Source organism: Neltuma alba, unplaced genomic scaffold (assembly GCF_004799145.2).
Source record: "Neltuma alba isolate B1F8T4 unplaced genomic scaffold, ASM479914v2 tig00011409_pilon, whole genome shotgun sequence".
Lineage (NCBI taxonomy): Eukaryota > Viridiplantae > Streptophyta > Magnoliopsida > Fabales > Fabaceae > Neltuma > Neltuma alba.
Window position 1 is genome coordinate 167,665 of NW_021636095.1, and position 72,089 is coordinate 239,753.

The window sequence follows — 72,089 nt, forward strand, 5'->3', positions numbered from 1 at the left end:
AAAGACCATCACGATACTTATTTGCAACTAGCGTGTGTGGCCTTTGCTAAACTCTATTGTTTTCCGCGTCAAAGTATAGTTAATGGATTTTCTTCTTCATATGTATTTTCAGAAGCCTTTTCTATCCTTCTTGAAAGTTCATTTTGATTTTCTACTATGCTTTTAGGATATGCTTTTTGCTAGATATTGGGGGAAGTAAGCATGAATAGCTGAGGGCATATTAAAGTAGATTATTTGTTCTATAATCTAAATGATGTGGACTGTTAAATTTATTGATTGTAACTTTGCAATCTCAAAAGTCTGGTCTAGAGGGTGAGTGAAAATTTACTAGCTAGTAGACATGCAAGGGGTGCAGATAAAAGGTTGATGACTTTATTAGAATTTATTTATGCAAGGTTCTGTTGGTTCCCGTCACTGGTCACTACTATTGTTTTGTTCATTCTTGCGAGGTGTTTTTTACTTTCTAGTTTTGTGAAATTTGTGAAGGAGAGATACTTATATTGAGAAACAATGGGCGGTGATAACATTTACCAGGAATGCAGAGTGTGTTCATAACATGCTGATCTATGCTATTTCCTATATGTTGCTATTATCTGATAGAATGAGGATTTAGAAAAGGGTATCTTAGTAAATAACCAGGAGTTAGTTATGAGCTGAGAAAGTTATGTATCGTGTACCTCCACTTCAAATGAATTCAGCACTTTCTCTCTCTTTCTTGTTATCATAGGTTTCAGAGTCGTCTCTTCGGCCATGGCTCCGGAGACACGATCCTCTGACTGTTTTGCTGAGCTGCAAGAGCAATTGGACCTCCAGAAAGCTTCCATTGCTTCGGTCACCTCTCGATTAGACCATCAATCACAAGCGATTGATGATCTTAGGTCTTCCACTGCCAAGTTCGATGACTCCCTGAAAGATATCCTTAACAAGGTTTCCTCGTTTTTTGCTGATCAAGGTAAGCAACCACTTGTTGCTTTAGGGGAGGGTGGCCCGTCTTCTTTGTCACCGCCTCGAATCCCAAACTCTGGGTCTCTACATGAGGTCCTCAATCCTCCCCAACATTACATAGTACCGACGAAACAAAGCAGAGTTGAATTTCCTAAGTTCGATGGTTCAGACTTTAGAGGTTGGGCCTATCGGTGCCAGCAGTTTTTCGAGGTTGATGGTACACCACCCGACCATCGTATTCGTTTGCTTAGCATTCACTTGGAGGGTCACGCATTGCGATGGCACCAAACCTTTATGCGCCACAAATCCTTCTCCGACATCACTTGGTTCGATTACTTTCGGGAAATGGAAAAGAAGTTTGCGGATATTCGTGAAGAGAATCCAATGATTGCTCTTAAGGAATTACAACAACTGGACGGCTCTGTCATTGAATATGAACAGAAGTTTGATGAGTTGCTCTCGAAGGTTGACATACCTGATGAAGTTGCTATGAGCTTGTTTATTGGCGGATTGCGAGCGGACATTCAAAGGTGTGTCCTTAATTTCAATCCATCCTCCCTTGCGAGTGCAATGCACAGTGCTCGGATGCAGGAGTTGACGATTCGGGCATTACATGACAACACCCCTGCGTTTGGCCGGCGAATGACCCAAATAGCATTGAGAGGGATGGATTCTAGTGGGCTCAGGTCAACTGTTGAATTGGGCTCTATTTCATGCTCAAAGATGGATTTTCCCTCACCATCTAAGCCTAAGTCACAAGACCAATATTTGGCGGCCAACTCGTCAAACTCTGTTTTGGCGTCTTCCCCTAGGATTTTGAGTAGTCCAACAAAACCGTCCCGCCAGCTTTCAAAGAAGGAGATGGATGAGCGACGTAGGAAGGGCCTTTGCTTTTGGTGCCTTGGAAAATATACTAGCAGCCATTGCTGCAAAGATTCCCATCTCTTTAGGTTGGTGATCGATGATGATGAAGAGAGCTTTGAGGAGGCTCTGGAAGAAGTTCCTGTGGAGAACGAGGGAACAATTAATGCGAATGAAGGCTAGGAGGATACTTCGACCATGAAGCTAGTAGGGCGCATTAAAAATTAGAGCGTCATTATCTTAATAGACACAAGGAGCACCCACAACGTGCTTGATGCCTCTACTGCTAGGTGACTTCAGTTGAGAGCTCGAGAGAGAAAGAAACATGTCGGAGAGACTCTTTCTTTAACACTCACATAATATTCACAACAAGATATGGACCATGCAAAAGTTATCTAATGCTAACCACCGCACCTAGAATACACTACTCGTCACTTCTAGGCAAACATAGTGTTGTTTTCATAATTTGTCTTGTGTTGTTATAGTGTAACTCTCAAATATTAATCTTTCAACTCTTAGGTCCTGTTTGATATAAAGTATGAAATGAGAGGTAAGAAACTAGAGATTAGGATTGGAATTAAGAAAACTTATTAAAAAAGTATTTAATATTAGGATTAGGATTGTTTAATCCCACCTACCTAGGTTTGCTCAATCTCAAGTAATAAATAATTTCTCATATTAAACGTTCTTTTTTTTTTTTTTAGAGTTTTTTCAATTCTAATCACAATCCTTACTTCTTGTTCTTAATATTTCATACCAAACAGAACCTTAATATAACTAAGATGATTGAGACTGTTTTAAATGTCTTTCATGAAAAGTAGTCGTAGAACTGAGTGGTTGTGTGAAACTTTTAATGATTTTCAATATTTACAAGTGATCTATGCATTGTTTGAAAATAGAGAGCGGGGAGGTGCTCCATTGTTTTCAAAGGGACTAGTCCAAAATCCAAGACTCTAGAAATAGCTAAATATGTTTGTTGTTGTCCACTTCAACTTTTGAGAGTTAATCGTATCATTTTAATTGCAATTATTTAGTTGAAATTCAATGATGGTGTCTTCAAGCATGTTTGTAGCAAAGTCAAGCGTGATATTGGTGTGGGGGAGCAATGGATGGACAAAATAACACGAATTAAGACAATGAGGTAGTGACTAATGAGTTAGGAGATGTGATTATTCAGCCTTGGACATTTGGGTTAACGGGGAAGAAATTATTAGTGTATATAGATTTAGTCTGGTTAGACAAAGCTTGTTTATATAATTTGAATTTAAGTGTTTGGGTAAAAATCAAATTATGATTTTAAAAGTGATTTTAGATGTACAATTGAATATGTGAGAGGAATTTTTTCTTGTCTTGCATGAAAAAAGTATTTTTTGGGTAAACCAAACACCCAATTAATCTAGAAAGATTAGAAAGACCTGGTTAACTCCCTAATTTTAAGAGGTAAGGATGGCCTAAATTCATAACCTACGGAATAATCTCATAGTTGAACACTTCTTTCCTTAGTTTTGTTTCCTATCTCATCTTTACCTTGTTATCATTTTCATTCCAGCAGAATGAAAAGAAATAAATTCTAGAGTAACCTTTTATAATGCAAAGTTTCATTCCATTTGTTTGAAACTCGCTTAAGAGATTGATAAAAGAAATTGGCGCCAATTCATTAGAAAGTTAGAAGACCAAACTCCTCAAATTGAACACGGCTTGGGTTGATCAACGTACTCTATTTTGACTAACCTCAATTTTTTTTTTGAAAGTCCCATAACAAGGCATTTTAGATGCTCCACGTAAATAAAGCCATTTCATCGCAAATCTCGTCGAATATATCATCGTTATCACTTTCTTTGACGTGTTTGTCACTCACAGAAGTGTGTTTAGAATTTCTTTGGTTTTGACCAGAATAATGTGAGTATTCCCACAAGAGTTGCAAACACTCGTTTCAATGAGTTTGCAAACGTAAAGGAAATAGGAAAACAAGGACCAAAAGGGAGAAGTGCAAACTCCAAATAATCGTGATAGAAGGGTGCAATAATTGTGAAATGCGGTGATGATACTTACTTCTTTTTTTTGGCGCTGTAAAATACCGTTGTTTTCCTTTACTTTTTTTTTTGTTGATAAAAGGCAAATTTATTCTAATAAAAATATAAAAATACATAAGAAATTGGCTTCATCAACTAAAAGATTAAAAAGCCCAACATGCTGAAAAGAATGAACAACAAAAAGAAAAGACTGAGTTAAGACAATTTGAGAGATTAAATGATGTAGCAGTTATTTCCAATATTAGGATATGAGCAAGTGATAGAGCTTTTAAAGAATCCTCATACTGCTCCGCCACATAATGTGAAGTCCATCAACAAAAAGTTGATGAACAAACTTATGCCACTAACTTCACTCTCGAAAGAGCAAAAACTAGCATCTACCCAAAATGGGTTAGTCGGAAATTAGACTCGACAACCTACGAAAAACAAAAACCATAAACTCAAAGATTTTGGGTGCTTCTGTAGTCCTTGGGGCCACCACAGTATCACCCTCACTATAATGGCCTTTTCTTAACTTCATTGGGTCTTCCGACGAAGGTTTTTTTTTTTATAGAAGAACCCATCAAAACTTAAGACTCGATTCGCTTAGATGACATTATGAACACCATTATGAGGATGAATATGAACACCATTATCTATAATAATTTCTATTTTAAAAATTTATTCAACTTTTAAAAATAATTAGAAATGTGATTTTTGAGATTTCAATATTTTAGAAAACTTAAATGAATATTATACTCTTCCGATCCTTAATATAAGACTCATTTAACTAATTTGATTAAATTAAGGAAGTTAGGTAAGTTAGTTAATCATAAGAAATGTGACACATTTTTCCTAAAATACCATAATCATCATTTTTAATATCCCATCTTCCTCTTTTACTTGATTATGGTTGAGGGAGTATCCATAAGGGTAATTTATAGAAAATTGATAAATATGAGAAATGAGTCTTATATTTAAGACCAAAATAAACTCAACAATTGGGTCCTATATTAAGGACCAGAGGAGTAATAAATTTTCTTAAATATGCTTGGTAAGGGAAAACAGACCGCCAGGGAAAAACTACTTATAAAAATTTTTGCTTTGGCAAGTCTTTAACATATAGCGGTACTGAAAGGATTGGAATTGAAATTGGGATTGGCATTAGCATGTTTGGTAGGAGGCCTCAAGTCTTCTTCCTTCTTCCCCTTCTTCTTCTAGATCTTTTCTCTCTGACCCTCACAAGCAATCCAATTTGAACCAGAATCTAATTCAATGTTGCCGAAATTAAAGCAATCATTTACATCTCGGCCATAGTTGCAGAGACAGTCTGCAATGTTATGCAATGGAAAATCTTGAACATACTATGTTAGCTTCTATAGTTTTTCTTATTAGTTAAATAAATTAAAGAGAAAAGCTTGTATCAGAAACAGCTCGAATTCTGAAACAACGATGAGAAAAGGTTTTACAGGTCGGTGACTTGGCTTTAAAAGAAAACAAACAAAACTTCTAGTAGTTTTGCCTTTTCATTTGGATCTTAAAATATAAGATGGAAAATATATTAAAGCTGGTGGGAGTTCAGTAGGCGTGTCTTCATGTGGAGAAGAGGATCAAACGAAAACTGAGATGATGGTGAGAGGGGGCGTGAAAAATGGGGATGGGGGTGACGACGGGTTGAGTTGCAAGCTTTTTATTTTTATTTTTTAATTTAATAATAAGGATATTATGCTCATTTTATAATTTATATGTGATTTTAAAATAAAATTAATGTGAACATTCTAAGTAAATATTACAGCCTGCCAAATATAAGTTTAAAGCATCAATTCCACTCCCATTCTCATTTCCAAGTCCAATCCCAATCTCATTCCTGATTTCTTAAAATTCAAAGCTACGAACCAAACGGGGTCATAAGTTTCAGTTCAATGCCTTAACTTTTAAAAATTATGCTTTTGATTCTTTAGTTTTAAAATCATTAAAAAAAATTAAATCAAATGTTAACATATTACATTTAATTTTTAAAAACAATCATTATTATTATAAAAAATTATTATAACAATTTTAGGATTAAAAGAGTAAAAATATATTTTTAAAAGTTAAAGACTAAATTGAAACATTATATAAAATATTAGAATTAATATAATTCTTTGTCATTGAAATTTGAGTTCATTTTGGTTTTGGTCTCTCAAATTTCAAATCAGTAGTTTTGCTTCTTAAAATTTAATCAGTCTTAAAATGTTAGTATATGGAGATAAATCTGGTGATGAAGTATTGTAAAAGGTATTAAAGTGATAGCGTGAACTCATAAGATGACATGGTTTTGTGTGAATAACAAAATAATTATATAGAGGGGGATGTGTTCTCAAAATGTGTATAACTCCACAAAAGAGAGAAAGAAAAATGGGGCTAAATAGCTGCATTTTGAAGACTCCCCCTTCTCTCTGTTATCCATTCAAGATAGTATTTGATGAGTAGGGATAGAAACAGGCGAGGCAGCCTGTGGCCTAGCCTGTTCAAAAATAGAAACAAACCCAGGCTTTTTTAAAAGGCTCTGTTTAGCCTAACATGCTAGGTCTAGGCTTTTTGAGAAACCTATTAATTTGTAAGGCTGGCCTGGATTTGTAATAAGTTTATAATTATAATAATATAAGAAAATTAGTTGATGCTATTATTTTTAATGTGATCTTCTAACTTATTTTTTATATATAGTTAATGTTTCATTGAATTTTGAAATTTAGCTTGCAAGTGAAGATAAGAATATAATTTAAAATGGTAATAAAAAAAAGAATATAATTTAAAATGGTAATGTAAATAAATAGTGTGATTTTTAAATTACAAAAATATGGATGAAATAGAAAAAATATCTTAGAAGAATAGTTGAAAAGAAGGGGAAGAATTAATAAATTAATTAACTTATATGTTACATTAATCAAATTATGATAGACCTTTATTTGTTTTAAGTTAATAATTTTTTCTTTCTATTTATTTTAATTTTAATTTCGTACCTATATCAAGTCTTATTCAAAATTTTAACATATAATTATAAGTAATATTAACTATAATTAAGATTAAAAATAGTACTTATGACATGAAAAATTAAATAAAAGACAAGATAAAAAATTTGTATTTTGCCTTTTCATTAGTCTATGTATTTTTTATTATGTATTTTGAAAATTTTAAAATTATAGGTGTTTTTAACAGGCTCAGACCAGATCAGGTTTTGGTACAGGTTAGGCTTAGGTAGGAAAAAAACCTATGACAAGCCACAGGAAAGACTCAGGTGGACTATTACCAAATAGGCTGGCCTGTGGGAAATAAAGCTGGACTTGATCTGGTATGTTTTCACCTTAACATCGCCATATCTTTAAGAATTAATATTTTAATACAAGCTAAATTTTAAGAAACAAAAATTATAGGGCAAAAGACAGAAAAATGACACTTAAATTTCATAATGCCCAAATGGTCTGCTGAATTTAAGAAATTCCAAGAGACCAAATTGGGATTATCATGTTAAAAGAAAAGACCAAATTGCCCTTCATCTTATTTATTGTTTTTAAAATACCAAAGCTCCCACTGGCCGGCCGGCCGATCGTCGGAGCTCCGGTGGCAGCAGTCATCGGAGGTCCAGCGATTGGTCGACAATTGGTCACTGGAGCTACGACGGTCGGAAATATTTTTTTTGAAAATTTTTATAACTTTAGTATAACGATTAACAACTTTTGTAACACTATTAACAATTTTAGTATAGCAGTTAACAACAGGTTTTTTAGGAAATTCAATAAGCTCCAACGGCCGGAAACAATTTTTTTGAAAATTTTTACAATTTTAGTATAACGGTTAATAACTTTTGTAACACTATTGACAACTTCAGTATAGCAGTTAACAACAGGTTTTTTAAGAAATTCAACAAGCTCTGGTAGCAGAAAACAACTTTTTTGAAAATTTTTACAACTTCAATATAACCGTTAACAACTTTTATAATGCTATTGACAACTTCAGTATATCAATTAACAACAGGTTTTTTGGGAAATTCAACAATTGGTCGCCGGAGCTCGGGTGGCGGAAAACAATTTTTTTTTGAAAATTTTTACAATTTCAGTATAACAGTTAACAACTTTTGTAATTCTATTAACAATTTCAGTATAGCAATTAACAATAGGTTTTTGAATTTGTTAACGACGTTACTAAAGTTGTAAAATGCTACTTTTTGAATTTCTCAAAAAACCTATTGTTAAATGCTATATCGAAGTTGTAAATAGAGTTACAAAAGTTGTTAACTGTTATACTGAAGGTATAAAATTTTTCAAAAAAAATTAATTGTTAAAGTTATAAAAAAACCATTTTTTTGAATTTGTAAGAAAACATGTTGTTAAATGCTATACCGAAGTTGTTAATAGAGTTATGGACCTTGTTAACGACATTACTGAGTTTTAAAAATGCTACTTTTTGAATTTTTCAGAAAACTTGTTGTTAATTGTTATACTGAGATTGTTAATAACATTACAAAAGTTGTTAATCGTTATACTGAAATTGTAAAATTTAAAAAAAAAAGTAGTTGCTAAAATTATAAAAATGCCATTTTTTTGAATTTTTAAGAAAATATGTTGTTAAATGTTATATCGAAGTTGTTAACAGAATTACGAAACTTGTTAACGGCATTATTGAAGTTGTAAAAAGGCTACTTTTTGAATTTCTCAAAAACTTGTTGTTAATAGCATTACAAAAGTTGTTAACCATTATACTGACGTTGTAAAAATTTTCAAAAAAATTGTTTTCGGCTGTCGGAGCTCCGGCAACCAATTGTTGAATTTTTCAAAAAACCTGTTGTTAACTGCTATATTGAAGTTGTTAATAGGTCATAAAAGTTGTTAATTGTTATACTGAAGTTGTAAAAATTTTTTAAAAGATTGTTTCCAGCTGTCGGAGCTTGTTGAATTTCCCAAAAAACCTGTTGTTAACTGCTATATTGAAGTTGTCAATAGCGTTACAAAAGTTATTAACCGTTATACTGAAGTTGTAAAAATTTTCAAAAAACTTGTTTCCGACTGCCGAAACTTGTTGAATTTCTCAGAAAACCTGTTGTTAACCGCTATACTAAAGTTGTTAATAGCGTTACAAAAGTTGTTAACCGTTATATTGAAGTTGTAAAAATTTTCAAAATTTTTTTTCCCGACCGCTAGAGCTTGTTGAATTTCCCAGCAAACCTGTTGTTAACTGCTATATTGAAATTGTTAATGGCATTACAAAAGTTGTTAACCGTTATACTGAAATTGTAAAAATTTTCAAAAAAATTATTTTTGACCACTGGAGCTCCGGTGACCAATTGTCAGCCGGTTACTGGAAGCCGGCCAGTGGAGGTTTTGGTATTTTAAAAACAATAAATAAAATGAAGGGTAATTTGATCTTTTCTTTTAACATGATAATCCTAATTTGTCTCTTGAGACCAAATTAGAATTTATCAAATTCAGCAGACTATTTAAGTATTATGAAATTCAAGTGATATTTTTCTGTTTTTTTCTCAAAATTATATTAGCACATAATATTTAAATGAAGTACTTTTACCTGGTTGCCTTTTCTAGCAAATATACCGGACTAGCCAGCTGGGGGCTTGAACCTTGGAGGAGCAACTGAAAATCTCTCGTTTGAGTTTGGGAGCAACAATGTCGGGTTTTCCCTTTGGATCCTCCTCCTCTTCTTCCTCCCAATCTTCATCTCCATTTTCGTTCGCTAACACTTCATCCTCTTCTGCTTCACCTTTCTCACTCGGTTCCTCTCCTTCCCCTTTTGGGCCAACCGCAGCCTCCACCGGATTTTCGTTGGGATCATCCCCTTCCCCTTTCGCCTCCTCCTCTTCTTCCTCAAACCCTAGTTCTTCTTCTTCCGCACCTTCTCTCTCTTTCGCACTCAACTCCGCCCCTTCCTCTGCTCCTTCTTCATCTTCGTCTCTTTTCTCCACTTCAACCACTGCCTCTGCTTCGGCTCCGTCTCTCGGGTTCGGATCTACCCCTTCAACTTCTGCTGCTGCTTCTTCGGCGAATTCATTGTTCAGTTTTAGTTCGGCAGCACCCAACTCATCGAGTTCCACTCCATTGCTATTTGGGTCATCTTCTGCTGCTCCATCTTTTTCTCCTTCCGTATTCGGGGCAAGTTCCGGATCGTCCCTTTTCGGGTCAGCCCCATCAGCAGCTTCCGGGTCGTCTCTTTCTGGTTCATCGACGCCGTCTTTGTTTGCGTCATCTGCATCATCTTTGAATGCTACCTCATCCTTATTCGCTTCATCTTCATCTGCAGGGGCCAGTTCAGGTTCCTCGCTGTTTGGGGCATCTTCGGCTCCAAGTTCTAATGCCACCTTGTTTGGAGGGACGACTGCTGGAGCGGCGCCGTTTGGGCCATCAGCTACCAGCGCGAGTGCGGGGTCATCTGCGTCCATCGCAGCTGCTGGGTCTTCCCTGTTCGCAGCTTCTTCGGCTTCTTCTTCATCAACAGCTGTTTCCGCTGCATTTCCTGCTTCAAATTTGTTTGGTTCTTCTGCTCCATCTTTTGCTGCTACCCCCGCTTCTTCGCTCTCGAGCCCGTTCTCTGCTGGTTCTACCCCAAGTTCAAGTCCAGCTCCACTGTTTTCTTCTTCTCCTTCTTCAGGCTTTTCCTTCTCTAGTGCTTCGGCATTTGCTAAGCCGTCTACGCCCACTACTGTAACTTCTGCAGCCCCTTCGCTGACGACATCGTCTTCTTCCTCCTCCGGCACATCCAGCTTCTCATTTGGAACTGCTTCCATTTCTGCTCAGTCTTCTTCACCTTTTGGCAATGCAGCCTCAGGAAGTTCAATTGCTAGCGCACCTGCTGCAAAGACGCCTTCGTCACCATTTGCAACCTCTGCGGCTCCACTATTTTCAACAGTCACGACCACTTCGGTTTCAACCCCAGCGTCTAGTTCTACAACCCAATCTACTTCTGCGCCTATATTTAGTGTGACTTCTTCTGCAAGTACAGCTACTACAGGAATTGCTGCCGCTTCTGCTGCCTCTTCAGGCAGTGGAGGATCTTTTACAGGCTTCAGTCTCACTAGCAGTACTGCTGCTTCTGGAGGTGCAAGTTCTACTTCTGGCTTCTCCTTCTCAACTAAGCCATCGACTTCTGCCTCATCAACACCTGCGGTGTCAAGCGGCACTGCACCTGTATTTGGTGAGTTGGATAATTACAGTCTTTTTATTTTTGAGGCATTTGTTACTTATACTTAGAGACCATCACGATACTTATTTGCAACTAGCGTGTGTGGCCTTTGCTAAACTCTATTGTTTTCCTCGTCAAAGTATAGTTAATGGATTTTCTTCTTCCTATGTATTTTTAGAAGCCTTTTCTATCCTTCTTGAAAGTTCATTTTGATGTTCTACTATGCTTTTTGCTAGAAATTGGGGGAAGTAAGCATGAATAGCTGAGGGCATATTAAAGTAGATTATTTGTTCTATAATCTAAATGATGTGGACTGTTAAATTTATTGACTGTAACTTTGCAATCTCATGAGTCTACTCTAGAGGATGAGTGGAAATTTACTGGCTAGTAGACATGCAAGGGGGTGCAGATAAAAGGTTGATGACTTTATTAGGATTTATTTATGCAAGGTTCTGTTGGTTCCCGTCACTGGTCACTACTATTGTTTTGTTAATTCTTGCGAGGTGTTTTTTTACTTTCTAGTCTTGTGAAATTTGTGAAGGAGAGATACTTATATTGAGAAACAATAGGCAGTGATAACATTTACTAGGAATGCAGAATGTTTTCATAACATGCATTTAGTAATTAGACTTGTGATGGCACAAATGGGAAAGAAACTTCTGCGTCTTGTGGAGCCTCCCTAGGGATAAAGCTTTGTGGGCCCTCAGTTCACATTCTGTTGTGCGTTGAACTTCATCCTGAGAGACAGTGGAACAAAGGAAAAGCAAATGATGTCAATCCTGAGACTTTGCATAATGTTAGGATTGATTTTCCCCTCATCTACGCGTTAGTGTAAGCTATAAGGACCTGTACTTCTACGGGATTTGTTTTTGAGTCTCTGAGCAGAAAGCTTGACATTGTTTTCTACCGATTGTATTAACAAATCATAAGCCAGAGGCTTGGGAGAACTGCTGGCAATGTGTGCTTCTGGAAGTAACTATGTTGTTGGATACATTTTTATTGTTGATCGCAGTGCAGAGAGATTTTTGTTAATTTTGAAGTTTTGGACAAATATACTGCATGATGTTGTGGGCTTTGAGCATCCAGGAGTCATGGATGTTGGTTGGCTTAGATCGTAATAAGTTTGTCTCTTTTTAATTTTATTGACGGCTCTTTTCTCCATTGCTTTAGGGTCCTTTTTTTTTTAATTAATTTCTTTAATTACTTGAAGTCTGCATGATTGGGTTAGGGCAGGTACCTTCAGTTAAACTTGATATCTTCCTCTGTACAATGCGCAGGATAGATGATAACCAAAAAATTTTAGGAATTAAACTCTGCTGAAATTTGTAGAAAAAGACTTAAGAGAAAGGTTACCCCAAGTCCAATGAAATGTGTGGGGAAAGATTGAAAGAATACACAAAAAACTGTATGAGGCCTTTGTGAACCTGCTCTGATCATGGCTTATGAATAATGTGGATGTTGTTTCCTATAGATTTTATATGTTATATTGATGATTTTTTCTCCAGATAGTGGTGCGCAGCAACTTAGGGATGAACTTCAAAATTGCAACTTACAACTGTGGTACTGTGTGTATTGATAACTTTGAAACAACTTATGAATGCTAGGGCTGAACAGTTAATTAACTAGAGGCATAAGTATTAGTATTATAGAGTATTTATGGCATAATCTTAACCCCAGACCTTTAAAGCTGTATGACTAAAAGCTGACAAAAAGCTGCAAATCATGGGTAGCGGCATTGGTTGGCCCATATGAGGTTTTTTGGCACACTTGTCTGGGGAAAAAATAGTAGACATCTGAAAAGATCGCAGAGGAACAAGTTTACGGAACAAGTCTAGGGGGAAGTTGGGAGAAAATTAAAGGGGAGTTTTGGTTGGGAAAAATGTGTTTAAAAAAGGATGTACATCCCCAAACTTTTTTCTCTAGGATCTGCTTTCAAAGCTTTCAGCCTTTATTTACAGAGAAAGGCTGAGTAAATTCCCTTTTGTTGGTGATTAGAAAAGTGAGATTTAGTACACAATAGCACGTATCATTTGATGAATTCTTAGGAGTTCGCTACTTTGTGATAAGATAGATCCCTATCTATGCCCTTGAACTTGAATTAGAATAGGGATCCGCGTCATGTAATCTGACTTCTTGCTTTAGATAAGCTCATCAAATGGATTCCTTAATTTTATGGCTTGAAAGTACCTCTGCTAACTTTTGAGAGCATTAATCTTTCTAAACGAATACGTTATTATTGTTTTTAATGATAATTTGTTTTTCTAGAGAATTTTTCTCTCCTGTGACTCTTGGTGAGGCTGCATCTTGAAATTTACTCTTTGTGAATTCTTTAGACTTCCCATCTCCCTATTTAGGCCCAGTGAATGTAAATTTTGTCCCAAAATCTTATTGAGTGGCTAATCCAACAATTGGTACCATATGGGCCATACGTTGCCCATGTTGTATCCCTATTGGTTGGGATTTCATCTCTGGGGCTTATTTAACTGTTCATGTTTTATGTTTTCTGAGGTCGTGCTCTTTCTAGTCATTCCACCTTTAAAATTTTTCTGCCAAAAAGTAACTGATCAAGGGGTTTGTTTAAATTATATTTCGATTTATTTTATGCTGAATTGAATAATATGTTTGGGTAGGGGATTTCATCACTTTGAGAGTTGGTTTCCTTCTGCATTTCCTTTTTAATTTCATTGTAGTAGATTCTTAGCTTTGTTCTTGTAAACTTTTTCTTTTTGACTGACCTAATTCTTTTGCAACGAGAATGTGTTTTACATTCCTAACTCCGAAGGCTTATGTCCCGTTTTTCACTCTACAATTCTGCAGGGTTTACCACTTCATCTTCTGCAGCTCCAGCAACTTCTGTTTCTGGCGCTACTTCCGGACAGACATCATCATCCCTGGTTGTAGCTTCCACCAGTGGGTATGTATACTTTATTTTGGGTAGCGAGTAAAGCATTTTCCTCTGCATCTGCGGTAACTTTTTCTCTCTGGGTTTTCTTGTTTAAATTTCTGATTCATGCAGTAAAAAATATTGGTAGTCAGAGGTGCTCACCAGCACTTCTATGCATTGACAAGTTTTCTTCTTTCTTTGTTTTGTCTCTCAATTCTTGAACCAGGTGCTGTCACTTTCGTACATCTTGTGCACTGAGTCCCCTGCCCTTTTTTTTGGGGCAGGCACGGGGGGTTGCACTGTGTAATTGGTCATTACATTTTGATTCTGAACTAGGAGCTCTAAGTTTTGCTTACTGTGTTTTATTAATCATGGGGTGAGGGTGGATTGCCCTGCATAGCTGATTATTGCAACGTTTTGCATTTTGCTTCGGTGCTGTGCAGTTTTATTCCTTCTCTGTGTTATCCCATATTCATTTCCTCAATATTTGAAGTTAAATTATATTTTTTAGATTGTGATGCATATTGTGAGTCAGAAGGCTTACTTTCTAATCGTGAAAAGTATCCATTGTTTTGTAAGATACTGCATAAAAGTCTATTACCTTTAAAAATATAATGAGAAACCTAAAGTAGATATATACCTTTGGCAGGTAATTCAACTCCAGTTAGTTAAATCATTAAGGCAATTATGAAACTTAATTATGTTCAATCCACTGCTCGAAACAGACTATCAAATTCCAAAACCAACGGCATGTTTGGTAGATATCTTGGAAAACAGAATATGCAATATCTATTATATTCTGTTATCATTTTAGTATTGATCATCCTTTTTATTACTTGTTATTTCTGCACGAGCAAAATATTTAGCTGATCTAGAAAATTACTTTTTCTATTTCATTTTCCTTTGTATTTCATCTCATTGTGCATACCAAAATTACTGTTTCCTTTAATTATTTAAAATAATATTGTTGATTAAATCTGTTATCTAATTAATCGATCTTCTGTAAATAATTGATATATTAATGGAACGTAAAATACACAGGATTATTCATTGCTGGTATTTTAGTTAGAAAATAGTTCATTTTCAATATTCAACCTAAGATTGTTAGCGTATCTACTTGGCCTCAGCTCGAAGTTCAGTTTTAACATCACCTGGTAAAATTTCCATGGTGCGTTTTTATCATCTTTTAAGTGCTGTATGTGTTTGATTTATTGATTTATCACACGTTAAATAGTTGGAATGTGATTTTGACCGTTAGTTTTCTACTTTTTCAATAGAACCACTTCAACTGTCAGCACTTCAGTAACTGCTGCACCAAAATTACCATCAGAGATCACAGGAAAGACTGTAGAGGAGGTAATCTCTTTATGTTTCCTGTTTTATACTTCTATTTTCCTATGGGTTTATTGTCTCTGCTTTGCTTAAAAGGAGAAAGTTGATTCCCTCTTATGCACTATGCCCCATAAAATCAAGTATTTTGGTTGCTACTTAAGGTTGGATTGGGCATTTTTCTTTCAAGGATGCTAAAGAAGAAGAAATGCTTCTCCTGAAAGTCTCGTTGAGTACGTGAGAAAGTTTGGTTGAAAAAGAAAAGATTTGATACACTTATCGTGGACAAATTTAACTGCACATATTTAAAAACCATAGGCAAAACAATCACATGCATAGCATGCAAACGTACTCTTCTATCATAGCAAATAGGACAATGAATGGAAAATCTGTCAAAAGCATATTTCTTCCTACGTCATTGCTAAATATTGGTTGCTGATTTGGATAATTGTAAGTCTTTCTCTATCTACACGCATACACATTCTTTCTAAATTCATAGACTTCTCTAGATTATCAAGGAGTGGAATGCTGAGCTGCAAGAGCGTACTGGGAAATTCAGAAAACAGGCAAACGCCATAGCTGAATGGGATCGCAGGATTTTGCAGAATCGTGATGTTCTGTTAAGGCTTGAGGTCATTTCTATTGCTTACATGATCTTTGTGTAATAAACATGAGAACAGCTTATATTTAACATTGTCTGACTTCATAACTGATTTGTAATTCTACTAATGTTTCTAAATTTAATTTAGATTGAAGTGGCAAAAGTGGTTGAGACACAGGCAAACTTGGAGCGTCAGCTGGAGTTGATAGAGACTCATCAACAAGAGGTATTTTAAAGACCATTTCTGAGTAGTTTTGGTAGATTCTTTTCATGCTCTATTTTAAATAATATTTGTTTTTACTAGCGTGCTTATGTTTTAGATATAATTTGTTCTTATATTTTATAGTTAGTTAAAAAAAAAAAATTGCTTGAAATGCCCATTGAGAGTACCGCTTTCCTTATCACATGATTATATCTTTTTGATGAATGCTATGACTCTCTCTTTTCTTATATCTGGTCAAACTTGCATGTGAGATGGTGTATGAACTCAAACTCTGATTCCAAATTCTAAATACTTAATATATAATTTTATGAACTTGTGATAGTCACTAGGTCATTTTGGTAAACAAGCATGTATTAAAAAGTGACAAGATTGTCATACAGCCAATATGGAGGAATTTAGTTATCTAAGAATCACCTATATGGGTCCATCTTTTGGGCATGGAAAGTGGAATTTGACATTTTTTAAAATTTAATGACATGGTGCACAGTGCGCGCGCGCGCAATTCAACAGATTGTGGCACATAAAAAATGTAAATTGAGTTTTGAATTACATATGATAGCAATAATGTGAAACATGAGTTTCCAGCATAAATATGATGTCCATACTAAGATACAAATAAAAAGCATAAATGATAAAAGAATACTTCTATTCTGTCGCGGTACTAATCTAAGGATTGATGAACCTTGAATGAGGTAGCTCTGCTATATTCCGTCACAGCATAATTTGCTCAGAGGATTAATGAATCGAAGAAAACAGACAATGCTTCAGTTTGAGACATCAAAGCAAACAAATGAAACATGCATCGAGCATTGAAGCTTCAGAGTGTCAATGTTCCTCTTTGCTTCGGTCGCTCACAAACGTGATTTCAAGATGAAGAACTTGTGATTTTGAAGGTGTTTCTTCTGTGCCCTCACTGATGAAAGATAAAAAGCATAGGTCAAGCAAATGACTTTGCTTTTGCTTGTTTTGATGCTCTTTTTATGTGATAAAAAGTGGTCGAAATGCACCGAACAAAAAGAAAAAGGTTTTAACGTGTGCATACAGTCTATAAGCATACCTGCATGGAGTATTTACCTGATAAAGGATACCATTTTCAGTGCATCTTTGCTTCTTTGCCAATTTTTTTATCCAGTATAGCCAGTGGGAGTGCATGCTAACTCTCTGCACTCAATGGTGCGACATAGTACCTGTGTTTTTTTTTTCCAAATCAAGGGTATTGCCTGCAGCACACCTGCGCTTTGTGAATTATACACATGCTCATTATTGTTGCCCATTTATTTTAGGTTGATAAGGCTTTGCATAGTATGGAGGAAGAAGCTGAGCGTATTTACAAGGATGAGCGTGGTTTGCTTCTTGATGACGAAGCCGCATCCACAAGAGATGCAATGTGGGTATTTAAATTTTCAAATCTGTTTTCTTTCCTTATTGGCTGAATATTACGGGGTCCAATATATTTTAACGTTGCACTTCCTCTTTTTGCCCCTCCAAATACCGCATTAAAAGGTCACTCCTTTTAAGGCTTGTCTGCATGGGTTATGCAATTTTGCATAATTATTCTTCAACTTATATTTGTGATAATGAACAATCGATCTTAATTGTGCTAATTAATCTTCCGGGCTACGTACCTTTATTGTGCTGCCTGGTTTACCTTACGCCCTAGATGGTGTGTCCTTAGATGAGTTAGTACTCAAGGAGTTTGTAATCCTTGCATAGGTGTTATCTGAATTACGGAGCAAATTGCTTCATGCTTAAATTTGTATGATAGTTCTTGCAACAACATGAAAGATTATTCTAGAAATTGCAAGGTTTCATCATATTTATTTTTGAGTTCTGAAAATTTTAGTAGTTATCGGACAAGCTTTCTTTGCGTGCTCAACCTGTTTTTTTGGTAATTGGGGGATTCATATTACAGCTTTAGGGGCTTATGCAAGTGAAGCCATATTTTCCTTGCAAATTATCGGATTGGTGATCTGATAATTTGTCTGTCACCTGGTGCATTGGATCCTCTTGTGGTTTATTATTATTATTTTTAATCAATTTTTATTTTTATTTTTTCCTCTTGCAGGTATGAGCAAGCTGAATTCATAGAGAGGGAAATGGAGCAGATGACGGAGCAAATAAAGTCAATTATTCATAACCTTAATGCCAGCCAGGTAAACATAGTAGTTGATGCTCCTTTGTTAAAATATTAAGACACGATGCTTACACAATATTTTGTTAGGGTGGAGAACTTGATGCTCTCGATGGGATGAATCCATTAGATGCAGTCGTACAAATCCTTAACAATCAGCTAACTTCACTGATGTGGATTGATGAAAAGGTTCGCATCTTTTGCTATATCTAATTTTAATTGTAATTATAATTTTAATATATAATTTGGCATTGTTTGCTTAATCCGCTTGCCAAATCAACAATGTTGCATTTGGACTCTGCTCCAAATGGAACTCACACGTACGTACGTCCATGCACAAGTGTTTCTGATGTCTTGGTTTTGTTACTTCGACTTGGTACCCTAAGTGAAGGCTAATGTTTCCTTTCTGACGCGCCAATCACTAAGAATTTGGGGTCGTCAGTCATGTAGAGATATCCTCAAGTTGACAACAAGCACTTTATTATCTTACTTGCAAGAATGTTTGGATTTTGATGGAAGACACATAAATGATCGTTTATAATTAAATATATCATCGTGTCCTTGTGAAAATTATTGGAGGGTGAATAAGAGAACTTGCATTGAAGGTACTTGGCGATGCAATAATAGCACTCTTTTATGCAAAATAGCTGTGCATGGAATGGGAGGAGAATAGTGCTTATAAGGGATATTTATCATGCGAATTCACTGTTTTTAATAATTGTTGGAGATCAAAATTGTTTGAGATGTTTTGTCCATTTTACGTTATTCTACAGGGTACTGAAGTTAATGGGCAAATCCCTCCATTAGCTTTTAGGGGAGGATTCCCATGCGTACTTAGGTCCTCATTAATTGAAAGGACACCTCTAAAGAGGAATCTTGTCAGCCCTTTTGCATGGGGCTAAATGCGAAGTTCCTCTTGTGGTTGGCCCTTTATGATTTACACCCTTAGATCTCTATCTATTGGTGCGTTAACTTTGGTTTTAATTCAAAAAAAGCTTTGATTTTTTTTATTTTATTTGGAAAATAGCTTTACCTTTGAAGTGTAAGTATTTAGTTCAATTTGTTCTTTGCATTCCACTGCAATAGCTAAAGTTCATCGATATTTTCCAGGCTGAAGAATTTTCTTCCCGCATCCAGAGGCTTGCCAACCAGGGTTCTGTTTCAGATCGAGAGCTTACAGGTCCAAGATTCTGGATGTCCTCTTGATTTCTAGGATTTATAACATCCTGCTATTTGGATTAAAACAAGATGCACATCATCATTATTGAATATTGTAAGTGCTGATTGCAAGCAAGCAATAGGTTTTTTTTTTTTTTTGGGTTAACTTTTTAAATGAAATGAACCACCCTTACAGAATGATTCTGATCATATGACATTTTGAACTGTGTTTCTAGACTTGGTTCCTTTGAAGATAGCAGAATGGCTGTTTACAGTTTCACTCTAGTTATGAGACTCTAGGTAGAGCTTCATGCCTACTTTATAGCTACCCAATTACCATCACCAAATATATTAATTGTTGGATAATTGAATCTCTGTCCCTTACTTGGTGTCCGCTTTCAGATTGATCGCTATTTTTGGTGGGGATGATGGGATCGCCATTTTTTGTTTTCTTGCCAAACGCAAAACTCAGTTACGTTTCTTTTTTTTTTTTTTTTTGGAATTTTGAATCATATATAAAGTCTCTTACAATCATTAAATCTTGTGACAAATTCACAAACTTCATATAGATAAATTTAAGGTTATGCGCTCCTACAAATGTGTATGCGTAATTGCCAAGTCTGTGTTATGTATTTCCTAAAAACGTGTAGATGAGTTATAAACAATTACTCCTCTGAACTTGATATAAGATCTGTTTAATTAATTTGATTAGATTAAGAAAGTTAGATAAGTTAGTTAATTATAAGAAATGTGATGTTTTTTTAAAATATCATAATAATCTTTTTTAATATTTCTTCTATATTTTATTTAATTATTGATAAATAAGATAAATAGGTTTTATATTTAAGACTAAAATCAACTTAATAATTATGTCCTGTATTAAGGATCATAACAGTATTTCAGTTAGATGCAAGAGTTTATGAATTCTAAACCCCCCCCCACCCAAAAAAAAAAAAAAAGGTTTTGGTTAACGCTTTTCTGCACTGCACTGGTTGCCTTTTTTCTATACCAGTTCAATTACCGGCGTAAAAAAGCCATAAAAGAAACATGTCAAAGGGTATTTTCAACACTTGTTTGGAGCTGTTTTTGAAAATCATTTATACAAGTTAATTCTTTTTACGTATTTATTTTGTATTCTTAAATTACTGTTGAAAAGTTATTTTTAAAAAGTCATGTAATTTAGAATCAGGCTTGGCTTGGAAAAGGGCGCACAGATTATTCTTCATGGTGAATAGTGATGCTTGGGAAGCTGTGAATTTTTGTTAAGAATGGAGAACCCCAGTTGTTTTACTTGTGGAGTCTTTGACAATAAGTTTCCTGACCAAATAAGCCCTTAAAGAAACCCTGAAATTTTAAAGAAACCCTAAAATGGGACCATTTGAACCAAATTGTATTTTTCCAACTACCAAGAGAAGATTTAAGAAGAGTTTTAAATCAATTTGTATATATAATACAATATCTAGAATTCTAAATTAAAACATTAGTGAGTTGAAGTTTAAATTCGGATGAATCTTTTATAGAAATAAACTCTTCTAATTGTTTTTACTCAATTGCATAAAACTGCTTTTTAATAGTGAATGCATAACTTTTTTAAGATAATTCCCGTAACTTGTGGTATCAATTGATACTTAAAACGCAGGAAATATAAATCTGACATCAATTATTTAGGAGCAACTTTTCCGGTCCCAAATATAAGAGTTATTATATGAATGTAGTTTTCAAAGCATATGATTAAAATAAATATTTTAAGAAACCCAACATAGATTTTTAACAAATAACTAGATTATCTAAATTTTGAATTTCTATAAATGAGTGATTAATGGTCAGCGGTCATGACATATTCAACCACTTGAAAAAGTTTAATTTTCTTGTGTGTGTTCGGTTAGGGGCTGTTTTAGTAGGAATCTCAATCAGTTGCATTAGGATTGTCCCTGTAACTAAACTAAAAAACAATAATTATAGGTACATTATAAATTATAAATATGCTTAAAAATAATAATGGTAATAATAGGTTTTACATTTACAAATGAATAATTTAAAATTTAAAATGCCATTCTTTTCATGGAGTTCATACTAGCAAACTGCGTTTTACATTTTCTGCAGTTGCCCCTTGCCCGTCTCCAATATTTAGTTTTAAAATTTTAGGTCTCAATAAATAAATAAATTCTCATAACAACATAAAATACACGATGGGGTCTCTAAGAAATCTAAACATTGAACAATTTGAATTATAATTATTGATGATTTTAATCTAATGCTAACGATTTTTTTTTTATGTTTTTTTCTATTTTCTTTGTCAAATGTCAATCTCTACATTAATAACTACTTATCCAAATCTATAATAAATACTTATTTTGTATCATGTATACTTATTATTGTATTAAGTACACTTGTTTAACGTTGTAAACTAGGATTTGGCCCTTTAGCATCTCCACCTACAAGTAGCAAGGCTGAATGATTTTTTTGAAAGTACATCAATAAAATAAATAACTTGATAAATTGAGTATAATGAGTTCAACTTCAAGGATTGAATTGAAACTATAGAGGAATTAAATAATTAATTTTTGTTACTTTATAGATATGGATAATGTTTTCCCAATGAAAATGGCAGCTAACAAAAAAAAATTATTAGAGCTAACAATTTCTTCCTTTTTTTTTTTTAGGGTGATCCTTATGCCCAGCATATGGTGTCAGAGTCTGGCAAGTAGTATTAAAGACTAATAGTGAAAGCGAGATGTGTGAAAACAATGAATGCTCACCGCGGCCTTCTTTTTTTCGATGGAATTGAAGCACTAAATTAATGTACTATAATGCTTGCATCAGCTTTTACAACATCAGAAAGAAAATCCGGAATGTAACTAAAGGTAACTATGCCCTGCGATATACTGAGAGCTCTCTTGGCTAACAAATCAGCAGCACGGTTCTCCTCACGACGGCCCCATTCGATGCTCGCTTCCCATTCCTGACCGAGCCATCGCTGAATCTCAGATAGTAACTCCCCCTCCGGATGATCATCGTTCCACCCCCAGGAAAGGAGTTCGACAATGTCCATGCAATCTGTCACAATAACCACCCTCTTCCATTGAGAGTCCCACGCCCTCTTTAAGCCCCACAAAACTGCCCACACCTCAGCATGTAAGCTACTCCCATGACCCACGTTGCACATGAAGCCATTCAGAACCTCCCCCTCATGGTTCCGTGCAATACCTCCACAAGCGGAGCTAGAACCATCTTTAACGCAAGCATCGTCCACATTAACTTTAATACACCCTAAGAATGGCGGGTGCCAAACTCTGGAGTTTCTAACATCGTGCTCAGAAGTGTGAAGGCTAGGATTCGACCACCGTGCATTCGCTCGAACTTGAGCTATAAGTTTATCCGAACCAACAGCTCGTCCATTAAAAACTCCTTCGTTACGGTTCAGCCATAGGCTCCGAGTCATTATACAAAACCAGACACGCCACTCAACTCCCAGACATTCCTCCAACTGATCGATATTCCAATCCACCCATTGACCCACATTATCAAAAGCGAAAAATCTATCACTCATTTTTATGGGCACCGTCCTTCTCCAACATTCCCGTGCGATTTTACAGTCTCAAAGTACATGTAAAATACTCTCTGTGACTCCCACACACCAAACACAATTATCATTTTGCTGCATCCCCCTAGTAACCCGAGCATAGTTTGTTAGTAGCCGTCCCCGGACACACAACCATAGAAACATACGACATCTCTGGGGTACAGGAAGCTTCCAAAGCTTTCGCCAACTGCCTCTATTGCAGACAATATCCTGATAGCCCAACATATTGTATGCTGATTTAATTGAGAACATACCATCCTTTGTACCCCGCCATCGCACAGAATCAACCGCTTCTCTTCTAACACGTGGATACGTTCTCTCAATATTATAAAGCACTGAGCCTGGGAGGAAGCGAGCAAATTTCACCCACAACCAAGCACCATCCTCATCTAAATACTCGGCAACCTTGTCATCAAGCATATAGAGGGGAACATTCCTGGGAGCATAATCAATTAATCGTCCATGGTGTGGGAGCCAGAAATCCTTCCAAAACTTTATTTGGATACCATCACCGAGTTTCCATTCTATACCCTTCACAACCGAGTCCCAAACTTGGCTAATCCCCTTCCAAGACTGAGAACTTCCTTCCCTTCTCTCCACCTTCGGGATAATATCTGCGCCGCACTTATATTTTTCTCTAACAAATTTGACCCACAATGCATGCGGATTCTTAATCATTCCCCAGCTAAGCTTCATCATAAAAGCTTTGTTTTGGGAACGAGAATTTCGAAGTCCTAGACCACCCTCCTCCTTTTGCCTACAAATATCCTCCCAAGCTACCAGATGAACTTTCCTTGAAGACCCCGAGCTACCCCATAAGAAGTTTCGACACTTTTTATCAATTTCATCACATACCCCCAGGGGAAGAGGGACGGTCTGCATAGTGTATGCCGGGATTGTGGCAATGACTGACGAAACAAGAGTATGTCGACCCGCCATAGACAAAGTATTAGTTTTCCATGCTGCCAGACGACTCTCCATTTTATCTAAAACATATTGGTATGTTTGTTTAGATATTCTCCGGTGATGTAGAGGCACCCCTAAGTATTTACCCAAGTCTGCCGTAGGGGTAAAACCAAGGAAGCTACTGATCTCAGTCCGTCGGTTATGATTCACATTATGAGAGAAGAAAATTCTAGATTTGGCGTCATTCACTTTTTGTCCGGACGAAAGACAAAAATCATCTAAGCAAGCCTTTATCAAACCCGCTTGTTCCATATTAGCTTCCGCAAATAAGAGTAGATCATCAGCAAAAAATAAATGAGAGATCTGAGTTCCATTCTCTTTCAATTGGAATGGAAGCCAATTACCTTCCTCCACCTCATTTTGAATTAAATGAGCCAATTTCTCCATAACAAGAACAAATAAGTAAGGCGAGATAGGATCACCTTGTCGGATACCCCGGGAAGGGGAAAAGCTATCACCTTTTGCGCCATTCCAGATAAGTTGCATTTGGGCTGAATTAAGACAGTAAGATATAATCTCCACAAAGTTTGATGGGACAGTTAACTCCTTCAAACAATCAAGAACAAAGTTCCAACAACTCGATCATAAGCCTTCTCCAAATCAATCTTTAGAGCCATAAAGCCCTTCTTCCGCTTCATATTTCTCATGGAATGAATAATTTCTTGTGCCAAAATAATATTGTCTGAGATTTGTCTTCCCGGGATAAAACTACATTGATTAGGAGCTATCACATAGGGCAGAATATGCTTGAGACGATTCGCTAAGATCTTTGTAATCGCCTTATACACCACGTTACAAAGACTTATAGGACGGAAGTCTTTAAATGTTTGGGGCTGGTCAACTTTAGGAATAAGAGCAATGTTTGTACCATTCACCCGTGCAATATCCTTCGGGTTGTGAAACATGAATTGAGCCATATCAACAACTGAGGGTCCCACTATTTCCCATTGACTTTGGAAAAATAAAGGATTTAGTCCATCTGGTCCTGGGGCCTTTAAAGCACCCATACTAAAAATAGCGTTTTTAACTTCATCCCTTGTAATGTTCTTACCTAAAACTGCCAAACTGGTCCTCGGTACTTCAGGGAAGGATCTTCCAAAATGAATAATATTGGTAGACTCGCTTCCTTCTCGATAAAGAGTCTGAAAATAATTCGTTCCACATCTCGTAAGCTCTACATGATCATAACTCCAGACCCCATCCTCAACTCGTAGAGCTTCTATGATTTTCTTCCGTCGTTGACAATTCGTAACAGTATGAAAGTATCGTGTATTGCGATCTCCATGAAGGTACCAACTACATCGTGATCTTTGAACCCACATCAATTCCTCCTGCATCAAACATTGCTCAAGTTCTTTCCATGTCTCATGTCTTTTCCTCTCCAAAGCTTCATCCATACCAGTCAAAAGGTTAAGCTTCTCAATTTTCTTTAATAAAGCAGCTTTTCTTTTATTGATATTACCAAACACGTGTTTATTCCACTCCTCAACGTCCAACTTAAATCGATTAACGTTTCCTTCCCAGTTTGCAGAATCCCTCCAAGAGTTACGTACTACCTCCGAGAAACCCTCATGTGTAACCCAAGGCGCAAAAAACCTGAAAGAATGGATTCTCTGAGTTCTTGTGATATCATTTTGTAATCTCAATAGAAGTGGACAGTGATCAGACTTCATCTTGGGCAGGTGCAGTACTGATGCTTCGGGAAACGTTCAAACCAACTCGAGTTAACCAGCACTCGATCAATTTGACTATAGGATTTGCCTCTACACCACGTGTAACTAGACCTTGGAAATCCACCTCTGCCAGCTCACTTCTTTGAACCCAGCCCGTGAAACATCGGTCAGGTCCTGTACTAGATTTTGCGATAGAAACCCTCTCATTCCGTCGTAAAGTAGCATTGAAGTCACCACCTATACACCAATCTCCCACACCCGAACTTTCAATGAACTGAAGTTCTTGCTAGAGAATTCTGCGAGTCAAATGATTAGGGTGGCCATAAACAACCGAGAGATCCCAAGAGTCGCTACGTCCTTTGTTAAAAGTACCGTGCAACACTTGTGATAATTTATGAGTGACAGAAAAGTCCACCTCTTCGTCCCAAAGGCACCAAATTCCCCACTGAAGCCCATAGCTTCCACAACCTCCACATTTTTGAAACCCACTTGTCTAGCAAGCATCTGAGCCTTAACACCTTTTTGACGCGGCTCCAACACCGCTAGAAAAGTAAATGCATGGCGTCGTTTCAATTCCACAAGGAGTCTTCCAAAGGTCTTACCACCCGCACCGCGAGAATTCCAAATCATAATTTTTATATTCATAACAACACGATTTAATAGAAAAGATAGCACAACAAGTTACTGACCTTCAAGCTTGGGGTCACCCCTATCAGCTATGACTGCGTCATTTTGTCCAACAGAAAGAGGATTTGAATGGACCATGAAGATACCTGACTTAGGCGCCCCAGGGTCTGCAATATTTTTATATTTAGTCGCGTTATCTTTCGCAACTTCACACGGTGTTTGGATAGCACTCAGGCGAGTCACAGCAGCCCTTCGGTAAAGACTAGCGGCCTCTTGTTCAAACTCCATCTCCATGGTACCCTCTACTTGATTGGTTGTAATAAAATTTACGTCACTGCCTTCGCCTTTATCATTTTCCTTTTCAAGACCCGATTTAGCTTTTGTCCTCATTAAGCCCTCCATACCACTTTGCCCTTCCTCTTGCTCTTTTATTTTTGGAAATTTGGATACGGCAGCCCCACTCTCACCAAACCCATTATTTAGCTTTTCCTTACCTTGCCCAACATTCTTACCTCCTCGTGGCCCACTTTCCTTGTTCTCGCTAGGCACACTTGATCGCTCCACATTAATGGTATTAGAAATGTCAACTAAGGGATTCTTGCCATTCTTATGCGCATATTGCGATTGACTAACGGGCTCCTCCACATTCAGAACTTGAAATCGAGATCCTTGCCCGTCAGAATTAATTTGGCTGCGATAGTCACGCCTATTTGCATGAACTTTTCCATTATGGGGCTCCGGTCGGCGAGGGCGCCGTGGACGCTGAACCACCATCCATGAGTCATACTGGGATGCCGACGTGCCATCAAATGTCTTCCCATTCTCAGGATTTGATCTCTTCTCCGTCTCTGTTGGGGTTACTCCTCCTTCTACCTTGCTGTTAGTCTCCTCAGTTCCATCTACTTTCATGACGTTTGAACCATGGGCAAGAGTTTTCACGAAAGGGCAGTGATCATAGCCGTGACCATAGCGACCACATTTAAAACAGATTAGGTGTATACCCTCATACTGCACCCTATACACCTTTCCGTTGATCAATACTAAAGAACGTAGTGGTGCGCTCAAGTCTAACTCCACGCAAATACGAGCGAACCTGCCTTTTTTCCGTTTCAGAGTCGCCGTGTCAATCTTCAAAACCTTCCCCACCTGCGTTCCCAAAACATGCAAAATACCCTTATCGTAGTAGTCAGTTGTTAGCTTCGGGACACGAATCCAAGCCGCAATCCGGTTGATATGTTCCTCCTCCGGATCAAACTCTGATTTCCAAGGTTGGACCGCAATATAATGATCGTAGGCTAGCCACGGACCGCCAGTGAGGGCTAGTTCATAGTCCGCGACATTAGTGAACTGCACCATGAAAAAACCAGAACCGATATCCATCATATCCATGTCACCCTCCCTTGCCCACAACTGGCGCAGCTTTGATTCGAAATAATCTGGGTTAACCATACGACCCAAGAGTTTGACGATCAACGTATTCTTCCACTTTTGTGCTAGCCGTGTTTTCTCTTTCTCAGGGATGATAATATTGGGGCCTAATGCAGTCATCTCGACGGTAATTCTCTCTTTCCAACGATCCGCACTCCACCAATCCTCCTCCTCCTCAATTGCCTTCCCTGAATCCTTCGTAACTGCATCCTTAAATGATTTCCACTTTGTCCCGGGCGGTTTATCAGCCACCTTATCCTCAGTCGCCTTATTCACGTCTGCTGTCTCTTCTACCGTACGCATCATCTCATCGTTCTCCATCCACTCCTCAACTCTTGGAACCAGATTCTGGGTGTTCGAGAAATCACCCTCCCCCGCCCTGACCTTCTTCCAGTTCCAAGCAGTGCATCGCGCACCTCCGCCATCGGCCGCGAACCCTCTCTCTCATGACTTCTCTCTCTCTCTCTCATCGAACCCTCACCGCGGCCTTCTATCGCTCACTGGCGTGAGGTCCTTGGCAATTTCATGGAGTAAGCTTTTTTCTTCCTACAGTGAGATCTGAATTTATTTGAGGATTAAAATCCAGCAACCCTAAAGTATTTTTTAAGTATATCTAACATCCTAAAATATTTAGAGTGCTGGTACCCTAAAAATTTTTTCCTACATCCAGCACCAAGGCAAAAAAACACTTCGGGGTGCTGGACACTCTTAAAAAGTAATTTAGAGTGCTTGATGTATCACAAAATATTTTAAGATATTAGATGCACCCAAAAAAATATTTTGAGATGCTGAATGTTTGTTAACTCTTTATTTTATTCAAATGCCAATGTTTCTTTTGGTTTAATTGGGTGAGTATACTTCATCCAAGAATATGCTGTGTTTTTCTGTTGATAAATACAAAATCAGAGCACATCATGATGAATGCTTCTGTAGTTATATACAAACAAGAAAACCAAGAGACTAAGCTATGGTACTAGAACCAGAACGGCTAGACGCATTAAAATGGAAGGAGTCATAGACTCATCATCTTAAGCCTTGTTTGGCAAGCAACATTAGGGGCTTAGGATTGAAGTTAAGAAAACCCACTAACTATTTTTTTTTGCGATAAAATGCATAATACTATGAATTGAACCCCAAGCCAACGATGATTCAAATGAGGCGTGAAGTGGAAGAAGATAACTTTTACCCATCGATCCACTATGTCTTTATCATAGGTGAGCGTAAGCAAATAGGTAGAGCATGACCAACAGGGATTGGGTTTAGCGGAAGGGATTAGTCCCTCATAACATGACGAACCAAGATTCGAATCTTTGCTGGAAGAGGTACCCACATTTAGTGCCCGATAGTGTCTCGAATAGAATTACCTCCAATAGGAGGATATTTATGCTTTAGCAAAAAAAAAAAAAATAGAGCATGTAAGAGATAGGTACAAGAATAGGGTTTATTAGGTGAAACTAGGATATTTTATTAATAGATGAAGATGAATCAACAGCACACGGTTTTATTTCAGGAGAATTATAATGAGGTCTCAAATAAATAAAAAATTATCAAAAGATTTCAATAACAATGTAAGCAGTCTATAATGGCAAATTTCAGAATAAAAAATAACAACTTTTATGACTTATTTTGTAATTATTTTCTTCTTAAGACCTTATTGTAATTCTCTTTTTCATTTTCGAGCAATCGGCAAAGGAAACTAAAATACCTTCCCTTTGGTATAATCAGTCTTTGAAAATGGCTCCTCCGAATCTGACAAACTCAATTATTTTTATATATTTTGGTATCTTTTATATGAGTTTTGTCAGCTTAATTGGTCCCTTTTTGCCTTAATTGATTTAATTTATTTTATTTTGAATTATTATTTTATAGGGGCAAAATTATCATATTTTGATTTAATTGTGAGTAATTATTTTTTTTAGGACAATTAATGCTACCTTATTTTTGAATTTTGTTTGCAGGTTTTTAGAAGATTTAAAAATGAAAATGAAAATTAAAAAAATGAAAAAAAAGATAAAAATAAAAGAAAAAATAAATTAAAAAAAATAATAAAAGCGGGAGCAAAACGCAACGTTTTGCCCCCCAACCTAATATACTATAATCCATCATCTTCGATTGAGGGACCGGAGACGGAAGCACGAACACGCCGAGCGAGCTTGGAGGCGGCGGAAAAGCAGAGGAGAAACGGAGTGAGGTCCAGAGCTCGACCGGGAAGAAGCGAAATCATCCATCCATCATCATCACCTCTCCCACCTCCATTCAAGACCATCATCATCGTCGACTTCTTCCTGGTGGCAGAGAGCTCGACGGCGAAGAAGCAGAACGAAGGGCCAGAAGTGTGGCCGACGGCACCAGGGGAGAGGGCGGCACCATCCATCATCTTCTTCTCCTTCTCGGCGTCAACAGAACCAGCGTGAGGAGAGGTGCCAGAGAGCTGGCCGTTGCCGAGGGAACTAGAAGGAGTGAGACAACGAAATCAGTTCCGTCACCGTCGAGCTTCCATAACAGAGCTCTGATTATGGCATTTTTGATGGCAAACCGAGGCTAGAGTTTCATAATCTTCCAATTCAACGATAATGGCAGGAGTTTGGATCATAAAGAGGAGTTTTAGTTGCTTTAATTTCTTACTCAATAATTGTTTAACAATTTCTAGGTTTTAGGATAGTTTTTCTGATTGTTGGGATAATTGTATTGCTTAATCTGATTATATTTGGAGATTATTGTGACTGAATTATTGCTTAGTATTTGACATTGGACTGTTTATAGTTTTGATTTCAATTATAATATTGTGGTTATGACATTTGTATTGATTTTAGAATTAATATATTGTGATTTTCTAAAGTGGTTTAGAATTTTGGATCATATTGTCTCTTGTTAGCTTTAATTCTGTTATTTTGGATTTAAGAGTTCTAATTAAACATTGGTCTTTAGCATTCTTAATCCCATTTTACTATTCTGGTTGCAGTTAGTAAGTTGAGATTTTAGAAAAATATTTTGTAGTAACTCGAGGTGGCTCGGTTGTTGGATCAAAAGTTTAATTATAATTCTTAATTCATTGTTTTTAACTCACACATCTTTTAGAGTGATGATTGCCTGCGTTGTTGAATTGGAGGATTGATTTTTATCAGTGTTATTTGTGTGTCTCATTTTTATTTCTTTAATCTTCATTCATTTTAATCATTTTTTACATAAAAAAAGTATTTTAATTTCAATTTAATTCATGGTGTTTAATTAGAAATTCTCAAATCAAAAATCCTTTTTATAATTTAGATTACTTGCATTTATTTACTAGGATTTAATTTCATTTTCGGCTCCTCAAAGTAAATACGACCCGGATTGTACACTATATTGCATTAATTCGATTAATTTTTGAAATAACTCCAAAGCGACAAATTAAGAGCAAGTTAACTTCAGAATCCAAGGTGGGGAAAGCTCCCAGTCCCACTACACAATAAACTTAAAGCGACCTAATTCAAAATTAAGACAAATTATAAGGACATGTGAATTAATTTTTCCTCAATTAAATTTTGTAGTATGTGACGAGACAGTGTCTAGGTGCTCCAAGGCCCCAAATATTGAAAATCCTAACTAATAATTCTCACATCACCCACTTGCAACATGTATTGTTAAACTCTACAATTTCCATCACACACTCACGCGCGCACACTATTTTTTGACGTTTGGTTTGAAGTATAATACAAAATTATGAAATATTTTATCATTAATGTGTTTTATTTTTTACATGATATTTTAAATGTAATGAAGTAAAATTTGGAGGGGAGAGTGTTTGATGGAGATTGGGGAATGGAGAGTATCAATTAACGGTAAAAAATGACAAGTTGGCTGATTGAGTCTGCCCAGCCTCATTTGCCAGAAAAACAGACAAATTTGCCTAGCTTGTAGATGGCCTATGCTTTTTTAAATAGTTTTTGCCCCTTTCTATTTTAATTTTAAAGAATAAAAAATTATTGTTTTGCATTTTTTTTAAGCATGAATATATTAAAAATATCATTTTTATATTAACAGTATAATTATGTAAGAATATTACATGCCTATATTTGTAAGTTTTGGGATTAATTTAATTATATAACTTCATAAAAATACAGATATTTAGTCTATAAATATTAATAATTCAATTTGAAATTTTAAAATGAACATTTGAAAAAGTTTTTCTTAAAACAAGAGAAAAAAGAAGGTTAGCGGGCCAGCTATAGCGGATCGGGGTAGAATTTTTCCAGCTCTTACCCCGCTCAATCTGTGTATGTTTTGACCTCTGCACACTTTTTTTTTTTTTTGGCCAAAAGCCCTCCACCCAAGTTAAACCAATCTTATTTTCGTTTGTTTTAAAATTTAATCAAATACATTTTGAGTGCAAAATATGAAAAATGAGGTGTACAAAGTACCAAGCAGGTCTAGCCATATAAAATTAAGAAATCATCCCACTTGAAGCTTGGCCCACAAACACACAAATTAAAAGAAAGGAACCAACCGGGTGTTGGTCGGAGTGGCAAATGCTCCTGGCCCCTTAATTAGAGGTCTCGGTTTTGAGCCCTGGGAATGGAGCAACCCCTGCTGGGAGACTTTTGCCCCCTTATTAGGATCTCGTGGGGTTGAACCGGATTAGTCAATTGCTAAAGGAGCTGGATACAAGTGGGAAACTAAAAAAAAAAAAAAAAAAAAAGGAGAAGAAAAACTGTGACCACCAAAATAAAATCCTCTTGGCTATCAATATGATAATGTCATAATTACAAACGGTTATTTGTACAACAAGAACTGTTTCTTCAAGACTTCACCACACAGCACACACAAATCAGCAATCATTTTTCTCTTAATCACTTTGAACTTTTCAGACATCAGCATTACAACCTTTGGACTCTGGCCAAGATTACAATCAAGATGATGACTACAGAGAGAAGCATAGATGACCTAACTTTTCCTTCCAGCTCTTGCTCTTTCAATGCAGCTTTTTCTATCTGATAAGATTGAAACAAAAGATTCAGAAGTGACTGAAAATTTTCTATCAGTTCCATAACTTTTCCCTTTATGACCTCCAAAATCCAACTTAAAATGTCAATGCTGACTTCTGGTTTGTCAGGAATCCGGGGCCTTCTAACCTCACCTACATGAAATAAATAATTCAATGAGAAAATAAGTCAAGTTAGTGGAAGTAAAATGCAAGCTATAGGACCAATGGGAACAGGATTTGGTGGAAGGGGTCAGCCTCTCATAATGTGGTGAACCAAATTCCAAATTTCCAATAAGAGAGATACTCGCATTAAGTTCCCCACAATATGTTGAAAGCATTGCCTTCAATAGGAGACACTTGCGCTTATCCAAAAAAAACATTGCAAGCTACAGGATGTGAAATTTGAGAAAGAGCCTTATGCAGTCATCAAAAGATTGTGGCATCACAACATTGAGACCTTAGATGAAACAAATCAGGGCAAGATACATAAGCATGTTAGAAGCAGGTTTCACAGAAAAGTGTCTGTCAGATGCCAACATTTTTATTTATAACTTGATTATTGATCTTGTGCATTGCCCAGAGTCTGATGAATAACTAGCATTATTCATGGCTTGTGAATAACACTGGCTGCTATAAATTTTTGTTCACTGGCTGTGGTTTGAAGAAATGCACAAGAATGCCCCCAGGTAACGGCCATATTTGACAAACGTCTGCATGTCACAAAATACACATATGAATAAACAGAAAACACACCTGAATTAGGTAAGTTTTGGAGATTCTGATTCAACACGTTCACGACAGCATCCCAAACTGTTTTATCTGATGACAGTGAAGTCACTAGTCTCTACATACAAGTCATAGTTTGAGAGACATGCTTAAATTAAGGGGGAAGTTGAACAAACACAGCGAAAGTCAGATAAGCTTTGCAAGTGGTAGAATAAAACTGAGAATAAGATTATCAAATTTAACAAGCAGAATCACTTATATTTATGACATTCAAGGGGGGAAAACTGTGTCTGTGGATATCTGGTATAATCAAATGGGGAACAATTTCGAGTTAGAGACTGTTGCAGAATTTGTGAAGATTTTAATCACAGATGAGTCTTCTACAGTCGTCAATGATTTTTGATAAACTCTTAGGACTACCATTACTTAGTAGACTATTAATACTTTCACCCAGAAATCAATAATTGCCTTGACTTGATCTAGAACTAAAAAAAAAAAAAAAGAGTTTTCTATCACAAGTTAAGTAGGCACCTTAATAGAAGGATCTGATAGCAGCAACTGGTAAGCATCATGCAGTCTCTTATATCCTTGAGAAAGCAATATGCTTGAATCATAAGTACCAGAGTTCTGTTGCAATGCCCTTGATGTTACTGCTTGCAGAAAACTGATTGAAAACGTATGTTAGAGTCTACATTAGAAAACCGTGAATTTTAATGTCATGTGATCATTCTGAAATAACTTCTGCAAACTGCAAATAAATATCAATTATGGCTCAGAAAATGCTCACTATTGACTTCACAATCTCCTGAAAAAGGAAAGGGTAACAACTTCTAGTCAATAGGAAAAAGAAAATGTAATTGACCTCCAAATAAAATACTGATTGATTTACTATGCATCAAAACAAGTAAGGTGAAGACAAAATTTACCAGCAAAACATTGCAGCAATGACTTCACAAACTCCCAGCTTCAAAGATTAGGTTCAAGATGACTTATATGGTTATGTTGATATGGCACGTAACTAATTTGCGCAAAAAAGTAATAAACATCCAATTTAACAAATCCATGTACGAGCATATAGAGTCATAAGTTGAAATGAATAAAAATTGGAATCACTTTCTATCATAAAAATAAAGGATCTTTTTGTGTCAGTATTCTCAGAAACGCCCTCTGAATCCAGTAACTAGGAAATGCCAAACTTTTTACCGACCCCAAAACACATTAAACAGATATGCACAAAGTGTAATACAAAGAATTATAGTCTAAAGATGCCCTAAATCGATCCAAAACAAATTGATTGTACAGGACGACAGTAAAATAGGCGAGGAAAAGCAGGAGCAAGATGAAGTCCTCACCTCTGAAGAGCCATAAGCGCGTCTTCAACTTCCGATTGAGACAGAACCGCATCAAACACATAATTATGGAGACACCCACTCGAACTATTTTCCTCTTTTCCATGTACAATTTCTAGTTTTCGGCCAATTTCACTGTGACAAAAGCAACAACACGCGGAGCTACTGTGGCTACTAACGGGTACGCCATTATCAGTTGAAACAGGAAGCTTACTATTCGAAGAAGAAGAAGGTAAGGAAGATGATATCACAATTGGGGAGCTTCTGGGCTGAGGCACAGAAGAACCAACATGCATGGTTCCTCCTCCCATTGCTTTCTCGGAAATGCTCAGCAATCAATGCACATTGTACTGTATGCCGTTATCAGAACATGTTATCTCCGATTGCCACATAATCCACATGTGATTCGACAATGGGCCCCATTTTGGGCCTTCTGAAAGATTTAAAGGACTATAGGCCCACTGGGCTATTCTGGCCAATTTTTATTCATCTGAAACAGTAGCTCAAGGGTTAGTGTTTTTAGCATTGTTAATAGAGCCGTCAAAATGGGTCAAACCTACCGGGCTAGCCCTTTAAATCCTTTTAAGTGAAGAACCAGCTTATATTTTAGGTGGCTTAAAGAGAAATTAGGTTTAAAAGGACTAATTCTATAGGGCTTAGAAATAAAAGGGCTAGTCAGTTAGAGACAAGGGTCAGCCCTTTTAAACTTGTCTATTTTTTGTTATTATCAATATATTTATAGAGTTGTGGATTAGTCTTTTATGAAGAAGTTTGAATGAGAAAAATATTTAGAAGAACCAACACTCAAGCTAGATAATTGAAAAGAATTAGATTTCTTAGACTGGTGGAAGAACAATTAAAATCAATTTTCAGTTGTTTCAAGAACAATAGCTGATATTCTTAGCACTCCAATCATTACAGTAGCTAGTAAATCTTTCTTTACCATTGGTTTACATGTCTTAACAAAGTGTAAAAATTTTCTTATTCTAACAAATGTTCAAGCTCTCATTTTTACACATAACTGCTACATAGTTTTATTTTAGATAAGGGAGATGAAGACAAAAATCTTAATATTTTTACCATTGAAGAAGAGCTTGCTTAATAAAGAACAATCAAATATTGCTGATCTTATGATACTGATGAAAATGAAGATAAAGATAATAATCATGTTGATATTGTTAATTTTTAGCTGCTGGGTTTTTATTTTTCTGTTTTTCGTGTTTTGTTAGATTTTTTATTTATTTTAGATAATAGTTTATTAGTATTTAATGTTTTGTTTATACACCATCAGTTTATTTTACTAATATTTATAATTTAAATAAAAAATCTTAGAAGTTATTTTATTTTATTTTTTATTTTAAAATAATTGAAAAGAATTTAAATTTTAAAAATTAATATAAAAGAGCCAATCTTTTTAAGCCCTGAACCTGCATATCCAAAGACCGGGTTTTAATAATTAGATAATTTTAAGATATACTTGCTTTAAAGGGCTGGCCTTTTTTTTTTTTTTTTTTACAGCTCTAATTGTTATAGTTGAATCAACCCAATTATGATTAAAATTATACAATTTAATTAAAATACACCAAAAATATTCATAGATAACCTGAAAGGCATTAATCTATTAATAATAGAATATTTTTGTGTAAAATATAAAGTTATTCAAGCAAAAATTTGACGGACCACTGCTTATTTTAACTTCAAACCACGATGATTCAGGTTTAGCAAAGAAAGAAAATAAAATAAAATCGAACCCCATTCAATCCTCCCAAAACTTTTAATTGGATCACTCAAATAATTAATATTGATTCATTGATCTGATCGGCCAATCAAAATTGAGTCTTGATCGCATGTATACTGTATAGCTGTTAACATTTATAGAGTTTAAATTCTGAAATTTAGATCTTGAGATTTAGGCGCTTTGCTATTGAAATGGCTGTTAGTACTGCACCGAGAGAAAATATCAAAAGTATAAAAATAATTGAATTAATTTTTCTTACTATTTTATTTCACATCTTCTGTTTTTTGTTAAAATTTTATAACCCTTGAATGAGACCTTGTGAGGAAATTTGGGCATGTTTGATTCTGTTTTAATTTTCTTCTTAGAACTATTTTATAAAATTATTTTTAGAACCAGTTATGAAAATAAAAAAATTCTATTTGAATAATTATTTTTAAAAACCACATTCAAAATAAAACTTTTTGTCTCAAAATTCGTTAGTGGCGGAATTTTTTCATCCCTAATTTCTATCATGAGACAAAAATCAGTGATGGAATTTTTTGAAACTAAATAGGCATTTAGATTAATTTTTTGAAAGTAATTTTATGATATTCGAAATAAGCATATGAGAAGGCTTTTGTATGGGTTCACATACAAATATTTTTTAATTGACTTTAGAGTTTTCCGATTCTCCCTAATTTTCGTTTCTAAATTGCTTGATGGCGGTGAGATGGCGGTGGCCGACAAAGAAACATGGTGGGCGATGGCTAGCGGCACGTGGCAAGCAATGGTCCTTGCAGGCAACTATACATGGCAATTGCCATGTGAGTAGGGGAAAAAAAAGGTTTTCTGAATTTTCCAAAACAAAAGATAAGAAATACAAAAATAAAACAAAAACAAAAACAATCAAAAAACTTTTTTTTTTTTCAGTTTTTAAAAACATATTACTGTGAGTTTTAAACACCAATATAAAAATAAATTATGAAACAATTTTTTTTTGGATTCTAGAAGCCAAAAAATATTTTTAAAATAAAAAACAAACAAGGCTTTTATATCTTAGAACTTACATTGCGGACCATGTATAGAAATTTTCAGTATTCCCCTGCCCCAAAAAAATAACCAGAAATCATTCGAAGGTCAAACCAGTTTTTATTAACTCTCAAATTTTTTTTTTAAACTTTCAATAACAAACCACGGCAAGGATGTTCTTTTAGAATTGCATCATTTTAATTAATCAGACTTGTTATGTGGTATCTCATACTTATTGGGAGTTATCTAGACAAACAAAAAAAAAAAATTTGCTCTACACCACGGTAAACTTGATGACCCTTTTACTGTTATGAGGGAAATCAATGGCCTCCTCTCTCTTATAAGCTCAGTTTTTGATAAGCCAAAATTAACTCCCCAAAGCTCGTCTAGTCGCACTTTATTAATTTTCGTTTCCAATGGTTTGAGAGCCTCCTTGTTTTGGATCCATAATTTTGGATTATTTCAAACTGAGAATCACCCAAATTCGCATATTATTTGAGTTGGAATTGTCTCTTTTGATATTGTAGCTGGTCATCAAAATGAAATTCATTAATCACATGGCAGGAAATTTTAGCTCTTCTTCATGATTTTCATGTTTTTCCTTATAAGCAAATTTCTCCTTATGTATTTTCTTATATTTTAGGACATAGCTTAAACCCTTCTGTTTTAGTCCTTTATAAACTTTAAGGCCTTTTACATATCGCATTTTGTTTCTCATGAGGAAAAAAGAAGAAGCTTATTGCTAGGAAGGGGGGACCCACAGAAGTTGCATGACCAAGTTAACTCTAATTAGTATCTGATCAATAACTAAGAAAAGTTAAATAATAAATACTACCTCCGATCCTTAATATAAGACTCTGTTTGACTTTTATATTGGTCTTAAATATAAGACCCCAATTCATTTTGTCTCTCATATTTACTTAATTTTTTCCAAAATAGTCCTTCTAATAATTATAGTTTTAGCCAACATACTTGATTAGTAAGGATATTTTAGAAAAAACAACACATATTTATCACAAATAACTAATTTGAGTATATTAAATATGTATTGTCTTTTCTAAAATATTCCTATTAATTATGTGTATTAGTTAGAATTATTATTTAACAAAATCTTTAACATGTATAACTGATACAAAAACTATCTTAAAAATAAATAAATATTAGAGATAAAATTGTTTGAGGTCATATATTTAAAATTAAATAGAATATTAAATTAGTTTTCACATTAAAGATTAGAGGCTGTATTTAAAAAGGAGAAATAAACCAAGTAATGAGAAAGGGAAACTCTGCGCATTGGCCCGCTGGTGAGAGCTGAACGGCCCTGTTTGGATGACAAAGCAAACCATGGTTTGGAAGGTTAAACCATGGTTTGCACATAAAATCATCCAAACAGGCAGGCATTTTGGTGAAACCGCGGTCTAGGTTGAAACCATGGTTTCCACCGGTGAAACCATGGTTTCATCAGAAGCAAGAATTTGTTGCTTCTAGCAGAAATAATTGAAGGCAACGGTCATTGACCCAAAATACCCTTCTTCTGCAGCACTGGCCGACACTTTTGGATTGGTTATTCTCTCTTCGCTCTGCTTGCGCATTCACTCAGCTCGCCTCTTTCTCTGCTCGCCGCTTCGCTCTTCTCATTGCTGCTCTGAATTTTGCCGTCGCTCTTCACTTCGCCGTTGCTGCTCACCTCTCTTCACCCAGCTCGCCTCTTCGCTCTTGACTTCGCCGTCGCTGCTCTGAATTTCATCGTCGCTCTTCACTTCATCGTTGCTGCTCGCCTCTCTTTACCCAGCTTGCCTCTTCGCTCTGCTCGCCTCCTCGCTCTTCACTTCACTTCGCCATCAGCTGGCATCTTCGCTCAGTTCGGCTCTTCACTTTATCAGCTCACCTCTTCCCCCTTCTTTCACCGTTGCTGCTCTAAATTTGTACACTAGTGAGATCTCCTCGGCTCTGAATTTGTCATGTTGGGTTGTCTGATCCATCAATCCTCGGTTTCCAATCTGAATTTGTCATTATTATTCGTTGGTTGTTTTTTTAGAACGGTGGCGTTGTTGAAAATTTGTTTTGGCTTTAGTATTTTCCCTGTCGTACGTTGATTTTGGAATGATTTAGCTGTAGTGTTCTACTATGCTCTTTGAATTGTAGCTCGGTTTCCTGGTTGTGGATCTGATTGATCAAACTAAATTTATCTCTAGAAAAGGAACAGTGTCACAAAATGTCATGGCGGTTTGTGATTGGGACATGTGTTTTGCTTTTGTCTTGGCTGGATGGGAAGGTAGCGCACATGATACTCGGATATTTGATCATGCCCTCACAACTCCTTCAATGAACTTTCCCCATCCACTTGAAGGTATTTTTTTATTTCCTACATTTTATTTATATTTAGCTAACAATAGAAACATAATTTACAATAATTTCATTTTTTATATAGGAAAATATTATTTGGTGGATGCTGGATACCCAACACCAAATGGATATCTCGGCCCATACAGACGGGAGCGTTACCATCTGCCTGATTTTTGAAGGACATCTGGGTTTGAAAATGACAACGAGGTCTTTAATTATTTCCATTCAAGTTTAAGGAGTACAGTTGAAAGAACTTTCGGAGTTTGGAAAAAAAAAAGTTTGCAATTTTACGAAACATGCCATCCTATGATTATGAAACACAAGTTAAAATTGTTTGTGCAATGATGTCTACACATAATTTTATTAGAACGACATCTATTACTAATCCTAGATTCGTTCAATTGGAAGAAGAAGGTACTTATGCAGAAGAAGATGATGATGGGGTTGGATTTTCACATATACATTCATCAATTCAATCTTCATCTTACATGGCTCAGGTTCGTGACAGCATAAGAGACAAACTTGTTAATTTAATACAAAGATAGTAGTCATGTCTTATTTATTTCCTTTTATCATAGATTGCAATATGTAGTTAAAAACAAAACCTATTACAAATGCTTTGTATCGATGCATCATTTTAATTATTATGACACTTCTTTATTTATATTTCTTTTATTAATATTATAGCTTATATTCTCACGCCAATTATTAATTACTTTAATAATTAATAAATCGTTTTAAGACATGTTTATTCTATTTTATCAAACAATATCATCCCATTTCATGTTTATAATCTTCATGAAAAATACATGATTTTCTGGTTGCAACAAAATAATTCATCTTCTCTAAAAATATTTTTACTCTTATATTTTATGAATATATATACATGTGGTGACAATTAATTAATTAATTAATTATATTAAACATCAGAGGTTATTATACATGTAGTATGTTATTATAAAAAGTAGTCGTGAAAAAATGTTATGGGATTTCATGTTTAAAATTTTTAAAGAAAATTAATATTTTTCTGTTAGCAAAAAAAAAAAAATCATTTTTCTATAAACATATTTAATATTATGTTTTATAAATATATATACACATATTAATTATGTATTAATTATATTATCTTATATATTATTAATTATGTTAGTAAAAATTATTTCATTGATAATTTTATTTCTTCAAATCAAAATATATCATAAAATCTATCCTTTATATAATTATCATATTAGCTTATACCCTTTTTGGTAATTTCTACATGTAAAAAGTGCTTCTGATAATAACTATCCAAACACTCTCACTTCTCAAAATCACTTTTTCACAAAATCTATTCTCCAGAAGCTATTCTCTAAATCACGGTTTGGTTTCATCCAAACACACCCGAAGACTTGATGCGGCCCATGCGTGTAGGACTAGGGACACACCAGGCGTCATCAATATTGTCCGGATTCAAGGAATTTAAAAAAAAAAAAAAATCTAATGACCTTACAGCCTAATAGATGACGATGAAACATGGCTGCTGCGATCTTATTTATAATCTCATGCTATTTATGCTTGTTCTTTAATTTTTTTTTTAAAAAAAAACTCACATTTTTAAGTGGGGCTTGGGGGTCAATTAGATTTTTCCTATTTATAAATATCATCATTTATTTTTTTCCTACCAAAATAACATGATTTATTTGCTAATATGATGATAAACTATTATTATTATTATTATTATTATTATTATTATTATTTTGTTTTTTTGGTTGTCACGGCCATGTGTGAGACCACTAGTCAATATCACTAAATGAAATGGGGTTCTAACCATCACCTAAAAACGGGTTTTTTTTTTTTTGGTTGTCACGGCCATGTGTGAGACCACTAGTCAATATCACTAAATGAAATGGGGTTCTAACCATCACCTAAAAAACGGGTATTTTTAGGCTACAGACAAGATATGTTGTCATGTCTACTTGGCCCTATAAAAAAAACATATAATTATATATAGAATAATAATAATAATAATAATAATAATAATAATAATATAATATTTGTATAAAAAATAATATAATATTTCAATCATTATTTCTCATGTGGTTAATCTTAAATTTGCTTTCATTTTAGTTTTAGTTACTCAAGTTGTAAATCATAAATTTTATACAAGTTTGCTTTCATTTTAGTTTTAGTTACTCAAGTTGTATAAATTTTACTTTTTTTAAGCATTAGGACCCACTTTTTTTTTTTTAATGAAAATACCAAAATACCCCTAATGAAAAAAAGTTAAGGGTCAAAACTACCCATGAATTTCATGGGTATTTTTTACCCTTGATTTTTTTTGAATGGGGGTATTTTAGTAATTTCATTAAAAAAATCATGTGTCCCATAGCTAAAAAAACGGACGTTAACAGTGCTGGCATTATTGACCTCTTTTTAAACTTTGATAGGTAGATTTGAACCTAAAGAAAGTTCATGGTGTTGGGTGAACTTTTGGTAAAAGTTCATATGTATTTTTGACCTTAACCCTAAAAAGAAACTTAAGAGATCAAAACTTATAATTTGAAATTTGAGAGACTAAAACTAAAATGAAAGCAAACTTGAGGGACTAAAAATTGTATTAACTTTTATCATAAAAAATTATCTTCCCTTATTTTTTTGGGTCAAGGCATGCCCAGTATCTTTCTCAAGTGCACCCAACATCCTGAAATATTTTTTGTATTGGTGCTAGATGTACCAAAAAATATTTTTGGGTGAATACTTTAGGGTTCTGGATGTACCAAAAAATATTTCAAAATTCTAGATGCATTTAAAAAAAATACTTCATGATATTGGATGCACTACAAAATACTAGCACCCAGAAAAATACTTTAGGGAGGATGCTTATTATTATTTTTCCATTTATCTTCTAGCAGCCACCTTAACTCTGCCTATATAATATAGTCGGTCCCAAGCCTGGATAAAGGAGGATGGTTGTGTTAGGCCCTTGACAATCAACATAAAATTTCATCAAATTTTATGAATATGAATTAACAAAGTAATTGTGCTACTGTTAGGCTATTGCCCAAAAGTAACGCATTGTATGGCTCAAGTATAGTGAGAAATAAGCTAGAGTTGTTGCATCATTATGTGGATGTAGTGTTAAATGAGCAAGAGCTACCACACTCTTTTGGATGGAGATGGCTAAAGAAGTTACTTCATGAGAGAGAGATTAGATTTGGCACTTGGAATATTAGGACTTTGAATAAGAAATCTATGAAGGTAGTAGGAGTTGTAAGGGACTAAAGGATTAACATCTTGTGCCTCCAAGAAACTAAATGGGTTGGAGAAGTTTCCACAGAATTTGGGGGGTAGAAACTTTAGTACATAGGGAAAGTGAGTACAAGGAATAGTATTGGTATCATCGTTGATGGAACATAGAAGAATGTGGTGGAGGTTAAAAAGTTTGATGATAGAATAATATATTTAAGATTAATTGTTGAAAAGGATACTATCATTATCATTAGCGCCTATGCACCTCAGGTTAGGGTAGAGGCACATCTTAAAGATAAGTTATGGAAAGACATGGAGGGGTTAGTTTAAAGCCTACCACTTGAAGAAAAGATTTTTATTGGTGGGGATCTTAATAGACATGTTGGCAAGGACGCTTGACAATTTGCTGGGGCTCATGGTGGTTTTGGTTTTGTAGAGCTTAACAATAGATGACAATCTATTCTTGATTTTTCTCTTGCATACAATTTCAAGATTGTCAACACTTGTTTTAAGAAGCGAGAGGAGTATTTAATCATGTATAAGAGTAGAGCCTCAAAATTACATATTGATTTCTTTTTGGTTAAGAATCTAGACAGAAGACTTTATACTAATTGCAAAGTGATTCCTGGGGATGGTTGACTGCTTAACATAGGGTACTTATCCTTGATGTGTGTTTTAAGAGTACTAGACAAAAGTATCATCAAGTAGTAAACTCTAGGGTCAGGTAGTGGTAGTTAAAGGGTGAGAAGCGGGGTTTTTTCAAAAGGACCTTTTTAAAGGAAGGGACCTGGGAGTTGCAAGGAAATACTAACATTATGTGGGAGGAGATGGCTATGAGTATTTGTATGATTGCTAAAGCAATTTTAGGAGAATCCAAAGGTTGTGGTTAGAGAGATAAAGAGACTTGGTGGTGGAATAAGAGTGTGCAAAAGAAATTTAGATAGAAAAGAGATTGTTTTAAAACAATACATTTGTGCAATAATACAAAAAACTGGGAAAAGTATTGTTTGGCTAAAAAAGAGATAAATAGAGCAATGAGTGAAGCAATTCTAAAGCATATGAGGAGTTTTATAAGTAGTTAGGAATAATAGCAGGGAAAAGAAACATTTACAAGATTGCGAAACAAAGTGAGAGGAGAAAGAGAGATTTGGACCAAGTGAGGTGTATAAAGAATGAAGAAGGTAAAGTTCTAGTTATCGATAGAGATATTAAGGATAGATTAGAGGTTTACTTTTACAAGCTGTTTAACCAGGGAAACAAATATGTGACTCGGAACTTGGAGGACTTGCCACTTAGCGAAGATTATTAGAATTTAGCTTTTTATCATAGGATTCACAGCAAAGACGTTAAGGCAGCTCTTAAGAAAATGGATAATGGTAAAGCCGTTGGACCTAATGGTATTCCTATGGAAGTTTTAAAATGTTTAGGTGAGGAGAGTGAATTGTGGCTAACCAAGCTTTTTAATGAAATTTTACACTCCAAGAATATACTGGATAAATAGAGAAAAAGCACTTTAGTTCCTATTCACAAAAATAAAGGAGATATTCAAAACTGTGCAAGCTACTGAGGGATAAAACTTATGAGCCATACGATGAAGTTATGGAAAAAAGTGATTGAACATAGGTTGAGGTTGGAGACTTTTATTTCGAAGAACCAATTTGGATTTTTTCCAAGGAGATCCACAACAGATGTAATTTATTTACTAAAGAGGTTAATGGAAAGATACATGAGTAAAAAGAGGGATTTGCATATGTTTTTTTAACCTGGAAAAAACTTATGATCGTGTGCCAAGAGAAGTACTTTGGAAAGCTTTGGAAAAAAAAAGGTGTACAGGTTGCTTATATCAAAGCCATACAAGATATGTATGAGGGGATAACTACTAGTGTAAAAATGCCTGGGGTGAGACAAAGGATTTTCCCATTAAGATTGACCTATATCAAGGATCTTCTTTGAGTTCTTACTTATTTAATATTATTCTAGACATTCTAACTGAGCTTATTCAAGAAAAAATCCCTAAATGCATGGTTTTTACGGATGACATAGTCCTCATAAATGAATTAAGAGAAGAGATTAACTCTAGATTGGAGTCATGAAAAGGACCATGGAGTTGAAAGGTTTTCGCTTGAGCAGGTGCAAAATAGAATATACGCATTGTAATTTTGGAGGCAGGTAAGGTAATAGTGATTTGGAGGTGAAAATGAAAGATCAAATCATTCCTCAAGTGTTAAAGTTCAAATATCTAAGATCCATTATATATGAGGATAGTGAAATTGATGGAGACATTTCTCATAGAATACAAGTTGGTTGATTAAAGTAGATGGAAGCTACCAGAGTTATTTGCAATAAGAAAGTACCCGAGAAGTTTAAAGAAAAATTTTATCAGACTGCTATAAAACCAACTATGTTATATGGTAGTGAATGTTAGACGATACATGAAAAACAAGTGCATGAAGTTGGGGTATTAGAAATAAGGATGTTGAGATGGATATGTGGTCATACAAGAAAAGATAAGGTTTGAAATGAAAATATCAAAGCAAGAGTAGGTGTGGTTCCTATCAAAGAGAAAATGGTTGAACATTGCTTGAGGTGGTTTAGGCATATGCAGAGAAGCCCATTGGAGGCCCTGGTGAGAAAGGTAGATAAGACATTATGATGTCCTAAAAAAAAAAAGGCAGAGGAAGACGTAGAAGAACATTCAATGACCTCATTGAACGAGATCTCCTAGTTAACAACATATCTAAAGATTTAGTTGTAGATAGAGCACAATGGTGTGCGATTCATGTAGCTGACCCCACCTAGTAGAATAAGGCTTGTAGTTGTTGTTGCTACCTTCTTGCAGCCACATCCTCTCCTCTTCTTTCTTGTGGCTCTTCTTTTCACTCTGAGAACCCTCTCAGCCGCTCCAAAAAAAAAAAACTAAAATTAGCTGACATAAGATTTGAGTAAATGAATGACGAATAATATGCGAGCTTTATGGCAATCCCTAATAAAGAAGCCTAATATCTTAAGCTATTTTGACAAATTAGATAAGTGGTCCAAACATAAGCCTATACTCTTACTATATATTCTAATTGCTTCTACAACTTGAATTATAAACATTGTTTTTTTCAAAAAAAAAAAAAAAAAATTTCAATTGATATTAAATTATTTGACCCATATAAAGATTGGATATGTCATAACTAGAATATATCTAAATTATCGTTCATAAAACTAATCACATATAATTTGTAAGAAAAAATTAATTATACATGTGTGTGAGACAGATATTACCAGAAATTGTATTGTTCCATAAACCTCTACTTAGAATAATATTGAGCTTTAATTGAGAATCCAAAATGGCCATGGCTTTTCTTATTGTCAACGAGACTATATAAGCATACATTTTGAAGAGTCTAAGAAAGAAGCAGTTATATATGGTCCATATAACTCTTGAATAATATATAATTTTGTAGTTTGGCCAAAAATATATATATATATAATTTTGTAGCACATATTAATTAATTCCATATTTTATCTTGAATCGGTGATTCTTTGTAAATTGGAACATAAACTGGAGTAAGAAACAAATAGTAAGAAACAAATGCATCATTGCCACAAATAATAAGAAACAAACGCATCATTGCCTAACAAACTCATAGAAATTAAAAACTCAAAAAAATAAAACAACCCCATGTTAATTATTTGCAATTGGTACTTGGATAAGCAACCTCGTACCAACACCCTTCTTAATTTTTCAGTATGGGGATAATTGTTGAACCCAACAACTTTTTTCATCAAATTTTCAAATACTTTTTCCCAAGGGAATATTATTAATTACGTGTTTGTGTTGTTGTTTTTTTTTTTAATTCTTCCCTTTTTTAATTTCTTCCATTCACTGTACTTGCCCGTTTCTTCCTTTAATTTCCAACCTCATCATCTTTCTTAATTAATTATATATTGCCTCCATACCTACAATTATTTAATATACAACTCCATCCAAATCCAAGACCAACATTAAACAATGATTTCAAAATAACCAAGGTTTTGAAAATCTAACCCACGAATGAACCAGTGGAGATAATGGTTTAAGAGTAAGTAATTCAAGTTGGGATCAAACCATAATTGGACCGGTTATTTAGAATAACATAGTTTAATTAAAATATAATATTTACATAAAACTCTGAAAAGAGTAATATTTAAATAAAAAAAAGTATTAATCCACAAGCGAATAAAATATCCATATACAAACTACACATAATCTAACAAAGAGAATTGATAAAGCACAAATAAACGGGTTACTTTTTTTAAAAAAAGAAATCAAAATAATGTCGCTCTAATCTCAATAATGGAAAGAAATATCTAAATTCAACCTGACGAATCGATTTAAAATTCTTAATTCAACCAGTGAGGAAACTAGTTTACTGGTCTGACTCAAAGCAGGTGGGGTTTTAATACCATGAAAAAAAACTCATAAACTATTAAAATTATAGAATACTCTCTTGTAATAATCTTGTATTTTTCCTAACAGTGCTTAACACGTCATTAATAATTCTCTAATCTGTTAACAAAATAATGAATTATTGGTACAAATTTTAAAAATATTAAGGAGATTGTGTAGAATATCTAATCAGTCAATGATCAAATGAGATTCTTTTAAGATGTAATGAAAGACTTTATTATTTATGGAAAAAAAAAATGAAAGACGTTATTGGTCGCTCAAGCAGCTGCTGCTGGCGCTTATCTTGCATAACTATATAACTGACTCTTGCACTACTTTTAATTTTTAATATAAGATTCAATTGACTAATTTGAGAAGATTAAAAAATAATAATATATGTTATATGATCTTTCTAAAGTATTTATGTATATCATTATATTATATATCAATTTATAAAAGTAAAAAATTAGTTTAGAGAAAAATGATGAATATAAAAATTTTAAGGTAGTTTATTAACTTCTTTAATATTCTCAAACAAGTGAATTGGGTCTTCTATCATTAAGGAAAGACGTATACTATGTCTTTAATACATAAAACTAGATAATTAATTCGTGAATATTAAGAAAATTAGTTAAGTCATTTATTTGTAATAAATAGGTGTTATCTTCCTTAAAATACCCTTATTAATTACGTGCATAAGAATAAAAATAATTTAATGTCTGCAATCATTATGAGAACCACTCTAAAGAAAATAAATAAATATGAGAAACAAAGTAAATTGGAATCCTATAATTAGGACTAATTTTTTTTACCAGGATAATTAGGACCAAATTGCATCACTAATTAATTCTTATATTTAGGACCAGTTAGTATACATATCGCCCTCTCCCTCAATTTTATTCGGTTACGAGTATCCTAAAAACATGATGATTTTAATGGTATTTCAATCAGATTTGAGTATCACAAATTTTTAACGTTTGTGTGTGCGCGTATAATTGTCCTACGATTAGTTTTGTTCTTTATTTAGCCGCACACAACTTAAAATTTGAGGGAATTATATGCACATAAAAATAAAATCTAACAAAATATACAGTTAATGATTGGGAAATATGTGTGGACTTGAATGTTTGGGGAAGTTTATTATAAGTTTTAAACGTTAAATGAGTTATTTGTATATCATCTAAAGTTTGGGAAAATCAATGTTCATTCCAATAAAAATATATAATTACTGAAATGTCTCATAATAAGTTAGTAACAAGTTTTAATCCAGAAAATGATTATGAGATCTGCTCACTTGTTATTAGGATTTTTAGTATAATTATATTATTTTTTCAAAACCTCATAATAATTTTCTCTCCAAAAAAAAAATTACGGTGGACCAGAGAGATAGAAAGATGGATTAAGAGAGAAAGGATAAGGTTATATTTTGGAAAGACCAAAGGGGCAAATGATTATATTGTTTAATGTTTATGTTTGTTGCTTTAATTATTACTTTTCCCCCCTCTCTGCTTACCAAACCCAACGCGCATGCATTTAAAAAAATATCATATTTTTGAAGTCTCGTATGAGTTCGACATTCTTATGAGACAAGTAAGAATAATTAATTAATTAAAATTTGACAGTATTATCCTCTATTTTTTAAAAACAAACAAAAATTAATGGTAAATTTAAAAGCTGCACGAGAAGGGTGTTAGGATAAGCCAATAGTCCCAATTTAATTGGCTGCGCTTGCCAAGAATATTAAAATGTTGAAGATTGAATTAATTAGTATTGTGAAACGAAGGTAGGTACGTAGGTATCTCACAACAATAGAGAAACATGTAAATAAATAAATAGATAGATAGATGTGTATAGTTGTATAGATTAATAACAAAGTTTGGGACATTGATCTGTAGGAAAACGCCAGATCATATATTGAGACACAGAGTGGAGTCAAGTTGAAGAAGACATTCCAACAAGAAGTTCATAATTATTTTATAAGAAGCTCTTTAATTTTTTATTGGGGGAAACAATGTATAGTGTATGCATACTAACTACTACTACAACACTTATATATACAATGACCAAGAAACACATTCAAACGTAATACAAACCAACTAGATAAATATATTTTTTTTTGGAAAAAAACCACTTTGTACATACCTATATTTTTTTTTCAATTTTTAATTTGATACATGTGTGTTTTTTCTCTTAAAACCTCTAATTTTATTCTGTTAGCACTGTTAGTCTTTGTACTTTGCTCTGTTAGTACTGTTAGCCTCTACACAAAAGCTAATGATGCTGATATATAACCAAATTATAGTGTTTAATTATGAGAGAAAAATATACAGATACTAACGGGATTGGGTCTAGTAGAAGAAACTAATCCTTCACAATGTGACGAATCAAAATTCAAATTCTGACTAAGAGAGGTGATTACAGTTAGTGTCTGATAGTGTTTCAAACAGGATTGTCTTCAATAGGTGGATCCCTATGCTTAGCAAAAAAAAAAAAAAGAAGAAAACTATAAATACCTACGAAAATGATTTTCCCTTTTTTTTTTTTTTATGCGGATGCACAAGATAGATTAAAATATAAAATTTAGTGTGGTTTCCATGTATTATATATGGAGTCTAAGAAATGAATTAGTTATGGTATTCCATGTATTTCATGACTTGTAAAGTTTTTGAGGATTGTGCGCTTAGTACTTTCTTTTTTCCTTTTAAAACATTTAAATTCTACTGACATACGTAGAAATATATTAAAAAAATAAAAATTGCACCGAACCCCAATAAATTTATTGCATTATTTATAATTTATAAATAATATAACTTTATAAATTTTATATTTTAATTTATCATTTTAAAAAATTAAAGGAAAAATTTGGAGGATCTCTCATTGAGTTGAAGATGAGGTTAGCTCCATCGGCTTGGCTTGGCACATTTCCGGCTTCCTCAACTTGACAATGCTTATTAATGATGTGACTTACAAATAGGATAAACAATTTCATTCTTTGTCTGTTCTATAAATATAACCAAAAAAGGTATAATAATACAATAGAATATGACATGTATAAAGAGGACCAAAAAAGAGTATAATGTAATATATATAGCATGGGGTGTGTGAATATAAGCATTGAATAGCTAAGTATTATTGCCGTTGCATATAAAATGAAAAAGGGAGATGGGATGAGAATGAAAAAACTATCCTATATAAACATGAAAATCCTTCTTTCCAACAAATTAAAGCTATTTAGCTATGTCTACCAAACAAAATAAAAATACTTTTACTTACTCTTTATTATCATTTAATTTTTTTTATTTTATCATATGAACAATTGGGAAACACACATTCACATTTGTGCATAAGGTTTGAGCCAGAGTCTCCCCTCTATATATCAAGGTGTTGGTGTCATTATAGCAACGTACCACTGGCCCTCTCTTTTCTTTTGATCTTCAAAAAACATTTTCAAAATCGATCAACCATATATTTTCTTAATCATTTTGGCATTCAGAATTTTCAAATTGATTCACATTTAGTTTTCTATTTTTATTGTTATACTCCTTCCGATTCTAAATATAAAACTTATTTTATAATACAAATTATACTAAAAAAAGATCTTATATTAAAAACCTGATCGAAGGAGTATATGAAAGAGTTTATAGAATAAAGGTCAGCAGTTTGGCAATCCTATCTTATAGGTTAATTATTTTTCTTTCACAAATATCTTATATAGGTTAATTGAACCAATTGTATTGGTAGGTTCTTTAATTTGATTTTCCAATCAAACTGATCATTTCAATCCGATTTTCTGCATATTACTTTTAAATAGATAAATTACATAGACTGATCGACTGAAAAATGAAATATTAAAAAATTGATAAGTATATTTGCTTTATACGATTTTTTAATAAAATTTCAAGTCGGTCATTTGCAAATGCCTCATACAACATATATAAACACATACAAGTATTGTTGACCAAGAAAAAAGGCTTTGTTTAAAAGAAAACTGCTGGTATATCATATTCATAATAATTAAAAAAATGTGTGGGGTCTTGATGGTAGTATATTTTAAAGAAATAATTAGGTTAATTACAAACAAAATTTTTAACAATCTCACATTAATTGTAGAATTCGAACCCATTGAAAATTAATAGGGAAAATTGTGGAAAGGTCCCGATTAAAAATTTTATTAGTAAAACTACTTCAATCAAGATATTGGTACTATGCGTATATCAAATTTGTAGAGTATTGATATTTTCTGAAAAGGTTAATATTTAAATAAAACAATCATTAATCTCCAAACTCTGTGTGTGTGTGAAATATTCATGTATAAATCACACTAGCCAAATAAAATAGAGCTAATAAACTGTAAATCCGATGGATCGCTATCTTTTTAACTCAAAACTGTGTCATTTTAGACTCAACAAGGAGAGAAAAAAAAATATAATAAACCAACCCGATTGAACCATCCAAAACTCTTGATAATTGCTATGATAAGGTAGGAACTAGTTTACTGGTCTAAGTGACTGAATTGGGTTGAGTTTTATTTTTTTGGGGTAAGTGGTTGAGTTTTACCACCATGCATGATGATTAGTTAATAAGTTGCCCTACTTATAAGTCATAAATAAAATATAATTAATTAAAGTATTCATGAATCAAAACCAGCATAATATCTTCTAGAGTCCGCACAATTATATAAATTACAAAAGAAAAGAAAAAAAAAGTGCTTAGATATGTTTGATAAAGGAAGAAAAAGTAGGGAGCATCCATGTGAAAATCAAGGCTTGAAACATTAAGGTCCCACCACTCTCACCCCTTTGCTATAATCAATTAATATTTTCCTCTCTAATTAAACTGTGCAAACACATGTAATTCCCTCAACACACAGGAAATTTCATGCCTTTCTAGATATATGGACACTTAAATAGACCAAGATTCAGTAACATTTTAGGTGCAATTTAGTTAATTATAATATAATATAATATATAGTATAATGAAATGTTCAATTACCACGTGGGAATGCAACAAGTTAGCTGAACTGTACGCTACTACTCCTATCATGTTTGCCCTATTGCTTGTCTATATTCCTTTTTCTTTTTCTCCTTTTTTTCTCCTTTCCTTCTTTTTCTTCTTTTATTTTCTTTCTCTACTTTTATATGTCCTTATTTTTTAATTATATTAATCAAAACAACTTTAAAGTATACAGATTAACTTCTAATTGACCATAGAATTTGACATTAAATCACCTTGAACTTTCAAATTTATGGAAGCAGCCTCCATGTATATATTATTTCATTATGGAAGTGTAATAATATATTGATGGTGATATATTCTCTTGAACTTTGAATTTTATGTCACTAATGAGCTGTCTCTATAAGTTTTTCAAGTTTAGGGAAAAAATATTTTAAAACTTTAAATATCAAAAATAATTTATGCATAAGTCAAAGTCTTTAAAAACATTATGTGCAATAATTGAAATATTTTTTTTTCTCAAGTCATTAAAAGCCAAAAACGCACCCAGCTCCCTATTTTTATGCACCTTCACTCCCACTCATTCTTTCTGTAGCTCTTATCAATCAAACATCTCTCTCTCTCTCTCTCTCTCTCTCTCTCTCTCTCTCTCTCTCTCTCTCTCTGTGTGAGACTACTGGGAAAACGTATCATGGAAAGTGATGCCCAAGAGACCTTTAACTCATCTTCGTCATCATCATTATCTTCTTCTTCTTCATCATCATCATCAAACTCAGATTCAGGTGCCAAGAGAGATTCAAAAGTTGTTTCAGATCAGGATGGCAATTATTGCTGCAACAACAAGAAGAAGATCGGAAGTGAAGAGAAGGATGATAATAATAATGATAATAACAACAATAAGCATCCATCTTACAGAGGTGTGAGGATGAGGAACTGGGGAAAATGGGTTTCAGAGATTCGTGAGCCCAGAAAGAAATCCAGAATATGGCTTGGAACTTACCCTACTGCAGAAATGGCGGCTCGAGCCCACGACGTCGCGGCTTTAGCCATTAAAGGTCATTCAGCTTACCTCAATTTCCCTCACTTGGCTCTGGAGCTGCCCCGGCCGGCCACCACAGCTCCGAAGGACATCCAAGCCGCGGCTGCAAAGGCGGCTTCTACTGTCTTTGAGGTGGCTACTAATAAGCATTGTCGAGTTGAGGAAGCCCAAGCCGAAGCCGAGCCGGCCTCGTCTTCGACTCAAGAACAGAATTCTTCTTCTCCTCCAATATCGTCTAAGGAAGAAGATGCTTTGTTTGACCTACCAGATCTTTTCACAGATGGCAACAATGGCCTTTGTTCTTATTCTTCTGCTTCTTCTTCTTCTTCCTCTTGGAATTTTTGTGCATCTGATAGTGGTTTCAGGCTTGAGGAGCCATTGCTTTGGGAAAATTACTAGAAAGAAATAACTGTTTAATTTTCTCTCTTCTATGTGTGTAAAAATGAATAATAATAAAAAGTAAATTTCAGAATTTCAAAGTGGTGATCTATTCCTATTCCTCTTCTTTTTCCTTTTTCTCTTTCGTCCCCGGTTTACTTTTTTTTTGTGGCAGAGATTAATTTGACTAAAATAAAAAGTTGAATGATAATAATCGTGATGATAAGATCAGTCTCTTAGTTTTGTAAGTATTATAGTATATTCAAACACTGATGAATCATGCTAATAATGGAGCAATAATAGGAATAATTTAGGGACAGAGTTTAATTTGGTTGACACTTGTACATCTTTATAATAGTGTTTTTTCACACTACTCGGTTCAGCTTAATTAATATTTATGATGATTTGTACAATTATTTGGTTTCAATTATATTATAGAGTAATTCAAAGACTAAAATTATATAATAATATATCAGATCGATGAACATATCCTAAATATTTTGTCAAAAGACTTTAACTTTCACATAAATTTTGAAGATATCTTTAATCACGACAATAAAGAAAAATTACTGATGCTATAACTTTTCAAGACTAAACAGGATGGATTATTTAGCAATCTCACCTAAGTAATTAAACAACAAAAAAGCGCATGAAAGCTCTCTTTTTGCTGTGAATAATATTTACTGGATCAGGCGTGTACATTTTTCTTTGATTATTATATAATTTAAACTAATTACATAATTAGATAAAGTTGAAGAAAATAATATTCTTGCTTGATTTAGATTCCAACATCTTGATGAAGGTTTGATGCAGTTGACTGTAAAGCTAGGCAACCTGAACTTTAATTTCATTTTCTCTTTTTTTCTCCTTTACGTTAGAAAGATACCCAGAAGATTAAATGCATCATATAGTAACAATTACTTTATCAGTTGGGTATTACTAATTCATAATATTTAATTAAACTATCAACAACATGGTGTAATTAATTATTATATACAAATACCTACAACCAGGGACTCCCAAGGAATAATATTTTTCTTCTTTTCCAAAGCATATCATCAACTTTTGTGTCATGATTAGGAATAATAAATATAAAATTAATCTGATTAATTATATATTCCAAATCCCCCATGGACACACATGCAGGTATCCAAAGAAGGTGACAACATCATTATCTGAGAAGAGAATTTACAGAAATGTATACTTATTAAAGTTGAAAAATTAAATATATCAAAGAGTGTGTGTGTGTCTGTGTAGGGCCCATGTTTCCAATAAGAATTATTACCCACTAAATAAAAAGTGCTACATGACCTCACTGTTGCAAACAAATTTTCAAGGTAAATGAAAAAAAAATTGTCTTACTTTTTCCCAAGAAAAAAACAAAGAATATAGAATAAATTAATTATGAAATGACAAATAATTATAGTATATTTGCGCCTTCAATAATGTCAGTGTTATTAAAAAAAATTGGTTTGGAGTGGATAATTTGAGCTATCTTAGTCTAATTTAGAGCAATCCAAGAATTAGAATGGAGAACCAATATAAACTAAACAAAACCGATCATAAACGCTAATTTTTAACAATAATTTCTTGCAGACAAAGCTGATCACAACCTTGGGCATCTTCCTAGTTTCTATAACTAATTTTGTTCACCTTTTTTGTTTGGTAGATTTATATATCCCATGTTAAAATAAAGACGGTAGAAAAAAATGACAACTTTGAATTATATTCTTGTTTTTTAAGACGTTTTACTTTTTTTTTCCTCTTTATTCATAATATAATTAAAAAAGTATACTAGCTATTTTCCACAAGAGTTCATCAAGATCTCATTTATTATTATTTTTTCCCAACAAAATCTCATTTATTAACTGAAAAAAAAACTCTTTTTGTTATAACATACCTATTAATAATTATATAAATGAAAATATCATAAAAGGACCTCATTATATCTTCTATTATTGAGATCCTAGATTGGCCCCGTTTCACAATGCCACAAGTCAATTAGATATTTAGATTTATTGAGTCACCATCAGTGTTGGGCTCAAAGGTCAATAATCATTTCCAGCTCTTTCCCACAACAATTTGTTTTACGGCTACAAACAAGCTCAATAAACCTGACCCACAAATGATATAACTTGAATTTTCAAGTAATTTACTAAATTTGAAGATAAATTAATGGCATGGATAATTTAAGATTAGTCCCAAATAAGCATAAAGGCCTGAAAAAGAATGCGACAGAAACTAACGACAAATACACGATTATCGCGTTGTGGGGTCAGGAAAAGGTTCTTAATTTAGTTTATGGGAAAGTATTTATGTTCATTTAATTTTAAAAAAGAGACTAATACATTGTTTTTTTTTTTATTTACTGGGCATAGTTATCCTCCTATTGGAGATAATCTTGTTTGAGGTACTGTTAGACACTAAATATGAACATATCTCTCAATGAAGATTCAAACTTTAGTTCACTATAACGTGAAGAACTAACCTTTTCTATTAGATTCAAAATCCTATTAATAAAGACTAATATATTGTTACTGATTAGCAATGAAATTTTTGCAACCAATCAATTTAGCGATAGAATTTCATTACTAATTAACTCGTGACAGTCTTTTTGGCTATTTGCAAATTTCGTTGTTAATTAACTATTTTTTTTACGTAGGAAAAAAGCCGCCGGCTTCTATGTGATATTTATTGCTACTAGCCTTATAGTTTAATACTACCTCATCATGTCTGTGATATAAGGGCTTGTTTAACTTTTATTTTAATTTTAAATATAAGACCCCAATCTACTTTATTTCTCATATTTATCCATTGTTTTTCAAGATAATTTTTATAATAATGGTATTTTACGAAAGATAATATTTATTTATTACAAATAACTAACCTAACTAGTTTTCTTAATCTACTCAAATTAGTTAACTAGTTCTTATATTAAAAATTAGATATAGTAATACAAAAACTCTTCTATAAGGGGGAGGTCACAAATTTGATGTTACTTGTAACCTCAGGCCATTAAAAATACCCGACTACTTAAAAAAGTTTATGCTTATGATCAAATTTCAAAAAATCAATATAATACAATTATATATTCACAAGTTGAAGAAATTTTGTGCAATTTAAAGTTTAGCTTAGTATAAATAATATTTTAATTACAATTAATGCCAGCATGGTTACACCACAATAAAGTTAATATACGTTTGTTGTCTGGAAGCTAAATCTAGAGTCAAAACTATTGGTGAGAATTTCTTTTATGATTAAGACAACTCAGGATATAGAATATATATCATCAACCACCAAGAGAGACAATTACATTTGTTGATTGCGTGATGAAATTGACAAATTATTTATATAAGAGAGAGATTTTAGTGCAAAATGGCTGGAACAATGAGGCTTCAAGTTAAGAGGTTAGTTCATAAATTTTTAGTACTTGAGAGAATAACATTTAATCTGAAAAATCATAATGGTTGGTGTATTTGTCACCTAAATCTTAGGCATTAGTCAATTTACAATATGTCTTGTACGGGAGAGAAAGTTTGACACGTAAAGAAAAAAAATTCAATCTATATATAGGGCATAGCTAATTTAATATAGGGGAAATCACAAATAAAGACCCTTGAATTAGCAAAATCACTCTATGGTCACCTGAATATGCTAAATTACTATGAGGGACCTGGTCTCAAATTGTAATTATGAAATCATGGTCAAATTACCAAAATACCCCTCTTTAAATTTTTTTTTTTAAAAAGAAAGCCACTCCTCACCGGAATCCGGCCACCGGCGCCGGAGCTCCGGCGGCCGCTTCTGGCCACTGTCGGCGGCCGGACGCCGGGGTCCGGCCGCCGGAGCTCCGGCGCCGGCGGCCGCTTCCAGCGGTCTTCCTTTGTTTTTTTTTTAAACTGTTTTTTTTTTTTTTAAATTGGGGGAAAGTGAGGTTGGGGGGATTTGATCCCCCAACCTAATGCTTCCCAAAATAAGGAATGACCATTGAGCCAACAAATTTTTGTTAACATTATGATGCAAAAAAAAATATAAGTTAACTCATTTACTCTTGTTTCAGGTGATAACAACAATACATTTGGAAATAACAAGTTCTGATTGTAAAATAACACGTCTGGAATAAAAATTTAACAATATGTTTTTTTATAACAATAAATTTTGTTGCAGGTAATAACAACAATACATTTAAAAATAACAAGTTCTGATTATACAATAACAAGTTTGGGATTAAAATTTAAGAACACGTTTTTTTTATAACAATACACTTTGTTTCAAGTGATAACAACAATACATTTAAAAATAACAAGTTCTGATTATAAGATAATAAGTCTAGGATTAAAATTTAACAACACGTTTTTTTATAACAATTAATTATTTTATACTTTTAAAAATAAATTATTTATAACTTATAAAAAATATTTTTAATATATTTATTTCTCTAAAAAAATACTTTTTAATCTGTATATCTATACAACTCATTATAAATCAAACTACTTCTTATAAATTATAAAGTATTTATAATAAGGCATTTTTATTTATTAATCATAGTATAAATTTTATATTATTTCATTCTTTAAATATTAAAAATATTTTTTATTTTAAAGAATAAAATAGTATTTTTAATTATAAATTAGAGATAAATTTCATTTATAAATTTAAGCAGTCAAAAAGTATTTTTAATCCACAATAAATTGTACTATTTATAATTTATAAGAAGTAGTTTGATTTATAATAAGTTGTATAGATATATAGATTAAAAAATTTTAAAAAAAAATTAAAAAAGTGTGTTGCCATTTTCCCTAAATTTTATTTATAAATTTGAACAATAAAAAAGTATTTTTAATCTATAAAAAATTATACTTCAAGTTCTGATTATAAATTGGAGATAAAAATTATTTTTTTAGCAAATTAAATAGATTACAAGTACTTTTTATAAGTTATAAATAATTTATTTTCCAAAAGTATAAAATAATTAATTGTTATAAAAAAAAGGTGCTGTTGAATTTTAATTCCAGACTTGTTATTTTATAATTAGAACTTGTTATTTCCAAATGTATTGTTGTTATCACTTGAAACAAAGTGTGTTGTTATAAAAAAACATGTTGTTAAATTTTAATCCCAGACTTATTATCTTATAATCAGAACTTGTTATTTTTAAATGTATTGTTGTTATCACTTGAAATAAAGTGTGTTGTTATAAAAAAAAACGTGTTGTTAAATTTTAATCCCAAACTTGTTATTTTATAATCAGAACTTGTTATTTTTAAATGTATTGTTGTTATTGCTTGCAACAAAATTTATTGTTATAAAAAAAACATATTGTTAAATTTTTATTCCAGACGTGTTATTTTACAATCAGAACTTGTTATTTCCAAATGTATTGTTGTTATCACCTGGAACAAGAGTAAATGAGTTAACTTATATTTTTTTTTGCATCATAATGTTAACAAAAATTTGTTGGCTCAATGGTCATTCCTTATTTTGGGAAGCATTAGGTTGGGGGATCAAATCCCCCCAACCTCACTTCCCCCCAATTTTAAAAAAAAACAGTTTAAAAAAAAAACAAAGGAAGACCGCCGGCGCCGGAGCTCCGGCGGCCGGACTCCGGCGTCCTGCCGCCGACAGTGGCCGGAAGCGGCCGTCGGAGCTCCGGCGCCGGTGGCCGGATTCCGGTGAGGAGTGGCTTTCTTTTTTAAAAAAAAAAAATTTTAAAGAGGGGTATTTTGGTAATTTGACCATGATTTCATAATTACAATTTGAGACCAGGTCCCTCATAGTAATTTAGCATATTCAGGTGACCATAGAGTGATTTTGCTAATTCAAGGGTCTTTATTTGTGATTTCCCCTTTAATATATTTGATGATAATAATTTCCAAAATTTTCAAAACATGTTATAGTTTCTAATTTTAGTTTTCTTCTTAATTCCCATTTAATAAATTTGCAAAACCTTTTTGGTGTCCTAAAAATAATGCTTGAAAATCGATATTAATTCTCCAAATGTAATACTGTCATTAATATCATCATGATGTTTGGAACTAAAGAAAATAGAAGACTATTTCATACACAATTATAACTAGCAATTAATTATTTTTTAGGTGGCTAGGATACGTTTTAGTATATTATAGGGTTTTAGTAGATTAAAGGATTATGATAGATTGGACTTTTTTTTAGTGCTTCCAGTATCCTAAAAATATATTTTTGTGGTACATGTAACACTCCAAAAATATTTGTTTATATGTGTCAGCACCTTAAAATATTTTTTCCGTGCAATTTTTCACTTACAATCTATGGTGCTAGTTGCACCATGCACCAAAATACAATTTAGAGAGTTGGGTGCACCTAAAAAATATATTTTAAGGTGTTGATTATGCACCCCAAAGTATTTTAGGACACTATATGCACATGAAAATTTTTTTTATAGTGCTGGATCCACCTTAGTCCACCCTAAATTAAATTGGCAAGTATTAGATCCATGCATGTATGTATGCAAATACATGGGAAAAATGTATTGGTACTGAAGGTTTAATGACTACATATAATTTTTCTTTATAAATAATCGACCAATGCCTTTCTATAAAAAAAAAAAAGGGAAAAAAGAATTAATAAAAAAATTCAGTGGAACTTAACATCATACCTGCTGTAGTAGTCAAAATAAATGTTTTCTAAAATGTGAGAGCATTAGAAGATTGAAGTAATGAGAAGGTAGGATTTTGCATCTACGAAGATGATAATGAAATAGTGATTACACAAGTTGCAGCCCCAGCTGGCATTCATATATATAGTCCCATCCTAACGACTTAATTACTCAATAAATTAATATGGAATGAGGACAAGTAACCATAGGCTTATTCAAACAAGCTAATTGAGAATGATCTCATAACTATATCATATATATATATATGTATATATATGTGTGTATTTCTTCTTATTTTTTTCCAACAACTATATGTGTGTATTAAGATCAATAATATAAATAAATAAGTTGGACGATTGCTTTCTAAGTTGGATGTTAATGCCCAGTCGGCGTGCCCCACTAGCAAACTTAACGGTGTCAGTGCCACGAAGACAAAATTAACACTGTTAATTCCAACATTAACCAATGTTTCAAACATAATAAACTTAAATGATCAAAATTCACAGTTTGAAATTATAGGAACCAAAACTAAAATTTGGTCAAACTTCGAGGATTAAAATTAGTATTAGCTCTTGTTATTTTGAAAATTAAATTTTATACATAAGTATTGGGAATGTTTTGCCATCACTAAAATTTCAATATCAGTATTTTTTTTAATTAATAGCTCTCAGGGATGAAGGACTAAAAAGACATGTATTATTATAGAGTTAAGTAATCAAAATAAAATCTTCTGTGAAATTACAAAGAATTAAAAGTATACTTTTGCTGTGATATGACTCATTTCTAAGACTTCGCCTAGCATAGACACCTCATATTAGTTAAAGATGGAAGAGTGGATAGTCTTTTTTAAACAGAAAACTAAGATTGCTTGGTTAAGAATATGGGACCTTAACATATATATAAAATGCTTCCATGGCACCATGAAGTCTAAGGTGGGAAAGAATCTGAGTCTATAATCTGCAAAACAGCGAAGGCCAGTGGTTATATATATAAGCCGGAGGAGTTGTAATACTACCTCCGATCCTATATATAATATCTAATTTATAATGTAATTTATACTGCAAACTAGATTTTATACTACCTCCTATCCTAAATATAAGAATTAGTTGGTGGTCTTAAATATAAGACCACAATCTACTTTATCTCCCAAATTTATAATATGTTTTAAAAAATATCCCTATTGATAATAAAGTACTTCCACCTAAATGTAGTTTCAATGTATTATATGATTAAATAAGGATAATTTAAGGAAGTCAACACAGATTTATTACAAATAACTAACTTAACTAATTTTCTTAATCTCTTCAAATTAGTTATTAAGCTCTTATATTAAGGATCAAATGTAGTGTTTAGGACCGGAGGTGGTAACATCTTATTGATTACTTCCAAGATACTTTGGAGGTACTTTCAAGTGATAGAAATTCTACTTCGGCAGATGCAAAGAAAGAAGGACCAGTTTTGAATGCTATGCATCAATGCAAACTGATTGAGCCTTTTACAAAGAAGGATGTGAAAGACGGGATGTATTCTAGTGCATCTGGAAAGAGCCCAAGACTGGACGATTATAATGATGAAATTTTTATGGCTACTTGCGGCACATTATTGGTGATGATGATATCTCGGAGTTTATGTTGGGGGTATTCTGTGAGTTTATATATGAGCGTACTTGAGCTGCAATTTACTATCTCAACTACTCATGTGTATATTGAAACGGATCATAATTGGACATGGTTATGGACGCATCACAAATACACTACTTGTGTTGGAAAGTAGAAACAAGAGTGGCAATATATATACAAGCTAGCTTGTGTAACTCATAGCTCATTAGGAACTTAGGAGTTATGGTCCCACAAGTAAGAGAAAAACCGATAGTACACCTTCCCCTCTCTCGACCGTTCCTTCATGCACATTGAATTGAAGGAAATATCACAGTCAGTCACTCAAAATGTCTCTTACTACCTCCAATCTTTAATATAAGAGTTAGATAATTAATTTAAAGAGATTAAACAAAATTAGTTAAGTTAATTATTTATAATAAATGTGTGTAGACTTTCTTAAATTTAATCATGCGTATTGAAAACTATACTTGGGTGGAAATACTTTACAATCAAGATGAATATTTTTGTAAGCACATTATAAATTTGGAAAACAGAATGAATTAAGGTCTTATATTTAGGATCACCAATTATATTTTATATTTAGAACCGAAGGTAGTATTACACTTCAGCCCCATGATTTAATAGACGTGGGCTAATCTAGGAAGGGTGGATCTGCCATAGTCCAACATGTCCAATCAAGGTTGCTTCCCTCGTCAACATTAGAGCTGGGAAAACGGACTGACCCAGCCCTACAAGACCGACAGGCTTAAAAATGTCGGCCCTACAGGGTCAAAATTTTAAAAATATCCCAATTTGTCAGGCAAGGCTCTTAAGCAGAGGGGCTCAAGATTGGCCCACGGGCTTTTGGCCCACTTAAAATTTTTTTTCTTTCTATTTTTCATATTTCTTACATGTTTTATTAAAAAATAAAAATAAACCAATAAAATTACTAGTAAAAGACATAAATATGAATAAAATTAAGTCATAAATACGAAAGATCATCATATCTAAATGTTCATTAACATATAAAAAATTTAAAACATCCATTAGACATAATAGGTCAATATCATTAACATCCAAAAGTTCTATTAAAAGTAGACAAATGTATTCACTAAAAAAAAAAAAAGTGGACAAACACTATCATCACTATCATCAATTATAAGAATATTTGATTGTATTTTACTAGTAATATGCTCTTCTTAACTTCTAAAAATATCAATGATTTCTTCTCAATACTATTTAGCAATTTTGGAGTCTAATATGTCTTCTTCCGTCTTTGTGAATTTAATTTAATTTTGTCCATCAGTGAGTTTATTTAAAAGTATCAATATTAAGTTTGTTTTAGAGATTTTAACTTAGCAACTACTAAGGATTGATTTTGTGTTGTCTACTTACTACCTTTGATCCTAATTATAAGACCTCGTTTGTAGTCTACAAATGAGGTCTTATAATTAGAACCGGAGGTAGTATTTTTTTTCCTCAGATTTTAATTGTAAAAATCACTTTGTTGCATAGTCTCATGGGAAGTCTGAAATATTTTAGCACTTTGAATTGATTCATAGTATACTTTTAATGAGCTAACTATGTCATCCTCTTTTTGCTTTTGTTCAGGATGGTCTTTTTTGGTTTTGTCTAACTTGCTTGTCTAATTCTATTTAAATATAGAGTAAAAATTTTGATATAGTCACTATAGAAAAAGTGTTAACTTATTTATTAAAATTTTATAACCTATATACAAATTGATACATATCTATTGGTTCAATCATTAAAACAAGGAATATATTTTGTTTATTTTAATATATAACTGTTGGTTCAAATAAATACAAATTTGAAATCTGATTTAGGATATGAAGAATATATTTTTATTTATTTTAATATCATTAGAGACTGAGATGTGATCTGAGAGTGAATGAAAAACTGAAAATAAAACTTAGAGAGGAAGAGTGTATAAAATGTTAGGAATTTAGGTTAGGGTAAAAAAAATATGAAATTAAAAAAAATACTGTTGATAAGCTTAAACGGGCCGTTTTTTTTTTTTTGGGCCTTATAGGGTTGACCTTTTTAAGTTTAAGTTCTTTTTGGAAGACTCTAAATTATAAGCCCCGCTCTCAACTTAAATGAGTTTAAATGGCTCGAGCCCCTTCGACTCTAATCAATATACAGCACGATTTTGGCCCTGGTACTTCAGATTGAGAACGTATAAGAATAAGTGCTTCTCTTACGGGAGGAATGGTTATTTCATTCTTGTGGACCCCACACATAAAAATGAACTCATTTTTAAGTCTTTTAACCTAATTTCTTTTGGTCCAAAGGCAAAATCTGATGCTCCTCTCCGTTGGATCTGATGGAGCACGTCCCAAGCATGGTATCTTGGGCTTAGTCTTGGCCCAAATTCGTTTTTGGATTTGACCGAGTGTGTTACTCCATTTTAGCCCTCGTCTATTGGAATTTAACCACCAAATAAATTTCAAAAATTAATTTGCGCCACATTGTGAGAATTTTCTATCTTAATTATCTTTTTTTTCCTTACAAAACAAAATTTTCATACCGGATATTGCCCTTTTAACTATTTGTTTCCTCGAATTTTTAGAAGAATAGGTCCTATGATTATAATAATTATGTTCACGTTTTTCTCCTTAAAATTTCACTCGAAATTTGAAAATAGGCTTTAATTTTTTTGCCAGATAAATTCTTTCTAGGCATTTTCACTTTATATAATTTCTACAGGCCTTAAAAGTATCCTATGACTCTCCTATGACTCGTTCGGTTTGATTACATGAAAGAAAGTGATATTTAATTCTAGTGCATACGGTCAATATAATTCATATTTTTTGTTGGGATTAGTGTAAAGGTGATTACATTTTGTCATGTTGATTACCTTAAGTAGATGTATTGGGATTATATTGCTAGATCATAAGAATGGAGATCACGATGTAGAGGAATCGGAAGAGGGGGGAAAAAAATCATTTACTTGTTACCTTCTCCATTTGACCATCCATGGATCCACCAGTGTTTTCCAGCCTGCATCGGTGACTCCTTTAGTGGCAAATCTCTTCAACCATTATCCTCCTCTGGTAACACATCGTCATTATCTTTCTCCATGGAACATATATGAGACTTTTCTAGGGACACCACACTGCCATCTTCGGGAGAGGTTGGCATCCTTCAAAAGCATTTCACAAAAGTACTTTCATGTAAGCCAATACAATTTTTTTTTTTTTCATATGTTGAAATATGAATCTAACTAAAAGGAAGTAAAAGATGAGGAGCTAGAAAAAAAGACATGGGAGGATTGGAATTTCCTTATTTGATAATAGTATTTTGGTCTTTGCATATTAATTTAAATTTAATTATATATAAAAATATATTTATGTAAAGTCACAAAACATAGTCATCATAATCACCATTACATCACCTTTCATCTCCGAACACTACATTCCATGGATTTCACTAACCAAATGTCCTATTGAGAACATCTTTTCGGAGGAAGTTTCCATGCTCAGCGGGAGATGAGCACCAACAGCCCATCTCCCACAATGCACCGTTTCATTAAGCCAAGAGAAGATATAGACCTATATATTCCCAAATGATGTCTGCTGTGCTCCTACGGAAAAATTTTTGTCGCACCATTCAACCATCACAAAAGAGACACGTGTGAAAGAGAGGCGACCCAAATTTGTTGGAGAGAGATGTGGAGGGAACATGCTCAAAGACAGCATCAGAGGAAGGAAGGAGCAGCGAGGGGTGTGAGGTCGTATAAGAAGCCGCAGAACCAATTTCAGTACCTATCATCTTGATGAGTATTTTAAACTCACCAGATCTTGACTGTTTATATCTAATTTGAATGGTTTATATTTAAACTCTCTAATTAATTATTTTTAAATAAAAAAACTATTTTTTGAAAGAATAATAGTTAAGAGATTATCTCTATTTTATATTCTATAAATATTAAAATAATTATTTTAAATAAATAAAAATAAAAAAGAAATTAAATCTGGCTGTCTAAAAGAGATATGAACGATCCAGATTTAATGAGTTTAAGGTGCTCATCAAAATGATGAGCACTGAAATTGGTTCCACCATCATTGTCGGAGGTTGTGGAGGGGTTGAAACAGGTGAGGAAGAAATTCATCATTCAGGCATTGCAAGGGGTCTGAGACGGGAGGGGAAAATGATGAATGAGATTAGTTAATTCACCGTTCAGGCACATCAGAAGCAATGTCGTATCTCCTCTTGGCTTACTGAAACGGTGTGCAGTGGGAGATGGGCTATCAATGCTCATCTCTAACTAAGCAGGGAAACTCGTTCCCATCCTTTCTATCCGTCAGGATTTTCTTAAATTTTTTCATAATTGCACTTTTGCTTGATAATTACTCTTATTTAAGCTTTTTGCTCATAAACGTCTCATAATTTCATCTTTTGGCCCAACTAACTTTTCCCCATGTTTTGTCTCCAAACTTCTTGCTAGCTTATACTCTTAATTAGTCCATGCTTCATATTATGTCCCATTATACCTATTCAAAGAATATTTAAGATACTAGGTGTTACAAATGTCAACTTGTAATGTTTAAATTTCATCCTATGACATTTGATTCCAATGGCTTTAATTAAGAATCATTAATTTCTTTATTTGGATTTTTCTACTGTATATTTTCCTATTGGTATATTGATGATTATTGATTTCAATGTCACTTTCCACGTTAATACAATGTGCTGAGACCCTCGAGTACGTCCCCCTGTCCAGCCAATGGGCTGAACATCTCTTGTTTCTAATTGAAATAATGGCCGACACGTTTTAATTAACAAAGGTTATTCCTACGAATCTTGTCTGTTTAATTAATTTTTACCTTTGTGTTTTCCGTCAAACTTGTACAAATGTGTATGGGCGATCATATTTATAATTGTATGTATATATATCATATAGAGCTAAAATGTTATTCTGATCTTTTACATAAATATATTAAAACAATAACATTATATTAGTCTCTTGATATTTATTTATAGTTTTTGAAACTTACTTGGTATTGATTTTCCATATAATACTACAAAAAAATAGCTTATTACTGATAGAAAATTATTCCGTCACTAGTTTCCTATAGATTACTGACAGAAATTATGTCACTAAATTCAACTGAATTTTCTTGCTAATTTGTCGGTAATTTTTTAGCAACAAAATTTTTCTGTTAAAAATTTTTGTCACTAATCTGTCATTAATGTTAATCATAAACTCTTCAGTGATGGAATTAGTAATAAAATTTTTCTGTCGCTAATTTCTATTGCTAAATTGTTTGTTGCAAAAATTTTTGTCACTAATTCTGTTGCAAAGTCTATTCCGTCATTAATTTTAAATTTTATAATTTTAGATTATAATCCTTCAAAAATTTATATAATAACATAAGTAAGAACATAATGATTTAATATAATTTCAATTGTAAAATAAATTGATATATTTGCAGATTTGGTGTTAATAAAGCTATCTTCATCATTCATCTCATTATTAGATACATACTGAAATAGGAAAATAATTTCTTATAAAACTTGTTTTATATTTCATTAAAATCAATTTCACTTGATTATTAATAATAATTAAGCAAATATGATAAGAATATTAATCACTTTCTTATACAAACTAATATAAGAAAAAAATAATTCTATTATATATACAATATATTGAAAGATGTAATATATGATACAATGAATTTATATGAACACATCAATTTATGATTATAGATCAAACTAATTTTGAAGTGAATTTTGAATTTGAATTATTAAATAATGAAATTTGATTATTATGTAATTAATAACTCATTGATTAATTTTAGTATTCAATGTAATTGATAATGATATAATTAATGACTCAGATTGATTTTGATATTCAATGCAAAAACAAATTGCATATATAAAATTTTTTTAGAAAAGAAATTATGTAGGATACACACATAACTAAGAGAAGAATATTTATTATAGTATATTCAAATCATTTAATTTTTTTTATATAGAATAATTTTTTAGATTCTATTATAATAATAATTATTTTTTAAATAATTAGATTTTTTACTAATCATAATACAATATAATGTGATATAATAAATATATAACTAAATTATATATCTAATAATTTTTAATTAAAAATTATATTTTAAAAATATATTTATGAAAAATTTATTTGCAATTTAAAATTCAAAATTGTTTTCATTAGAAATTAATATTATATGAAAAATAATTTTTAAAAGAAATAAAACATTATAAAATACATAGTAAAACAAATATTTAAACATAATTTTTTCATAAAAATAGCTAAAATTAAAATTATCATATTATTTATTTTTAATTTTTAATAATATATATGTGAATAGATAATTATTTGGATAAAAAATATTATATATATATATGTATATTTTTAACTTTGCATAAAATGTCAGCAATTCATTACAGCTCAACTTGTTTAAGCCATGGAAAAGTCACTTTGAGGAGAAATTATGTGGTGGCGACATGCGACAGCAAGATGGCATGTGAGATGGTGACATGTGGCAAGTGGAGTTAAAGTGGTAGCAGCACGTAAAGGTGAGGTGGCCAGTGGTCATCACTGGCGATGAGGTGGTGGCTGATGAAAGTGCCACATGGCATTTTTAATTTTTTTTTCAAAAACTTAGGTTAGTGATAGAAAAATTCTGTCCCTAATTAGGGACAAAAATTTTCTATCATAAATTAGTGATGGAGTAATGACAGAAAAATTCCGTCACTAGTTAGTGATAGAAAAATTCTACCACTAATTTTCTTGCTAATCCAACTAGCAATGGAATTTGTTTTGTCACTAAATAAAAAAATTTCATCATTAAAGTTTATCGCTAATCACATGTTTTTTTTGTAATGTAAGATACTTGTATTTGTAATTTTCTAATCCTTTGCAGTAAATTTTTTAATCAACTAATGGTCAAAATAACTGATAGGAAGAGTAATGATGTGTCCTTTTATATCACTTTTGATGCTTAATATAAAAGTTAATAGAAAATTCAATTTGATTTTAAATATAAGATCTTATTTTGTCTTCTCTATCATATTTATTTATTTTTTCTTAAAGTAGTATTTATGATGATTGCATATATTAAAGAGTTTTTATCAAAAGAAGATTTTAATGCATATGATTAACGAGAATAATTTAAAAAAGACAACACACATTTATTATAAATTACTAAATTAATTAATTTTCTTAATATTTAAATTAATTATTTAATTCTTTTATTCAGGATCTAAGTATGTTTTAGAGACGACATTAACCCACCTGATAGTTCAAGATATCTAATATTCCTACGAGAATAATTTAAGAGCAAAAGTGCTCTTTAACCTTATTATATATGTATTTGGGTGTAACTATGTATAATAAATACGTAAGAGTATAACAAAACTAAAAACTAGCATCCTAACGGAGAGCTATAGAAACACCGCAGGTTGCGTTGGCGGATTATTGTATTCTTTTTTCTTTTGTTGATATGGCGGATCATTGTATTTAATCAAGTCCATCTTTGAAACTCAGACCAAAAGATTACTTTTAGATTTGGAAAACAATTGTTGTGCAATTTATTAATCATGCTATGAGCTAATTGGATCGATCATTGTTATCCAATTACTATCTTTGATTCTTAATATAAGAGTTAATTAGAAATTAAATTTAGTTTTAAATATAAGACCTCAATTTACTTTTTCTCTCGAATTTATAATTTCTTTTCCTGAAATATCCTTGTTGATTATAAGGAGTTCTACCAAGGAATAGTTCTAGTTTACATAATTAAATAGGATAATTTAGAAAAATCAATACATATTTATTACAATTAATCAATTTAACTAATTTTCTCAATCTCTCTAAATCAATTATCTAACCACCAAAAGTAAGAAATAACCATTTTAACTAACTTCATTAATTAATGTAAATGATTATTATGTGTTTATAACAATTAAGAACCGGAAGGAGTTTTAATTAATAAACTGTGGACTTCTACTGTCAAGAACGAAACACCAAAATCACTTACCTCATGTAGTGACTGAGCAATTTGAGCGTATATATATTTATGAGCGAGCACAAAGTCACATTACTCTTCAATATTATGGGACTCAATCTCATTCATTGCACAAGGGATCCAAGTGTGCACCTAATACTCCTGAGACGAATTGAATTTATGAGAAAACACTCACATACTTTTTTTTTAATCAAATACTCAGAGCTAAAAACTACGTAAAGCAATTTTTTTTAATTTAGAGGGGCAAGCGTTAATAACCCGAGGTTACAAGTATGATCAAACTCACGACCTTTTACTTATAGAAAAGCCTGTCACTATATTATAAGGCCATTAGCTATGAAATGCAAATAATACTCATACGCAATCACACATATTAGTGTAAAACAATAATAAAATCAGTGCTTGGTTAAGAATGGACCATGCAAAATAAAGTGGGCCACTAGCCGTCTAACCAATGAAAGTGACAAAATATGGGGGGATTATATTGATGATGGTCAGCATAAATAAAGCAAGATTGTAAGGAACGATATTATTAAGGTTTCATTAAATAAGAATGGGACGAATTATATATAGGCTAAAGTATACTTTTAGTCATTTAACTTTACACAATGTTTGATTTTGGTCCCTTAACTATAAAAAAATATACTTTTAGTCATTTAATCCCAAAATTATTAGTCTCAAATAATGATTTTTTGTAACAATTAATTGTTTTGAATATTAAACTTAGTATGTTAACATTTAGTAATATTTTATCAGCATTCAGAAGTTTAATATCATTACTTTTTTTTAACAGTTTTTGAATCAGAGGATTAAAAGTTTATTTTTTAAAGTTAAGGAATTAAAATGAAATCTTATATAAAGTTAAAAGACCAAAAGTATATTCTAGCCTCATATATATAGATTTTGTCGAAAAAGATGTGAAATAATAATAGTTGGGGGAATTTAATTAGTGGGGAGTCGGCAAATGGAGAGGGATTAATAAGAGATGAAATCAGCAGATCCCGCTATAGACGGCTAAAGCAGGGAATGTAGGGCCTTCGGCTGTTGTCATTTTGCGAGCAGAATCCCACCAACTACGAATCTTGGCATCAGAGTTTTCAACATTGTTTTATATCTTTCAAGTGCTTCTAATTATGATCTTCTCAAAGTCAATCCTATTCTTTTGCCCTTCCCTTTCTCCCCAATTCACTCTCAATGCCATCTCTCTCTCTCTCTCTCTCTCTCTCTATACATTTGTTTGACCAATTTTAAGCAAATCAGACCAGCTAGGTTTTAAGGCATTAGTTCACGGTTCAATAGTCCAACATTAGTTTGAACCGTGATTAAACTGTGGTATAATCCATCTATTCTATGTGCAACTTGCCTTTCTATATGTAAATTACGTTTTGTAGAACTTATCTTCCCTTTATACAAAGCAATCCAATTTGTGCTATCTATCTTTCGTTGTGTGTAATCCATATTATTCCCTATGTGCAGTCCATCTTACCTAGATCCAATACAAGTTGCATATATAAAAGGTAAGTTGCATATGGGAAAGTAAGTTACACAAAAAGGAGATAAGTCCAACGATACATAATTTACGTATTAAAAAGTAACTTACACATAGGAAAGTACATTACACATAAAGGAAGATAAGTTGTTCAAAAGAAAGATAGATTGCATATAAAAAAAGGATGGGTTGCACAAAGAAAAACTTGAGTTGCGTGAAAAAAAAAACTAAGTTGCACATGAAGAAGGTGTATTGCATATAGGAAAGACAGATCACAAAATACAACAAAAGAAAAGCTAAGTTGTACAAGATGAAAAATAAGCTACACAAAATGTAATTTGCATATAGGAAGTAAATTGTACACAGAAAAGACGGATTTCCTTTAAGGAAATATAAGTTGCACAAAATGAAGACAGATTGCATGAAGGTGATTAGTTTGCATATAGAGAAGAAGGATTGCACATGAGAGAAGTTTTGCTCAAAGAAGCAAAAGCAAAGTGATTGTAAACACCTCATTTTATCTAGACCCACCAATAATAAACAAAAACATTAAAATGAATAAAAAGGATCATAAAAAAATCCTTCTTGATTCTTCCTTGGAGATTAAGCTTGAAAATCTC

At 33.1% G+C, this 72,089-nt stretch overlaps 5 protein-coding genes across 6 annotated transcripts in view; 3 read left to right on the top strand and 2 right to left on the bottom strand.

Annotated features, from left to right (window-relative positions):
* The window catches only part of LOC114713016 (nuclear pore complex protein NUP62-like), a 3,487-nt gene extending 1,153 nt beyond the window's left edge, over positions 1–2,334 (top strand). Inside the window, exon 2 of the mRNA XM_028897592.1 lies at positions 728–2,334. Within this exon, the coding sequence (XP_028753425.1) occupies positions 728–1,989 (1,262 nt within the window). The 3' untranslated portion in view covers positions 1,990–2,334. The remainder of the gene's footprint in view (positions 1–727) is intronic.
* A 7,096-nt stretch (positions 2,335–9,430) lies between these two features.
* LOC114713017 (nuclear pore complex protein NUP62) lies at positions 9,431–19,682 on the top strand. 2 transcript variants are annotated; one of them, XM_028897593.1, is made up of 9 exons: positions 9,431–10,997; positions 13,803–13,899; positions 15,147–15,225; positions 15,708–15,830; positions 15,948–16,025; positions 17,306–17,409; positions 18,088–18,175; positions 18,244–18,342; positions 19,264–19,682. In XM_028897593.1, the coding sequence occupies exons 1-9, from the start codon at positions 9,476–9,478 to the stop codon at positions 19,357–19,359; spliced, it is 2,286 nt and encodes a 761-aa protein (XP_028753426.1). In that variant the 5' UTR covers positions 9,431–9,475; the 3' UTR covers positions 19,360–19,682. The 2 variants fall into 2 exon arrangements, with proteins under 2 accessions (XP_028753426.1, XP_028753427.1); XM_028897594.1 differs by lacking the exons at positions 17,306–17,409; positions 18,088–18,175; positions 18,244–18,342; positions 19,264–19,682 and adding an exon at positions 16,740–17,152.
* Positions 19,683–22,108: 2,426 nt separating this feature from the next.
* LOC114713008 (uncharacterized) lies at positions 22,109–22,861 on the bottom strand. Its single transcript, XM_028897585.1, has one exon. The coding sequence runs from the start codon at positions 22,859–22,861 to the stop codon at positions 22,109–22,111; it is 753 nt and encodes a 250-aa protein (XP_028753418.1).
* A 9,418-nt stretch (positions 22,862–32,279) lies between these two features.
* On the bottom strand, positions 32,280–34,978 carry LOC114713015 (uncharacterized). Its single transcript, XM_028897591.1, has 4 exons — positions 34,630–34,978; positions 33,809–33,941; positions 33,305–33,395; positions 32,280–32,704 (listed from the first exon to the last, which is right to left on the bottom strand). Exons 1-4 carry the CDS (start codon positions 34,935–34,937, stop codon positions 32,445–32,447), a joined length of 792 nt encoding a protein of 263 aa, XP_028753424.1. The 5' UTR covers positions 34,938–34,978; the 3' UTR covers positions 32,280–32,444.
* Positions 34,979–53,007: 18,029 nt separating this feature from the next.
* LOC114713042 (ethylene-responsive transcription factor ERF034-like) lies at positions 53,008–53,820 on the top strand. Its single transcript, XM_028897622.1, has one exon. The coding sequence runs from the start codon at positions 53,008–53,010 to the stop codon at positions 53,752–53,754; it is 747 nt and encodes a 248-aa protein (XP_028753455.1). The 3' UTR covers positions 53,755–53,820.
* Positions 53,821–72,089: the final 18,269 nt, after the last annotated feature.

What these genes read in the sequence shown, in the direction of transcription:
- LOC114713015 (XM_028897591.1), bottom strand. Translation starts at nt 34,937, where the DNA reads ATGGGAGGAGGAACCATGCATGTTGGTTCTTCTGTGCCTCAGCCCAGA. An exon ending in GCGCTTATGGCTCTTCAGAG is followed by an intron (nt 33,942 to 34,629) that starts GTGAGGACTTCA and finishes GTTTTCAATCAG; the next exon opens with TTTTCTGCAAGCAGTAACAT. An exon ending in CCAAAACTTACCTAATTCAG is followed by an intron (nt 32,705 to 33,304) that starts GTGTGTTTTCTG and finishes TATTTCATGTAG; the next exon opens with GTGAGGTTAGAAGGCCCCGG.
- LOC114713017 (XM_028897593.1), top strand. Translation starts at nt 9,476, where the DNA reads ATGTCGGGTTTTCCCTTTGGATCCTCCTCCTCTTCTTCCTCCCAATCT. An exon ending in CAGGAAAGACTGTAGAGGAG is followed by an intron (nt 15,226 to 15,707) that starts GTAATCTCTTTA and finishes AGACTTCTCTAG; the next exon opens with ATTATCAAGGAGTGGAATGC. An exon ending in ATAACCTTAATGCCAGCCAG is followed by an intron (nt 18,176 to 18,243) that starts GTAAACATAGTA and finishes ATATTTTGTTAG; the next exon opens with GGTGGAGAACTTGATGCTCT.
- LOC114713042 (XM_028897622.1), top strand. Translation starts at nt 53,008, where the DNA reads ATGGAAAGTGATGCCCAAGAGACCTTTAACTCATCTTCGTCATCATCA.
- LOC114713008 (XM_028897585.1), bottom strand. Translation starts at nt 22,861, where the DNA reads ATGAGTGATAGATTTTTCGCTTTTGATAATGTGGGTCAATGGGTGGAT.